General features: G+C 41.8%; 7 protein-coding genes across 7 annotated transcripts; 1 reads left to right on the top strand and 6 right to left on the bottom strand.

Annotated features, from left to right (window-relative positions):
• Positions 1–1,165: 1,165 nt before the first annotated feature.
• LOC140076419 (olfactory receptor 2AP1-like) lies at positions 1,166–2,098 on the bottom strand. Its single transcript, XM_072122949.1, has one exon. The coding sequence runs from the start codon at positions 2,096–2,098 to the stop codon at positions 1,166–1,168; it is 933 nt and encodes a 310-aa protein (XP_071979050.1).
• A 21,682-nt stretch (positions 2,099–23,780) lies between these two features.
• On the bottom strand, positions 23,781–36,209 carry LOC140076867 (class I histocompatibility antigen, F10 alpha chain-like). The gene is made up of 9 exons (XM_072123630.1): positions 36,087–36,209; positions 35,771–35,945; positions 31,963–32,223; positions 30,780–31,058; positions 29,716–29,991; positions 27,973–28,071; positions 26,511–26,526; positions 25,354–25,442; positions 23,781–24,825 (listed from the first exon to the last, which is right to left on the bottom strand). The coding sequence occupies exons 2-9, from the start codon at positions 35,826–35,828 to the stop codon at positions 24,785–24,787; spliced, it is 1,119 nt and encodes a 372-aa protein (XP_071979731.1). The 5' UTR covers positions 35,829–35,945; positions 36,087–36,209; the 3' UTR covers positions 23,781–24,784.
• A 5,909-nt stretch (positions 36,210–42,118) lies between these two features.
• On the top strand, positions 42,119–44,385 carry LOC140076658 (uncharacterized). Its single transcript, XM_072123282.1, has 2 exons — positions 42,119–42,262; positions 43,361–44,385. The coding sequence occupies exons 1-2, from the start codon at positions 42,239–42,241 to the stop codon at positions 44,138–44,140; spliced, it is 804 nt and encodes a 267-aa protein (XP_071979383.1). The 5' UTR covers positions 42,119–42,238; the 3' UTR covers positions 44,141–44,385.
• A 4,496-nt stretch (positions 44,386–48,881) lies between these two features.
• On the bottom strand, positions 48,882–50,111 carry LOC140076418 (olfactory receptor 8G17-like). The gene is made up of 2 exons (XM_072122947.1): positions 49,826–50,111; positions 48,882–49,438 (listed from the first exon to the last, which is right to left on the bottom strand). The coding sequence occupies exons 1-2, from the start codon at positions 50,109–50,111 to the stop codon at positions 48,882–48,884; spliced, it is 843 nt and encodes a 280-aa protein (XP_071979048.1).
• A 550-nt stretch (positions 50,112–50,661) lies between these two features.
• LOC140076417 (olfactory receptor 2AP1-like) lies at positions 50,662–51,579 on the bottom strand. Its single transcript, XM_072122946.1, has one exon. It carries the CDS (start codon positions 51,577–51,579, stop codon positions 50,662–50,664), a length of 918 nt encoding a protein of 305 aa, XP_071979047.1.
• An 8,541-nt stretch (positions 51,580–60,120) lies between these two features.
• On the bottom strand, positions 60,121–61,098 carry LOC140076416 (olfactory receptor 6C74-like). Its single transcript, XM_072122945.1, has one exon. It carries the CDS (start codon positions 61,096–61,098, stop codon positions 60,121–60,123), a length of 978 nt encoding a protein of 325 aa, XP_071979046.1.
• A 9,159-nt stretch (positions 61,099–70,257) lies between these two features.
• On the bottom strand, positions 70,258–71,172 carry LOC140076415 (olfactory receptor 6C74-like). The gene has a single exon (XM_072122944.1). It carries the CDS (start codon positions 71,170–71,172, stop codon positions 70,258–70,260), a length of 915 nt encoding a protein of 304 aa, XP_071979045.1.
• Between the last annotated feature and the right edge of the window lie 917 nt (positions 71,173–72,089).

The following is a 72,089-nucleotide window of genomic DNA, read 5'->3' as shown; positions in this document are numbered from 1 at the left end:
CAAAAATCCTGATATATTAAAATATACAGTAATAACGGTTTTCCACTGCGTTTAACCATGTAACGGAAAATAGCACGCAAAGTCGAAAATTGATTCTTTTTTCTAATATTGAAAAATATTAAAAAATATATTAATAGTGATCAAAAGGCAATACAGTCCAAAAATTGAAGCGTTGAAAATGTCATCAAAAGTTCCAAAACTTACACCACCCACAGCTCCGTTCACCTAAAGTATGCACAGTTATTAGTGTCAGAAGATGACAAAATCAAAGAAATTTTTTTTGTACAGTAGGTTTTAATTTTTGTAAATGTATGAAGACATTATAAAATCTATCCAAATTTGATCGCAATGACCCAAATAATAAAGTAGACAGGTAATTTTGGATGCACATTTTTTCCCCAATTTCACTGGATCCGGATTTTTTCCCGTTTCACAGTACACGGCATGGAATATTTAATACCATCACAGAGCTCTTTACATGTAAAAATAAAAAAGTTATAGATTTTGATGGTGGGGAGTGAAAAATGGAAATGCAAAAAAAAAAGGGACAAGTCGTTAAGGGCTTAATACCCACCCCACTGGCTCTGGCCTTTAAGTATATGCAGATTTAAACTCTGCTGGTGAGGGGCAAATCTCTGCCAGGTTAGACCTGGAGGAGATTTTAGAAGTCGTTCATAAGTAAATAAATCTAAATTTAGATTAGTAATCTAGATCTAAATAAGTAAATGTATGGATAAAACCTAAGTGGGGATTTTCAACAATAGAACCCGGTGGAGCCATATCATTAAAAATATATTAATAATATATAATATATATTGGATAATGGCTTTCAGAGTCCAGCAAACATCAACTGTTTTATCAGAATGATTCCCACTGAGGCCAAGTTCACTCCTTGATAACTTTTCCATAACCCTCTTCCATAGAAGAGAAAAATGGATACAAAAAATATTGAAGGTGAACAGGCAGTCTACCCTCCATTCCCCATAGGTTTCCATGCTGTATTCTTTTCACTCAACAATCAGCACAATAGAACCTACTTTATCTAATAAATACATTTATATATATATATATATATATATATATATTTTTATATATACCGTCATCCTCTTTATCTCAGCTTTGAGAATAGAATTTGAAAAACTTAAAAACCTAAGTTAAAAAATTGTTATTTGCTTCTGCAAAATGTAAGTTTCCGGTGTAGAGCAGATTTTACATCTTTATTCTTCAAGCTGTAGATCAGTGGGTTCAGCATAGGGACAACGGCCGTGTTCAACAGAGAGAAGATTTTGTTGGATCCTGTGTTGTGTCCGGAAATTGTCACTATGTATTGTAAGACAATAGAAGAATAGAAGATGACAACCACCATGATGTGCGAGGAACACGTGTAGAAGGCTTTACGTCTCCCAGCACTAGAGCGTATATTTAATATACAAATGAAGATAAACGCATAGGGAGTTACAGTCAAAGAAAGTAATAAAAATATGTTAATATTGCCAAAAATTAGAATGTAAAAGTCCAAAAGTGAAGTGTCACTGCATGTGATGTCCCGGATGGGTAAAATATCACAAAAATAATGATCAATTTCCTTGGAAATGTAACAAGTGAACCTTGAAATGAACACAACGGTAGGAACCATCTCGATGAACCCAAAAGCCCAGCTGACTGATGCCAGGAGACAACAGAGTCTCTGACCCATGATGGAGTGATAATGTAGAGGCCTACAGATGGCTACATAGCGATCATAACTCATAGCGGCCAAAATGGAAAACTCATTACTAGTTAAAGTAGGGAAAATATACAACTGGGCCAGACAGGCCGAGGTAGAGATCATGTGGTTGTAGGTTGTAGAGATAATGAAAATCCTGTGTAGAGTTGTGGTGGAGCTGGAGATGTCTATCACAGATAAATTGGATAAGAAGAAGTACATGGGGGTGTGCAGGTGGACATCAAGGCAGACCAGGAGTAGTATAGTCATATTACCACCAAGAGACAGAACGTAAATGAGAAGAACCAGAAGAAATATGAGTTCTTGTAGTTCAGGAACATCAGAGAACCCTCTAAGTACAAAGCCTTCTATCATAGTCTGGTTTATGGTCATTGATAAATTTCTTTTCCTAGAAAAGATTTTAGACCCACATCAACTCAGTTCTTATGTAATAAGTGTATTGTATAAATTGGACTGCAAGTAATATCTCACCGCTAGGACAAAGATAAGAGATAGTTACTTGAATTGTATAAAGCATAATAACACTGCGGAGTAGCTACTACACCAAGTGTGAATGATGAAGAGGTGCTACAACTGTATCAGCCCATTGTTACTTCAAATAGATGGTTGGTGGGGGTGATGAGTCCTCCTGCAACACTCTGAAATTAATGCCCTATTCTAAGGGTGTCATGAGGCCATCAAAATTGTAGCTCAGTTCATTTTATTTCCAATTCCCAAATATGGCAGCCCATATAATGTTATTTGGGCAGTACATCAGTGGCTCTGTCCAGTGATCACAGGATACATTGGGATTTCATTGGCAGATGATGCCTTAGAGTGAATGTTAAGATAACAGGCAATACTGTTTGAAAAACAAGGGGGGGATTTATCACAACTTTGACTAGTCTGATGTATGTACTTTTGTTTTTTTGTGCCACAAAGGAAAGAATATTTGTAATTATGCCATTTTTGTGGCTAAAAAGTTACGGACATGCAACATTTTTGGTGCTAAACATGCACACCTGTCCATCTTGTGACAAATTCCCCCTTTTAAGTGTTATAAAACAATATTAAAAAACACTAAAACTGTAATATATAAAAATGTATACTTTATTCTACTAAAATAAAAATTCAAATTATGCAGAAAACAAATTATAAAACACCAGAATATTCATAAATGTATTTAGTTTTTCATTCCCCTAAAATATTTTCTAAAACTTACATACCATACTTATTAACTCAACTATAAGCCTAGAGTGGAAAATGCAGCTGCTACAATTGAAATGTCCAGTAGCCTCCCCTTATTTATAGTGTCCAGCAGCCTCCCCTCATTGATAAAAGGTCCAGCAGCAGCTTCCTGTCATTAATAAAATAACCAGCAGTGGCCTCCCCTCATTAGTAAAGTGTCTTGCAGCTCCCCCCCCTCATTAATAAAATATCAGTAGCCTCCCCTCATTAATAAATGTTAACAATTTTTGATTGCAGCAATAAAGCTTCTAAATAATATCCTATTATATATCCTTGTATTATCCACATTAAATGATATATATACATTGATTAGTGGATAATACAAGATAATCATCTATTTTATGTAAAAAGTAATAAAAAGTGAAGTTAAGTGATGACAACACCCTGATAAGTCTTACCTTGGTGTCTCATGGATGGTAGAGGCTTCATTGTTACACTACCACTTATACATCTCCTGGAGCTGAGGGATGAATTCTTGAGGGGTTTCATCAAGTCATAAAACAAAGAAGAAGAAAACTAGTAGAGTAACTATTAATAAGAAGTTGTAGATGTGTTCAAACTTTTTTCAACTGTTAATTATTATTAAAGGGAACCCGTCACCACTATTTTCACAAATACAGGTAGTGGCAGGTTCCTATAGAGCTCTAATAACTATCTGACACCCTGCTTTTAGCTAAAAATTGTTCCCCTCAGATCCCCATAAAATCAGAGTTATAATCTTGCCTGGTATCTATGCAGCTTTGGAGCGAGTCCACGGGGGCGTGGCCTAATGTCATGTGACCAGGGTGACATCATCAAAGGTCCTTGAGCTACTTAATATGAAAACTATACCCCATGTACATATCTGACCACATAAAACCATCACAGCAGCCTCCATGGACTTCTACTCCTCTCCATGCAGGCTGCTGTGATTTCATGTGATAAAATATGCTGTGATTTCATGACATATATGCTTAGTGTACAGCTCCTAATGCTACAAAAGCTATAGGACCTGCAATGATGTCACCCTGGTCACATGACATTATAGCACCATACAGAGATAGGGATGGGGAGGAGCTGCTGGATTCAGCCCGAGGAGGCCACGCCCACCTGGACTACATGTAGCCATGCTTAGTTACCAGATAAAACTATAAAGTTGAATATATGGGAATCTCAGGGGCATAATTTTTAGCTACAAGCAGGGTGTCAGATAGTTACTAGGGCTCTATAGGAACCTATCACTAGCTGTATTTGTGAAAATAGTGGTGACGGGTTCCCTTTAATATAATGTGCTATATTTTTCTAGCGTTATATTCACCTGTAATCACTGTGAAAAGTTCATATTCTCCCCAGTCCGAAAGGCATATAAAAAGGCTGTCAGTAGGGGATCAAACATGTAAACACACCTAGATAATTCATCTCAAACTGAAAAACACACCTAAAACATGTGAAATTGTATCCAGGTTCAATTTTACTAGGCACTAGGAGTAGGGGTATCGCTATTGTACATGTAGGGTTTTTTACCATCAGTTTTGGAGCAGTTTCTTATATTAACCTATGTAATCTTTTATATTAAAGGGGTATTCCAGGAATATGAATGTCTGATACAAATATGAATAGCGCAAAACTCAATGTCATCAATCACAAAAGGAAGCTTAAAGGGGTATTCTCGTCTGGGCATTCACATTTAGTTTCATTAATCTGCCATATAATAAACATTTCTTCAATTAGATGTTATTAAAGAAAATGTTCCTGTGTGAAGACAGTCTAGTTTCTAAGGGACCATATTACTACATTTATGAGAAATTGTGTCCTTGGATACGACCACCTCTGTTGGATTGATTGCACAAGGAAACAAAAAGTTTCTGAATATCAAATGTCCGGGAGTTACATGTGGTCATGCCAAGCTCAATAGCGCAAGTCTGGCCACCACTGCCAAAATGTGAGGTGGTCGTGTCCGAGGAAGCTATCTTGTTTCTAAGGGACAACATGGCTACATTTATGAGAAATTATCTTCACACAGGAACATTTTTTTAAATAACATCCAATTGAAAAAATGTTTACATATGGAAAATTAATTTAATTAAATGTGAAAGCCTAGTTTGCTTTTATGATACACAAAGTTTTATGGGCTTTCTAAAGTAGGCAAATTTATCTCCAAGATGGCCGCCACAGGATATTACATCTCCCATAATCCCTCAGTTCTCAATAACAGCTCTGCTCCCAGTGATGATGTAACAGACTGTCCTGCTCTGGTAACATAGTAATGATGTGTAACTGCCATCACTGCACATTACCTCACTGAGATGATGTCTCAACTCAACACCGGCCATACTGGATGCACCGCAACCAACCAACTACAGCCAAAAATCGTGGTGATCACATGACCTGCCCAGGCAGGTGCAGGACATGTGACCAGCAGCCATCTTCTGTCATGTGTCTCTTCATCATAGTGTATGCCTATTCCTGGAATAACCCTTTAAAGGAAATCTACTACATCACCACGAGTGCTTTGTAGAGGTTAAAACACCCACATAATAGTTAAAAATAAATAATGCATGGGCACTAGTAATCTGTATTATTCAGCCTAATTTTACACAAAACATACAACTTGCACATAAAAACTTAAAAAAAAGAACACTTAAATTTGCAGGGCTCTTGCACCCAATATACAACAATGCATGTAAACATTGAAATAAATCCATAGAGTAAACCAATGCATTAAAGATCAAGTTCACATTTGAGGTCCTACACTCCGTAGAGAGTTAGCTGGAGATTGAGGTAGTAGATATAAAGTATCATTAGAGGTTACAATTGAGACAAAACACTTACTAAGACTCAATAGGATTTAGAAAGTGAATATGTGTATATACATAAACCAACATTGGAACGTGTTGCTCTGATAATGCCCCCTCCCCCCTCCCGGAGCCCTTCAGAGTAATTTACATAAACATTACACTCTTTTTCTTTTCCAAAAAAACACCTGGGTATTACATTGGGGAACAAATAAAAAATAAAAAAATTTTCATGATGCCCAGAATTTTTTGAGATGTTGATGCAATAAGTATCTTGTTCTTGTGACTAAGGCTCTTATGGTTCTGATAGGGAAAAATGGGATTCATTGCGAGAATCAGGGCCCTAAACATACTTAACCCCTTCAGGACTCAGCCTATTTTGGCCTTTAGGACGCGGCCCCATTTTTCAAATCTGCGCTGTGTCACTATAAGTGGTTATAGCTTTGGAACGCTATGAGATATCCAGGGGATTTTGACATTGTTTTCTCGTGACACATAGTACTTCAAATTAGTTTAAAAATTTGGATGAAATATTTTGTGTTTAGTTATGAAAAACACGAAAATTCTTCATTTTCAAAGTTCTAAATTCCCTACTTTTGAAGCAGATAGTCATAGCACCCAAAAAATTCATATCTTACATTTCCTACATGTCTGCTTTATGTTGGCATGGTTTTTGAAGATTCCACATATTTTACTAGAATGTTATGAGGCTCAGAATCTGGGGCCATTTTTAAGTTTTTTGGGAAAATCACCAAAACCTGTATTTAGATGGACCTGCTTAACTTATAATTCACTGTGAGAGGCCTAAATAATAGCGAGACTCCATTATGGAATTACCCCATTATGGAAACTACACCCCTCAACATATGAAAAAGAATTTTTAAGAACTTTGTTAACCCTTTAGGTGTTTTATAGAGGTTAAAACAAAATGGAGGTGTGGTCTACAAATTGTAATATTTTTTGACAATACATTCATTTTGGGTGGAAAATTAAACATTTGCAATGAATTAAATGAAAAAAGGCTCCACAAAGTTTGATACATAATTTCTCCCGAGTACACCGATACCCTATATGTGGTGGTAACCTGCTGTATGGGCCCACAGCCGGGCATAGAAGGGAAGGAGGCGCCATGCAGAGCAGATCTGCTATGTCACATTGTACAGGCTATAATTTTTTCCTTTTTTTTATTGTGGACCTATAGGGGCTTATTTTTTTGCCACATGAGATGCACTTTTCTGGTACATAATTTTGGGGCATCTATAGCTAATTGGTGAGATTTTATTAACTCTTTGTTGGTGGAGGAAATGAAAATCATCAATTTTCATGAAGATTTTTTTGTGGGGTTTTTTTGGCCGTTCATTAGCATAATGTCAAAAGTTGATTTTAGAAGATAGGAAGCCATGGATAACAAATATAATAGGAGTACCGAAAGTCACGTTGCATGGATCTAAAAGTTAGTGCCCTTGGTGGATTTTGATGGTAGATTTCCGTTAACAGGTTACATTTTTAAAGCACCAAAATGAGTGTTCCCAGTCTTTATAAAAGTATGTCTGTGTCCATGGTCCTAGTAACAAGAGTTTTATCACAATGATTCTGACTAATTTGTTACACATTTTACTATTTCAACTTATAAAAACTCTTACATCCTTTCCATCTTGGTCTTGACCTTACAATAAAAAAAAAATCAAAGTAGAAGTTTTTTAAGTTTTCGTCTTAGAGCTGATTTGACATGTTTATTTTTCAAGCTATAGATCAGTGGGTTCAGCATGGGAACAACAGCCGTGTTCAACAGAGAGAAGATTTTGTTGGATCCCATGCTACTCCCAGAAATTGTTACTATGTATTGTAATATGATAGAAGAATAGAAGATGACAACCACCATGATGTGCGAGGAACACGTGTAGAAGGCTTTACGTCTGCCGCCACTAGAGCTTATTCTTAAAACACATGTGATAATAAAAGCATAGGGTATTATAGTCAATAAAAGTAAGATAAATACATTCATAGTGCCAAATGTTAGAACGTAAAAGTCCAAAACTGAAGTGTCACTGCAGGTAATGTCCCGTATGGGCAATGCATCACAGAAATAATGATCAATTTCCTTGGAAATGTAACAAGTGAACCTGGAAATTAACACAACTACAGGAAGCATCTCAATAAATGCAAATCCCCAGGTGACTGTGGCCAACAGAGCACAGAGAATCCGACTCATGATAATGTGATAATGTAGAGGCCTACAGATGGCCACATAGCGATCATAACTCATGGCGGCCAAAACTGAAGTCTCACTACTGACTAATGAACAGAAAATATACACCTGGGCCAGACAGGCTGAATATGAAATCATGTGGTTGTGTGTCATGAAAAATATCCTGTGTAGTGTTGTGGTGGAGCTGGAGATGTCTATCACAGACAAGTTGGACAAGAAGAAGTACATGGGGGTGTGCAGGTGGACATCAAGGCAGACCAGGAGTAGAAGGATCAGGTTTCCCCCAAGAGAGAGAAGGTAAATGAAAATAACCAGAAGGGAGATGAGAATTTGTAATTCAGGAACATCGGAAAATCCTTTCAGTCTAAAACCTTCTATTGTGGTCTGATTTGAGGAACTCATTGTTGCAAGTTTTTTATTTCTAAAAAAATATATGTAGGCAGTCGCCAATAAAATAGATTCTGTAGATTTGATTTTAAGTCGGATCAGGTATATTTTGTGTAAATCAAGACATCTATTTTTGGTCCTGTGACAATTACATTTTCAAATTTTTGGGTTGTCATAAGAACAAGGATTAACAATAAACCAAATCAGAGATCTTTGATAACTCTTACAGCTGATATCACAGTCTGGGGCTAAAGTACAATAAATTACCAGCATCCAGAGGTCCGTCTGTAACTAGAAGTCATCTGTAAATTTGGCGTCCTTAAGTCAGAGACGGCCTGTACACATAAATCCACTCAGCTCACGGTTTACAATACTAATGAATAGATAAAAGTCCAACTTATTTCACAGCTTTGTTACTTCTTTCTCTGCTGATCTGAAAGCTATAATCTGTTAGGATATGATGCTTCCAAATACTTAGTGTTCTAAAGCATCAAAAAACTCTTGATAGACACAAAAATCTAAAATATTTTGTTTACAAATTGTTACAATTATGGTATAACCATAAATAATATAAATGATTTAATATTCTTACATCATGGTAAATAAAATAAATGGCAAAACTATTGGCGATTAGTTTTTTTTTCTTTAACCAATAATTTATTTAGAGCTCAAAACAATTTTTACTCGAAAAAAAAAGGAAAAACTTTATGGCTCTGCTAATGTGGCGACACCAAAATCGTGTTTGTTTTATGCTAAGATAGCAAATGGTATAATAAAAAATAGTGAACTTCTTAGATTTTGCAATTTATTTCTTAAGGTGTAAATGTAATTTTCTCGCATAATGTTACCACCTGTTAAATAGTGTAGTATATTGTCAAATCAGTACAAACAGTTGAAAATGGCTTGTTTCATCTGAATCCTAAAATTAAATAAAAACTAGTTAGTAAGTTACGGTAATACAATACATTTCATAACACAAATAAATAGATATTGAATTACAAAAAAGTTATTGCTTTTGGTTATAAAAAAAAAAACCTTGTTAATGAAGGGCCAAATATCCCTTACGGAATAAAGCATAAGCGTCATTTGAAATCATTTATCATTTATCATTTTTATTGTGTATGGGAGGATGTAGTGAACATTTTTCTAATAAACTTTATTAACAAATTTTGCTTTGTTTATGAAAAAAAATCAAGCTACCCCTCCCATAGGGATGCGTATTCCAGCCTGTACAGTGGGTGTCTATGGAGGCTGCATGAGTTCACTTCTAATCTCCCTGTGTTTGGTTAAACAACTCTGGCAATGAGGATGAACCCCTTTACTTTCAGCTTGATGTTTGAAAATTATGCTCAAAGCATACTACAGCCAGGGAGAGAGTAGAAAGGGTCAACACTCACAGCTGTCTAGAAAACAGGAGAGAAGAGAGAGATCTATTTTCTATCCTGTAGACAGATTTGCCCTAGCAACATAGAAGTAACATTGTAACTAGGGGGCACTTTACTGCCTATTACTTTACAAACTAAGGAGAATTTGTTAATAAAGTATATTAGAAAAATGTTCACAACTGCCCCCTGCCCACAGTACAAAAATCATCTGAAATGACGGCTTCTCTTTAAAAGAAACCTACCATGAGGATTCTACCATAAGAAGCAGATCTCATGGTAGAATCCTACTGCCTTCCTCTGCCCTATTCTGTAATGTAATAATCCTGGAACCTGACTGGTAAAAACTTTATTTTAGTAATATGTAAATTAACTGCAGAGGCTACTGGGGTGTGTACCAACCTGGCCGGGCAATGGGAACTAAGACTAGTACACGCCCAAGTAGCCTCTGCAGTTAATTTACATATTACTAAAATAAAGTTTTTAACAAGTTAGGTTCCAGGATTATTAAATTACAGATTAGGGCAGAGGCAGCAGGAGGAATCTTCTATCAGATCTACTTCTCATAGTAGATTCCTCATGATTGGTTTCTACTATAATAAAAGCATACATCAGAATTCTTATCCTCTACTTACAAAATTTTCCATTTGAAAAATTAATGTGCAGCTTCTTTATGTGTGACATAGAGAAAGTAGATTACAAGAGTATATTGTATAATATATACATTACATGTACACATTTACACAAATGTAATCACTTATCTCATGGAATATCACGAAAGAAAAGCTTCTAATGAATCCAAGAATAATAATAAGATGTCCACAAGTCACATCCTGGTGTAACATGGATGGCAGAGGCTTCATTGTTACACTATTACTTATACATCTCCTAGAGCTGAGGGAGAAATTCTTAAGGGGTTTCATCAAGAAGTAAAACAAATCTAGGAGAAGAAGTAAATTATAAGAGTAACTAGTGATAACATGTTTGGTATATCAGTTCCATGGAGGATACATTAACTGTATTTGGAGGAAATATGCTTTAAGAAACTTTTTTAACTGTTTCTAGATGTTGGTGGCAGAGTATCTATAGTATCTATAGTGTTCAGACTTCCATGCCTTATGTGATGATTATGGCAGGACCCGCACAAATCACTGTTTCACTGTTCCAGCGTATATGTCCGGAGCCAAGAGTAGACCGACCTAACATGTGCATGCGCGAGAATTCAACAGCACATCTAACTATGTGTATAGATTGGAAGCGGGAGATAAGAAAAGCGTTAAAGAGGATGACTCCGAGACATGGCCGGTTCGTCAATTAACCCCCAAAGAGCTGGGAGGCTTCTCTGGCATACAGCTAAGCATATTTCCAGATGTTATTTCAGATGTAACAGGACTGATGACTTTTTTGAGAAAACCAGGTGTTGTAAGCAACAGGAACCTGTGATAAGGTTTTGAATATGTCAAAACCTAATGACAGGTTCCCTTTAGGCTACATTCAGACGATGTATGCCCGCCATACCGTAGTACGGCGGGCATACATTGGCGCTGCAGAGATAGGACATATAGGACATATCTTTCTACGGGCTACGGAGCGCGTGTGCTGCACCATACTGCTCCTGTACGGTGCCGGGAGCCCATAGAAGTGTATGGGGGACGTATATTGGCAGTATCGTCCTCCATACATGTGTGTGAATGTAGTCTTAGGCTGAGTTTCCTCATAGCATTTACATATAAATGCAATGTTTATTCAATGTAAACACAATGTGAAGGCATTGTGTGAACACAGCCTCCAGTTTATGGCAGGAAAAAGACATGGCAACCTAACTGATGGATTCCTATTAACCCCCTAAACGACTTGGCCCTTTTTTGTTTTTTCATTTCCATTTTTCACTCCCCACCTTCAAAAATCCATTACTTTTTTATTTTTACACGTAAAGAGCTCTGTGATGGCTTGCTTTCTGCTAAACAAATTGCACTTCATAGTGATGGTATCGAATATTCCATGCCGTGTACTGGGAAGCGGGGAAAAAATTCCAAATGCAGTGAAAATAGTAAAAAACACATTTGTGCCGTTTTCTTGTGGGCATGGAATTTACGGCTTTCACTGTGCGCCCCAAAACATTGAAACAAAATGGTGATAGGCGGAAGAAAAGTCCAATTTTACTTGAAGCTGGCTACACAGGGAATGTCAGAATATAGAAATAAACTAATCAGAAATTATGTTCTGGGGAAGTCCATGGAGCCGGAAGATGTGATGGAAGAATAGACTGGCGAGGCATGGAGCAGACGACAGACCTGGCAGAGGAACAAAATGGGACATTTTGAAAAACCGATCGGTTACCACCCATTACCAGAGGAAGGTCTGTTATAAAGTCCATAGCCACATGAGTCCACAGGCAGCTGGGTGTCGGCAACAGCTGAAGAATACCAGCAGGTTTGAGACAAGATGGCTTATCGGGCACAGGAAACGCAGGCCCCCAAAAATCCTGTACATTCTTGACCAGATCTGGCCACCAATAGAAACAGGAAATGAGGGTGACCCCAGGGTGCCCAGCCACACGTGAGCAAGTCAGAATCCTTTTCCGCAGAGCAGGTCGGACCTAGATCTTGCCAGGAAGTAGCTGCCGAAGGTGTACTGCAGAGGCAACAACCAGTCGCTCAGGACGGATTACATGCCTAGGAGCCGTTTCTTCCCCAATGACATCAGAGGCATGAGAGAGAGCGTCAACCTTGATGTTCTTTTAAGCCGGATGGAAGTGGATAAGGAAATTTAACCGGGAAAAGAAGAGTGACCAGCGGGCTTGTTGTGGATTGAGTCCCAGGTCGGCTAGTAACATCTCCCGCGGTGGTCCAGAGGGTCCACAGACTTGGCCACCCGGATAGACGTGCAGTTCTTGGAACGAGCTGAAGAGTTGCAGCACGAGCGACCTCTAGTCCGGCTTTCACGTCTGCCCCGGTTGGCTCAGGTCTTCCAGAAGCTGTTCCAGCTGGGAGAAGCGCCCCTAGGTGTGAATTCAGCTTCTCCACGTCTGACTATTCCTGTGCTCCTCAGTGTCGGCACCGATGCTCCTGTGTAAGTCTCAGCATTCTTGGACTACAGTTCTGCAGGGAACTTTGTGGATGCCGCTCTGGTCTCCCGGCATCACATTCCGGTGGTCCCCCTCAAGTCATCCCTCGTAATTCCTTCTGTAAGCGGACAGCTTCTTTCCAATCTGGTCCAGTACTGCACGGAACCTATCCATCTTCAGGTTGGAGCTCTACATCAAGAAAAATTGGCCTTCTATGTCCTGCCTCGCTCCACATCAGCTCTTCTTCTGGGTCTTCCTTGGCTCCAGCTCCATGCCCCGGACCTCAATTTGAAGACTGGTGAGATCCTGCGTTGGAGCCTTGAATGCCAATCCCGATGTATGGTGGCACCACTTCCGGTCCTGTCCTCTACTGTGTCTTCCAAGTCACTGGAGGGTCTGCCAGCTTGTTTCTGGGACTTTTCTGATGTCTTCTCTTAGAAACAAGTGGAGACTTTGCCACCACATCGTCCCTATGATTGCCCTGTGGATCTCCTTCCGGGCGCCACTCTTCCCAGCGGTCCGGTCTATCCGCTTTCTGTTCCAGAGACGCCTGCCATGTCTGAATACATCAAGGAGAACCCACAGGGGGGTTTCAGATGCAAGTCCTCCTCTAAAGCTGGTGCAGCTATTTTCTTTGTCATCAAGAAGGACCGCTCCTTGCATCTCTGTATAGACTATCGAGGGCTACCCTCTACCATTGATTACGGAACTCTTTGATCGTCTACGTGGTTCCAGGGTGTTCTCCAAGCTGGATCTTCGGGGTGCTTAAAATCTCATCCGGATCCGCAAAGGTGACGAGTGGAAGACGGCGTTTAATACTCGTGACGGACATTTTGAACAGCCTTTTGGACTGTGTAATGCCCCTGCTGTTTTTCAGGAATTTGTTAACAACATTTTCCGGGACCTTCTCGTGGTCTACCTAGATGACATCTTGGTATACTCTCCAGACCTGGAATCCCACCAGACACACGTACGACAAGTTCTTGGTTGACTTCATACCAATCATCTCTACGCCAAACTGGAGAAATGCTAGTTTCATGAGCACAGCCTTCCATTCCTCAGTTACATAATTTCCGACAGAGGCCTGCAGATGGATCCCGCGAAACTGTCTGCTGTTCTTCAGTGGCCATGCCCAGAATGTCTCCGAGCCATACAGAGGTACCTGGGGTTTCCGAATGATTATCAACAGTTTATTCCCCATTTCTCCACTGTTGTGGCTCCCATTATGGAACTTACTAAGAAGGGTGCCAATCCATGTGCCTGGTCTCCTACAGCTGAAGAGTCCTTCTCCAAGTTGAAGTCCGCTTTTGCCTTGGCTCCAGTCCTCTCTAGGCCTGATATGAACAAACCTTTTCAACTTGAGGTGGATGCATCCTCTATAGGAGCTGGAGCGGTGCTCTTCCAGAGAGGGCCCAAGGGCTGAACTTCCACATGCGGCTTCTTTTTCAAGACCTTTTCAACAGCTGAAAGAAATTATTCGATTGGGGACAGAGAGCTGTTGGCCATCAAGCTTGCGCTAGAAGAATGGCGGTATCTTCTGGAAGGTGCTCTCCATCCCGTGAGTGTGTACACTGACCAGAAAAACTTGTTATACCTCCAGACAGCCCAGCACCTGAATCCCAGGCAAGCCCTGTGGTCATTGTTCTTTTCCCATTTCGACCTGCTAATCCATTTTCATTCGGCTGACAAGAATGTCAAGGCTGATGCCCTGTCCCGGGCTTCAGATGTTGTTGGAGAAGAACCGGCTCCTCGGCACATAATTTTTCTGGACCAGACATATGTTAGACCTGCTCTCCGGATGAGGATTTTATCTTGGGGACATTCTTCTTGTGTGGCTGGGCACCCTGGGGTGCAATGCACCGTGGCCCTCATCTCCCGCTACTAATGGTGGCCAGACCTCCCAGATGTTCGGGAGTTTGTGGGATCCTGCTCCTCCTGTGCCCGCAACAAAGCCTCTCGTCTCAAATCGACTGGACTGTTACTGCCGTTGCTGATACCCAGTCGCCCTTGGTCCCACGTGGCAATTGACTTTGTCACCAATCTGCCTGTCTCCTCGGGCAGTACTGTCATCTGGGTGGTGACGGACTGGTTTTAAAAGATGTACCTTTTTGTTCCCCTTCCAGGTCTTGCCCACAGCTTGCCAGTCTATTCTTCAGACATAACTTCCGGCTGCACGGTCTTCCGATACACATCGTGTCCGATCGAGGAGTCCAGTTTGTATCAAAATTCTGGCGTTCCTTATGTAACCAACTGCAGGTCAACCTTGACTTTTCTTCTGCCTACCACCCTCAGTCTAATGGTCAAGTGGAGAGGGTGAACCAGACTTTGGGCTGCTACCTCCGTCACTTCGTTTCAGCCCGCCAGGACAACTGGGCTGACCTACTACCTTGGGCTGAGTTCTCCTACAATTCCCTGGACTCGGGGTCTACTGGCTCGGCTCTGTTCTTTGTGGTCTATGGACGTATTCCTTGCCGGCCTCTTCTGTTGTCTACTCCCTCTGATGTCCCTGGGGTAGAAGATTTGGTGCAGGACCTCAAGTCTATTTGGGACCAGACCCACCAGTCTCTTCTACGAGCTACAGACCGTACCAAGATCCAGGCTGATAAGAAACGTCGAGCTCCTCCTGTCATCTCTCCTGGTGACAAAATGTAGTTGTCCTCCAAATACATCCGGCTTAAGATACCCAGCTACAAACTTGGTCCCTGGTTCCTTGGTTCCTCTGAGGTAATTAAGCGCATCAATCAAGTGGCCTACAAGCCTCCATCTACGCGCATCCCGAACTCCTTTCAGGAGAGATCCTGGGAGCCTGAGGAGAACATTTTGGATCGGACTCTCCTCCAGAGATTTCTTGGGACCAAGAAGAAGAGGGGGAGGCTGAAGGGGGGGTTGGTACTGTCACGGGTGCTCCCGTGATCCCTGTCTCGGATCACGGGCGCACCCGTGTCTCTCCGTGTGCCCCCAGGGCCCGGTGCCTCTTACCTCCCCTGGCTCCAGCAGTGATCTCCAGACTGGCTACAGACTGTCTCCTGTATTACTACCTTGGCAGCCACTGCAAGCTAGTCGCACCTGTGGAACGACCTGGTATTATCCCACTGCAGCAAGCCCATCCCGCTTTGCGGCGGGCTCTGGTGAAAACACAAGAGAGGAGAAGTGCGGGATAAACTGCTGGTAGTAATTTGCAAAGTCCAGGAATCTCTGTATTACAGAGTCCTACTGGGTGTGACCATTGAAGAACTGCAGACAACTTGGCAGGATCCATCTGTAGACCCCTGTCAGAGATAATGTAGCAGAGGAAGGGAAAACTCTTCTGATGGAACTGGCACTTCTCGAGTTTTGCATATAGGTGATTGGCCCTTAGACGTTGGAGAACCTGAAGAGTTGGCATACGTGGAACCGATGGGATTCAAGGTCTGTAGAGAACACCAGGATATCATCAAGATAGACCACGAAACAGGTATATAGCCAGTCTCTGAAGATGTCGTTAACGATTTCCTGAAAGACGGCTAGTGCATTCCAGAGACCGAACAGCATAACTAGGTACTCGAAGTGTCCATCACGAGTATTAAAGGCGGTCTTCCACTTGTCATGTTGCTCCTCAGAACATTCAGCAAACCCTAAGTCAATCTGAGTGGCCGGAGAGATTAGGCCGCTCAGCATAGACAGCAGGTCACGTGTAGCCAGTGCGCCCAGAAAGCCCTTTTTTGAAAGTGGCAATCAACGCCGCTTCATTCCAGGACAGTTCAGAGGCCAGAGTACGGAACTGCACAGCAAAATCACCAACAGACAAGTCCCCTTGACACAGGTTCAGTAGTGCGATCTCAGGAGAAGACGCCTGTACAAGTTCCTCAAAGACAGAGCAGAACTCAGTGAAGAGGGAGGTAATCGTAGCGGTGATTGGGTCTTTTCTGTCCAAGAGGGGAGTAGCCCATGCGAGGGCCTTCCCTGAGAGGAGGCTGAAGATGAATGCTCCTTTAGATCGTTCCGTGACGAACTGTGTCTGCATCAGCTCAATGTGCAGGGAGCACTGGGTGATAAAGCCCCTGGCACAACTTGGGGTCTATCCTACTTTGATGTCCTGGAAAGTCTCAGCCTAGGTTCATCAGAAGGCAGGCTAACCGGAGTAGCTGGAGGAGCCACAGGAACTTGATGCTGCTGCTGAGTTGCCATCAATTGCTGCAAAATGGCGGTGACTTGTCCAAGCTGTACACCCTGTGTGGCAATCTGCTGGGATTGCTGGACCATGATGGTGGTAAGATCAGCCAGTTCAGGAAGCAGAACCTTGGCGGGAACCATATCCAGACCTTACTGTCAGGCTTCAGGGGTAGTGAAATTGAAAGTGGCAGTGGTAGTGAAATGGGTACCCCCATCTATAAGTGCTGTGCTCACGGAGAAGGGTCAGGTTTAAGTGCCTTCCGCAGTTGTAGTATGCATCGCCCAGGTCAGGTAGTACCGCTAGGTGGCTGCCTTTGAGGGATAGTGGCTCTGTGGCCCTAGTTGCTTGCAAGATGGCTTCCTTTGCTTTGAAAAAATGTAAATGCCAAATATGGCCGATGGTACGCAGAGGAAAAATACAGCGGAGGGAACCCCAGAACCGAGAAACAAACTAGACCCCGCGGTCCGACACAGTATGCAGAGGGAGACCATGAGGATGGAATATGTGGAGGAAGAACAAGCTGGCAAGATGAGGAGAAGATGGCCAACCCTGCAGAAGAATGAAGTGGGACATCTAGAAAACCAGTCTATAACCACCCAGATGACAGTATTACCAGAAGATGGCGGAAGATCCGTAACAAAGTCCATGGCAATGTGAGACCATGGGCAACTGGGTATTTACAGGAGCAGGTTCTTCCCCAATGATATCTGAGGCGTGAGAGAGGGCATTGGCCTTAAAATTCTTCTCTGCAGGCAGAAATGTATCAACAAATTGAAGCGGGAGAAGAAAATGGACCAACGAGATGCTTGTTGAGTAGCTGAGCAGTCTGGATATACAGGAGGTTTTTGTGATCAGGTTTTTGTCTGGGTGACGAGCTCTGGGCTGGCACAATAGAGGCAGAGATTCTCTTGTCTTCTTCTGAAACATTCTTAAGGTGACAGATGAGCTCTATCCACCTGCATGGACTCCTCTGCAGCAGACTCAGAGGACAGCAGAGGTGGTCTTTGGAAGACAGGAACCAAGCGGGGCAGTCTTAAGGTCCTGACTTGCGCTTGCTCAAGGCACTGCTCTTTAAAATGCTTAGAGAACCGGATGTCGATCCGAGTGACCAGGGATTGAGACCACTCAGAGAAGTCGTTAGGTCTCGGACAGGGCGTCTTTAATCTGTCCAGAAAGTCCTTTTTAAAGGTAGCAACCAAGGCTAGTTCAGAAGCTAGGGTATGGCACTGAATCGCATAGTCACCGACAGACAAGTCCCCTTGTCGCAAGTTTAGCAGGGCAATTTCAGCAGATGACACCCGGACTGGTTCCTCAAAGACAAACTGCAGTTCAGTGAAGAATGGGGTGTTATTAGCTGTGACCGGGTCATTCCTATCTCAGAGGGGAGTAGCCCATGCCTTTCCCGGAGAGAAGACTGATCATGAAAGACACTTTAGTCTGTTCTGTGATTGAACTTAGTTCAATGTGCATTGTTCAAGGAGTACTGGGTGATAAAGCCCCTGCATAACTTTGCGTTCCAGTCATACTTTGAAGGCAAGGAGAGTCTGGTTCTGCAGATGGTAGATTAACTGGAGTAGCAGGAGTTGCCGCAGGAACTTGACCCTGCTGCTGAGTAGCCAACAATTGCTGCAACATGGCAGTGGCCTGTCCAAGTTGCTGACCCTGGGCAGCAATCTTCTGGGACTGCTGGATCACCATGGAGGTGAGATCAGGCAGCTCAGGTAGCGGAACCTTGGTGGGATCCATGGATCTTACTGTCAGGATTCAGGGGTAGTGGACTCACTGTACCACCGCGAGCAATGAAGCCGACACCTGGGAGCGGAGTGTAAGTGGCACCCGGTTTTTCATCAGAGCCCGCCGCATAGCGGGTTAGACTTGCTGCAGCGGGATACCACCAGGTCTCTCCACAGGCGTGACTTTGCAGGTAATGGCGGACAAGGCAAGTGCTACATCATAGTGTGCGCCGGTGGGCAGAGCGCATGGAGGAATCTCTGCCCGCTTTATTATAGATGAAGAGTTGAAGGAGGAGGAGCCGCATGGAGCATTAGGCGGCATAGGTGTGGGGGCTCGCTGCAGGGCATTTCATCAATGGGGGGCGCTGGCTACAGGGCAATTCATCAATAGGGGAGCTGGCTGCAGGGCATTTCATACTGTGGGGGGATTGCTGCAGGGCATCTTATCAGTAAGAGGGCCGGCAGCAGTGTATTTCATCATTAGAGGGGACTGCAGTGCTTTTCACCATTAGGGGGGTTGGCTGCAGTGCATTTCGTCATTAGGGGGCTAAAGGGCATTTTATCATGAGGGAGTCTAAAGGGCGTTTCATTATTTGGGGTGCTGCATGGGCTATTTCATTACTAGGGGCTCTGCTGCCGGGCATTTTATTACTAGGGGTTCTAGTATCTATCTATCTATCTATCTATCTATCTATCTATCTATCTATCTATCTATCTATCTATCTATCTATCTATCCCTCATAGATGTCATCTATAGATATCTAATTTCTACCTACCTATTGATCTCTCTTTTCTACCTACCTATCTATCTACCTATTGATCTTTAATTTCTATCTTCCTACCTATCCTTTTCACATTTATCTATAATCTATCCATCATCTCTTTTTCTATCTGTATATCTTTATATTAACTATTTCTGTCTATCGATATCTGTCTATTTCTTCATCTAAAAAACTGTAAAAACTGACACTTACTATCCATTAATGTAAAAGATAACTTAATCTCATTTATTATGGTCAGTTAGGCATCATCCGCTAGGACAAAAAGTACTTCAAACCCCACAAAACTGAAGAAAAACAGAAGACTGTCTAACAGATGACAACTGGTGACATTAAAAATTGCATTGCCTTCAATGGGATTTATAAAGGATCCCTTCAATTTCATTTTCTCACCTGGATTCTAGGTGCTAAAAGATGGCTGCTCGGCATCAAATTAACCAGCTTTTGCAGATAAGCCCGAACACCGAACTCGAACATCTGGATGAATAGTGGAGCTCATCCCCAGCCCGAGAGGCATATAAAAAGGCTCTCAGGAGGGGCTCAAACATGTAAACATACCTACATAATTTATCTATATACACAAGATAGGTTACGTACAAGATAGGGTCTATAGAAAATTCACGGACAGCGGCACTCATGAAAACCACAACGGAATTGGTGCAAACGAGTCCTCTTTATTTGGCTTTAGCCGTGCATGAATACATGGATAAAAAGAACGCATGAGATCGACGTGTTTCGACGTTCACAACTTCTTAATCATGATCTCCACAATACATTTGTACAAAATGAAAGCTTAAATAAAAACACTTACCCAATACCCCAGCCGGGAGGGAGGAGACGAGACCGGAAGCAGCGGCATCCAGGGAGAAACACACCTGTGTGGCTACAATCCGTCCACTACTAGCATGCCTCCCCAAGATGACATCACATCCGCTCGAACAGGTGACACGTGACCATGTGGCTCACGTCACTCACGTCACATGATCGACAACTCATTCCAGGCATTCTTAGCAACAGTCAGTCCATTATAAAAAAAACCCCCTCAGTTCTAATAATGAATACAAATCACTGGTGTTCTCCACCTGTTACAGCAAACAGTTTTTCCAAATCAAACGGATAGTAAACAGATACTTACCTATACTCCTGAAGACGACGAGATGTCACAGATTGTCTCACCAGGGGTTCGATGTGTGGCCAAAAAGGCCAAAACCCTGGGTTCAATTCTATCTCCCAGTTTGTTTGACAGTTCGGTGAATAAAACCCATACCCCTAGCTGGTTAAAATTTCCCGGGTGTTACAAATGTCCCCATAATCGGTGCAAAGCCTGTTCATACATCACAGTACAAAATACGTTCACTTCGTACTCCACCGATAAACAGTAGGACATATGCAGTTACAGTAATTGTAATTCTAACAACATAATATACCTGGCAGGATGTTCCATTTGGGACACACCACAGGTCCTTTGAAGACCCGCATACGACGACATCTGTCCGATGTCGGGAATAATACAGTAAATGTGTCGACTCTATCAAGACATTTCAGGGAAAAACATAATAAAAATGTGACCGGCTTTGTTTGGTGTGGCATTGAAAAGGTCTCCTTGCAGCAAATAGGAGGTGACCTTAAACGCAAACTGCTTAGCAGAGAGACTTTTTGGATGTTTGTACTTGGCAGTCGGCACCCAGAGGGTCTCAATAGGAGACTTGATTTGATCCTCACATACTAATTCTGAAGAGATGGCATTATCCTGAGGAGTCAATACTCCGTAGTATCAGGTTATTATATGTATTAGATTTTTGAAGTCTATTTACACAGATATGGCCATTTAGTATTGTGAAGACAATCATATATAACAATAACTATTCAGTAGTATTATTAGTCTGCATTGTGCTCTTTATTATACCCCAACGTTATACATTGGGTCATACAATACATTTTTTGATGAGTTCTTCCGTATATCATAATGTAATATGGAGTAGTTCTATGGATTATAGGTATTGACCCGATTTATGCTTTGATTCTATATAGAACATTTCTTAGAAATCAATAGGGTTCATGATATTTTAAAATTGAGTGCTAATACTGCAGATTTTACCTATATATTTTTCTAACATCTTAACCTTGACACTGGTTTCTGGCATATGTCGTTTTGCGGAGTTATAACATTGTTTCCTTTTTTGTTGAAGTGTATACATTATTTCTCAAATGTCTACTCCTCTAGGTTATATAACAGTGTACCCTGCACATCATGACATTCCTACAATGAACATTTGTAATTTACAGTTTGATTTAAGCCACTAGGCAAGATTTGTGATGTCTTAATAATAGTCACATATTTCAATTATGTCATCATTGGGTTTGTACGCATGCATGCTTACCTACATTTTCCAGAGTTGCCAATAAGGTCCCGCTACAGTATGTATTGTGGAGATCATGATTAACGTGGAAACGCGTCGATCTCACAAGTTCTTTTTATCCATGTATTCACACACGGCTAAAGCCAAATAAAGAGGACTTGTTTGCACCAATTCCGTTGTGGTTTTCATGAGTGCCGCTGACCGTGAATTTGCTCTATACTTTGGGATCTCAACAGTCAAGGATCTGGCAGCGTGCACCACCACAGGCATCGGGTGCAGGAGGACATCTAGGTGATTGGGTGAGCGATCCGATTTTTTCCTTTTTTGAAGATAGGGTCTATAGGTTTGTTCTTAAGTTGAATTTGTATGTAAGTTGGAACTGTATATTTTATAATTGCAGCACCAGACATATTGGGGGTCATTAACTAAGGGTCCGATTTGCGTTTTCCCGACGTGTTACCCGAATATTTCCGTTTTGCGACGATTTCCCCTGAATTGCCCCGGGATTGTGGCACAATGGCGCTGGCATGCACGCAACAGAAATCGGGGGGCTCGGCCGAACGAAAACCCGAGGGATTCTGAAAAACCGCCGCGGAGCTTGCACTTACCTTCACTCAGCCCGTCTCTGTGTATTCCAGTGCGTTCCGGGGAACTTCAGCGCAGCAGCGCCACCTGGTGGACGTCAGAGGAACTACCTTAATGAATCCCGGCCGGACCCGAATCCACCGCAGAGAACGCGCCATTATTTTTGGTCTCTGTGACAACTGGATTTTAAAAATGTTGGGTTGTCATAAGAACCAGGATTAACAATAAATATTAACTACAGACACTTTTAATAACTCTTACAGCTGATCATTGTAGCCTGGGACTAAAGTACATTAAATTACCAACGTCCAGAGGTCTGTTTGTAACTAGGGGTCGTCTGTAAGTCGGGTGTTCTTAAGTAGGGGACTGCCTGTATATATGTTTTAGATGTTTTAAATGGTATGTGTACTGTGTGTTTTTATGTATTGTGTATTTTATGTATCGTGTATTTTATGTATTGTGTGTTTTATGTATTGTGTGTTTTAAATTGGATGTGACACATTCTTTTCCCCCTGGGGACAATAAATTGTTTATTATTATTATTACAAGTATCCAATTTCAGTTCATAATTTACTTTTCCAAAGTAAGAATTACACAGATAAACATAAAAAGTCATGGAATTGGTGTAAATTAGAGATGAGCGAGCACTAAAATGCTCGGGTGCTCGTTATTCGAGACAAACTTTTCCTGATGCTCGAGTGCTCGTCTCGAATAACGAGCCCCATTGAAGTCAATGGGAGACTCGAGCATTTTTCAAAGGGACCATGGTTCGGGAATAAAATGTGTTATTTAATTGAAAAAGAATGTCTTCTGATAAGTTATCAGATGTATGCAAACATCTACAATCTATTCTTCACTGTTCCGCGCGCACATTATCTCCCGACAAGTTAGCAGATGTGAAGAACAGTGAAGAATAGAATAAAAACAGTGAAAACAGTGAACACAGGATCATTTAAGTGAAAAACGCAGTGAAAAACACAGTGAAGAATAGATTGCAGATGTTCGGCACATCTGCTTACTTGTAGGGAGATACGCTGTCCCGGGATCCGCTCCTCTTCTTCCACTGAAGTCTCCCCAATCTCTCTGCCCTTCCCGATGTCTCTGTGCCGCTGCCCCAATGTCTCCGTGCCTGCCGCTGCCCCGCTGTCTCCGTGCCTGCCGCTGACCCGATGTCTCCGTGCCTGCCGCTGCCCACGATGTCTCCGTGCCTGACGCTGCCCACGATGTCTCCGTGCCTGACGCTGCCCACGATGTCTCCGTGCCTGCCGCTGCCCCGCTGTCTCCGTGCCTGCCGCTGCCCCGCTGTCTCCGTGCCTGCCGCTGCCCCGGTGTCTCCGTGCCTCCCGCTGCCCCGCTGTCTCCGTGCCTGCCGCTGTCCCGCTGTCTCCGTGCCCGCCGCTGCCCCGCTGTCTCCGTGCCCGCCGCTGTCCACGTTGTCTCCGTGCCTGCCGCTGCCCCGCTGCCTCCGTGCCTGCCGCTGCCCCGCTGTCTCCGTGCCTGCCACTGCCTGTGCTGCTCCCCGGTGTCTCTGTGCTGCTCCCTGGTGTCTCTGTCCTGCTCACTGTGTTCTTCACATACTATTTGATCTTTAGAACATTAGGAAATCCTATAAGATGCTTATACATTATGGGATATAATGGCACTTGTCTTATCCATAATTATCCAGAACTGCTGTTTCTAACACAAAACCTTTCCTTAAAATATTCAATATCTTTGAATAGATGTATGAGGTGATCAAGCTTATATACCACAACAGGGGGGAAAGTTTTAACCATTAAACAAAAACAAGTATGAAAAGAAATGAAGAACAGAAATGGGAAAGTCAGTTCTCTAGATAACCCGACCCCCCACTCATTTTAATCACAGTTATTGTGACAGCTTTGTGTTACTGTATTGTAGATCTGTGCAGAGCTGTCAGTGGGGAGGGGGTTGCCGAGCTATATCTTCTATCTTGTATAGATGGGTAGAGGGGTAAACAATAACTATTAGCACCAATTACATGCGTATCTCACACTATATACAAATTGCATATCAAATTGTGCAAATTTAAAAAGAATAAATTAAAATCTATACAACTTAAACTATAATAAAATGAAACAGAAATCCTTACAGAAAATACTGCAATGTGAGCAATTACTTAAAATAAGGAAAAGCTACAATTTCCAGCAGTTTCCTATATGGTGGATATTAGGGTGGACTCTATATAATCCATATGTTCCGGGAGGGAATACATGAGGTTTATTCCAACGGAATGTGAAAACAATGAAAAAACAGCATTGTCTTTTTTTCTTGCAAAGATTTTGTCCTAAACTAAAACCCCCTCTGACCTCCCTAGTTGACTCTTTTATCCCAGTAGGATTCTCATTTCTGATAACATGACACGGCGGCATCATAGCTCAGCTTTAGGCTTCGGCAACATAATCAGAGAAGTCTGATGTGGTTTCTGCGAAAGTAAAGTGAAAACCTACATTTTATCAAAATATTACAACTGGAACAAGTTTAGAAACTGTCAATAATTTAAAGGAAATCTACAATTTGCTTATGCTTTGCTTATGCAGTATGAACCAAACATACCTAGAGAATGCTGTAGCTACACTGATGCAGAAACATATCTTGTTTAATCCCTAGACTAAATGACTAAGTGGTCATGTGGCTGCTCCAGCGCTTCTCCTCACCCTAATTTTACACTGCTTCAGCCTTGTCCTGCCCAGCATAAGCCGAGAATACGTCATCACTGTGTTGTCCCTGACAGGCAGAAGTAATCAATCGCTGCACCATCCCCCAGCAGCTGTGTATGAGTCATCCAGCTCAGGTTGATTAGTCCTGTCTGGACAGTTCAGGCTGCTCTTTTATATACAGAAGGCAGTCTGCACCCAACTTTCCCAAGGTCCTGAATTTTATAATATTTTTTTTCAGCAAAACCACTCAGTTCAGGGATTAAACAAGAAATCAGTAACAAGGATATGCCTACCTTTATGTGGACTTGGTTGGAATAACACATACAGCTTATAGATAGGGTCAACTCTATTTTCTGAAGGAGGCCGATATTTATTCCTTTTCCTGCGCAAAGATGAAGACATCATATGAACTAGAGCTTTAAATGGCACTCTCCTAAAGGGTCCAACACCCAGACTCATCATATACAGGAAGTGGGGCTTGGTTTTATCCCAAATACCATGGTGATTCCAATATTATAAAAGTGCTAATTTATGGGGTGACCTCTTTGAACATTGGTTATATAAAAATGTTTTATGAGCAAAAAATACATCACCTGTATCACTGGTACAAGCTTGGTTAATGCTACTCTACGCTATAACCATGTTATAGAAACCACAGAACTAACCTTCATGCAGGGAGCAATGATTATATTGGGGCTTATTTACTGAGGGTCCGCGGATTGCATTTCCATCAGACTGTTCATTGTATTCGGGATTTGCGCCGCAGGGACAGGGATTTACAAGGGGATTGTGTCACCCACGATCGGATTTTGGCGCAGCGGCGCCGGCTTTTATGCGACAGAAATCGGGGGGCCTGCCGTCGGATGATCTGAATGATTCGGACTGAGGGCAGAATTTAATATTAAAATTGTGTCCCAACCAATGCACTTACATACACAGGAAGAAGATGGTGAACCCCGGCGGACCTGAGCGGGGAAGCGACACTTGCAGGATATCGGGTGCACGATGTTAGTGAATCGCGGCACAGTGCATTGTCGTCGGACAATGCACTTTGTGAACTCCTCTGGAAGGGTAAGTGAATGTGCCCCATTGTGTGCATACCCCCATAGCCTCTTCATATATATATATATATATATATATATATATATATATATATATATATATATAGTCACATACTGTCCTCCCTATTTACTCCTTCACATAGGCTCTGTTCATATCAACATTATGGAGTGCATAGAAAGAATATGGAGTATATGTTGGCCCCGGTATCCCATTGATTTATAAAGGAAGTGTTAGGGTATACCAGGATGTTTGCTTGACTTAAAAAATAGCATTGGATGCGGAGTTATGTCATTGTAAATAGTCTCTAAATGGTTGTGACCATAACCTTACATGGTGCATTCATAGCATCACAACTATGTGAGAGGAGCCACATATACAGAATACTTACCGCTTGTCTCTGTGCCCTAAAACAAGAAGAAGAGATGGAATTAGGAAGAATAATAACATCCTATAAAGTCATTTCCCTCTATTATTACTTGTTTTGTAGAGGATATCATAAATAAAATGAGGAACATTGGGGGTGGATGGAGAGTGGGAACACACAGACATTGGGGCTCATTTACTACCGCGGACCGCCCTTTCGTCGGACATCCCACCGATTTCCGTTTTGCACTGCGGGGACAGGTATTTAAAAGGGGTTTTTGACGCATTCGATCGGATTTTGGATGCAATCGCGGCAGCTTTCATGCAACACAAATCGGGGAGGGGGGGGGGCATATTCGGACAAACCGCGGGATTTAACTTAAAAATTGTGTCGCGTGCCATGCATCAACATACACCAGGAAGAAGAAGGTGAACTCCGGCGGACCTGAGCGGGGAAGCGACAGATGCAGGATATCGGGCGCACAATCTTCATGAATCGCAGCAGAGTTCATCCTCGTAGGACAGTCCGGATTGGGGATCGCGCAGGATCGGGTAGGTAAATGTGCCCCATTATAGACACTTTGGGGCACATTTACTATGGGCCATGCACCAGTTTTCTCTTGGACTTTCCGCATTCTTTTTAGTGCAAACTACTTGCACAGGTATTTAGGAAGTGTCTGAGACAATTTTGTGTCTAATGTGACCCTTTTGTGACGCGGCTGCACTATTCCTCATGCAACACAAATTAAGGGCCATTCTAGAGCTCATTCGGACCATGCACCTGATTTAACATGCAAAGTCCGATAGAATTGTGTTGCACGCCCCATATTAAACGTGCACTCTGGTGCACGGGGCACCAGATTCATGAAGAAAGGACGACAGAAATCCTGAATCTAGCGCCCCCTGCACATAGTACAGATGCACTGTTCTTAGTAAATGTGCCCCATTGGTGAGATCAAATGACATTGAAGCGTCTTTAACAACACACAGTGGTCCATGACTCCTAGCAATGTCACAGAATGCCGTATACATCTTCCCTTAGAGAGTAAATCAGTCCATGTAGATAATTCTTTTCACTCCACTATCTTATGTGAAGCACCTGGTCAGGACCGTGTAATTGTAAAACAAGATTCTTTTCACTTCTGGACTATGGCTCTAACATTGCTCAAGAGAACCTTCAGTAGGTTAGAAGTTCTTCTGTCACCAATGCCATCAATATGTTTTGCAGAAATAAAGTTGTATATGGTTTTACCCATCATAAGATGTTTCTTTTTCGGCACCTTGGTACTGAGACAGGTTTTTTTTATAGCCCAGCTGAAATTATTTTCCACTAAGTGGCCGAATTGCTTTCTAATTACTAATTATTTCAGTTTGTGTCATGACTTTCCTTTGATTTTTGCACCTCTCTATGCTATCCTACTGAGTTTTCTTACAGATATTTATGTGTATGTGATCTTACGTGCATATATTTGTCTTCACACACTTACTTATATATACAAGAAATCCAGCAATGCCACCAGCAAGAAGAAGACTGGCCACCACAGTGATGATCACAGGGATGACCCAGACACTTGGCTGTTTTGGTTCTGTTAAAGAACAGGAGAGTTAAAATAAGCTTTATTAAAATGAAAGGGAATAGAATAAAGGAATTACTGTCTTTAAAGGGAAACTGTTCCCACATTTTTCACAAATACAGCTAGTGGCAGGTTCCCATAGAGCCCTAGTGTCTAACTGACACTTCTTTTAGCTAAAAATGGTTCCCCTCAGATTCTCATTTATTCAACTTTATAATTTTACGTGGCATCCAAGGATGTCTATAGCGAATTGGGCTAAATCCACCAGCTACCAGCTCTTCCCCATGCTTTCTCTGCATGTAGCAGTAATTTAATGTGATCAGGGTCACATCATTGCAGGTCCTTTAGCTTTCTAATATTAGTAAACTGTACACCAAGCCTATATCTTATGAAATCACAGCTTATATCACATGAAATCACAGTAGCCTGCATGGAGAGGACTAGAAGTCCATGCAGGCTGCTGTGATTTCGTATGTGGTCAGATATGTGCATGGGGTACAGTTTGCTAATGTTAAGAGGCTAAAGGACCTGTGATGATGTCACCCTGTCACATTACATTAGGCCATGCCCCTTGACTCCCTCTATAGATCCCCAGATACCAGGCAAGTTTATAAGTCTGATTTTATGGGAATGTAAGGGAAACAATTTTTAGCTAATTAAAATCAAATAGTTACTAGGGCTCTATAGGAACCTATCACTAGCTGGATTTGTGAAAAATGTGGTGAAAGGTTCCCTTTAATTAAAAACACTTAGGGTAAATTTAGACTGATTATGAGATTTCTGACCCCACAATCAGCTAAACTACATGTCCCCCTGAGCTGCAATATGGTAAATCGGACTTTCAGGATCGGCTGTGCTGTATGCTACAACAGATCCTCTGAAGAAATTAAAGTGCAGGGGAAAATATTGCTATGGGACAGGGGGCAGTGCAATCCCTATTGTGCTAAAAACGTTTTGCAATTTGTAGATCGGGGGTAAGAATTATTTGTGCTCCTGCTGTTGTAAGATTACAACTTCCAGCATGCATGCATGTGAATGGAATATGCTGTGAGATGTAGTTTCACAATGGCTGAAGTTGCTACCGCTGCTACAGATTGTGGTGCTTCAGGTTCACTAGAGTAACCAAAATCTGAATAGATACTACACAGTGGACATGGTTCTTCCAAAAACCGATCCTCCATACTACACAGACTTGATCTACACTCACCGGCCACTTTATTAGGTACACCATGCTAGTAACGGGTTGGACCCCCTTTTGCCTTCAGAACTGCCTCAATTCTTCATGGCATAGATTCAACAAGGTGCTGGAAGCTCCTCAGTAGATCAGCAGTTTCTGAAATACTCAGACCAGCCCTTCTGGCACCAACAACCATGCCACGTTCAAAGGCACTCACCTTTCTTCCCCATACTGATGCTCGGTTTGAACTGCAGGAGATTGTCTTGACCATGTCTACATGCCAAAATGCACTGAGTTGCCGCCATGTGATTGGCTGATTAGAAAATAAGTGTTAACGAGCAGTTGGACAGGTGTACCTAATAAAGTGGCCGGTGAGTGTATATCCCATTACTCCCATACAATGACACATTACTGATCCCCAGTCCTGACCTCCTTCATAGTCTTCCTCCTGTCATCCCTGCAGTGCGGATACAACTCACCCCACACAATGTGCAGCGGTTCTGTCAGGCTGCTGTGATCCACATAACAGGAGTAAGTGTCGCCCTCTTTGGGGCGGACGTCCACGCTGACCCTGATCTGATAGGTGCCGTCAGGATTGGGGAGGACGTGTGTGGTCTCATATGTGGGAACGTCGTCCACCATGTTCTTCATCCACTTCACATCCACAGCTCGGGGGTGAAATCCGTGCGCCAGACAGTGAAGCGTCAGGATCCCATCATCGCTCTCCTGACCGGATACCTTCACCTTTGGCTGAACTGAGAGGGAAAAAAAAGATGTAAAGAATAAATGGATGCCTTGTGGCCCAAATCTGAACCATTGACCACTCTAAACAATTACTTCATTTTATTTATTCTATGAATTTTTATGATTGGGTTTTTAATCAGTAAACTAGAATTATTGTCGGAAAAAAATTATAACTTTGATCCTCTCTGTATCGGTCAGTACTCTTCTCCATTCTTTTTATCTTAGACCTTACTTTTCTCTGCTGAGCAAATTTCTCAAAAATTTTATTAAATTTGATAAACTTAAAAAAAATTGATTTAGGTCTAAGTCAGATCATTCCGAACCAGGAGGTCGTGGAAAGCCTTTTCCATCCTTTTGGAGCCCTTTCTGTTGCGACCTAGCACCTTGGCATAGCTAAGTTCTGCTAAGACCGAGAGGCTCTCAAAAAGTAGCTGCCCTCCTTCCGACCTGTCCCAGCCTGAGGGGCCTTTGTCCTCCTAGTGCTGAACAAGGGCTGCAGTTCCCAGGGAGCATCTGTCCAAGCCTTTCCTGTCTGGAGCAGGATGACCTGTAAACATAGGCCAAGCCAGGGCTCTAGGGCTACTTTTTAGAAGCCCCCTGGTCTTTGCAGAAATTCTGCTGTGACTGGGATAAGGTGCCCGGCTATGCCGGATAGGGCCCAAAGAGTTCAGTTATCATAAATCACCAGATATTCTGTTACATGCAACAGGATTTAATGTGATTTCCACAAAAAGAGAGGAAGAGCGGCTATTACAAAGAGCATAACCCAGACAGACCAGAGGTCATAGTGAACACTCACCTCTCCTCTCCAGATCTTCTCTCCCATTCTTCACATGTTTCTGAAGACCCTCAATACATTCATTCTCCAGATATATCTTCATTCTCTTCCCCCATTGTACCTCTGGGCTGTTCCATGTCTGTGTGGTGATCTGAGCCTCGGGAATGGAGGGCATAAATGTCCACGTCTGTGTGTCCAGGTACAGGAGCTCTCTCCCATCATATCCATACTGCAGGTATCCAGTGAAGCTGCCATCATCTCTCAGCTCACAGCCGTGCATCACCTGGAAATAATGGAAACCTGCAGCGAACACAGAACATGTTACATATATCACACAGATCATGTATGTGTAGGTCATGTGTGACACATGTAATGTACAGAGTGTATGATTCAGTTATACAACTCATGTATGACTCAATCTCTATCACGTTCTAGATCAACAGTACAAATGGTGGAGAATGCCCCCACTGCTAACTAAGCAAGACATGGTGGCCCACCTAAACTAAAGACAGTGGGGGTCATTTACTAAGGGCTCCGTGGCCACACTTTCGGCGGGTTTCCCAATTTATTTTCCATTTTGCACTGAATTCCGCTGGGATTTTGGCGCACGCAATCGGGTTTTCGGCGGATCGGCGCCGGGTTGCATGCGATGGAAATCGAGGGCTGTGGCCGTCGGAAAACTAGACAGATGCGGAAAAACCGCGGAATTTAAAAACCGAATTGTGTCGCAAAATCACTCACATGCAACAGGGATAGGTTGGTGAACTCCGGCGAACCTCGACTGACCTCGGTGCTGCATCGACACCTGGTGGACATCTGGCGCTCAACCTAAGTGAATTGCCGGAAGACCCGAATCCTCGTCTGAGAACGCGCTGCTGGATCTCGACAGGACCGGGCGGGTAACTAAATGTGCCCCAGTAATGTTAAAAAAAAGGAAAAGTTCAGGGGCTACAAATATTTTTTACAACCCACTATATTCTATTATCTACAACACTGCACATATCTACAACTTCAGGACAAGTAGACAGAGTCTGGAAGTTACCACCAGGGCGGAGACGTTGAGTGGCAGGAGATCTCACAGCTGATGTATACTAGTGTGTATATGGTGTAATGTGTATAAATCAGTGTGTATACAGTGTATTGTATATATAAGTATATACAGCACAGTATGTATTAGTGTGTATTGTGTATGTTTGGCTCTCACCTTCAGTCTGCTTGAAGTGGTCCATTGTTACCTTCACTCGGTTTTTGTATAAAGCCTCATTCCCTTTTTCTGTTTGAGTATTTGTCTCCCAGTATTCTGGTTCTATTTTCTCCATCCACCGGACCTTGGGTTTTGATCTGCGGCTGTCAGAGTTATAATTCACAATCTGTTGGTCGTCCACGTATCCCACTGATGAATATTCAGGCAGCCCGGACACTGGAGCTGAGACCGCCAGGTGATAATACTGCAGGAAGTGACTGTCTGAGAGACGAAGAAAGGGTCACATATCACACTGACACATCACACATATACTACATGACTTGGGCATCCCTCACTGCATTACAGCTAATAGCACAGGCCCAGCTCCCTCCCCAGACCTGGTGGTGCTTGGTTTTTGGTTGCACATTGGATACACACCTGCAGGAAAATCCACATTGCACTATTGGGTTTCAAATGTTATTTCTACTCCGGATTGTTAATTTTAAGTAATAGGTATTGTGTCACCCAGTAGCCAATAGTCACACAACCCCAGTAGCCAATAGTCACACAACCCCAGTAGCCAATAGTCACACAACCCCAGTAGCCAATAGTCACACAACCACAGTATCCAATAGTCACACAACCCCAGTAGCCAATAGTCATACAACCACAGTATCCAATAGTCACACAACCCCAGTAGCCAATAGTCACACAACCCCAGTAGCCAAAAGTTACACAACCCCAGTAGCCAATAGTCACACAACCCCAGTAGCCAATAGTCACACAACCCCAGTAGCCAATAATCACACAACCCCAGTAGCCAATAGTCACACAACCACAGTATCCAATAGTCACACAACCACAGTATCCAATAGTCACACAACCACAGTAGCCAATAGTCACCCAACCCCCTAGTAGTCAATATTGTGCAATAGTAGTGGGACAGGCAGCTCCCAAGCAGTATATGAATTTGTGCATTGGATACCCCATGTCCTTTATAGTATAACAAATTACACTATTTTTAGATGACTGCACATTCTAATATTTAAAATTGTTAAATAAAATGTCAACATTTTGATGACTGTGCGATACAGAAGGGGTATTTCCAGCACTAAAAAAAGTAAAATTTGAAAATACAATTGTATACAATTGTAAATGCCACCTTAGAACACAGCCTTAAAGCATATCCACTAATTCCAATTTACATGTTACAAAAGGGTCCAGGAAAAAAAAAATCCTTCCTCTGCACCTGCCCTGAAACAGGTGCAGATTTGCAACTAATGTTGGAAAATAGTGGTACACTAAGTGGTACATAAGTGAAAAGTCATACACAGAACATATGGAGAATAAAGAAACATAAGACACAAGGTATAATAACTCACCACAATACACAACATACTAGATACATAGGAGATAATAATCCTGTGATATAAGGTATAATAACTCACCACAATACACAACATACTATATACATAGGAGATAATAATCGTGTGATATAAGGTATAATAACTCACCACAATACAAAACATACTAGATACATAAGAGATAATAATCGTGTGATATAAGGTATAATAACTCACCATAATACACAACATACTAGATACATAGGAGATAATAATCGTGTGATATAAGGTATAATAACTCACCACAATACACAACATACTAGATACATAAGAGATAATAAACGTGTGATATAAGGTATAATAACTCACCACAATACACAACATACTAGATACATAAGAGATAATAAACGTGTGATATAAGGTATAATAACTCACCACAATACACAACATACTAGATACATAAGAGATAATAAACGTGTGATATAAGGTATAATAACTCACCACAATACACAACATACTAAATACATAAGAGATAATAATCGTGTAATATAAGGTATAATAACTCACCACAATACACAACATACTAGATACATAAGAGATAATAATCGTGTAATATAAGGTATAATAACTTACCACAATACACAACATACTAGATACATAAGAGATAATAATCCTGTGATATAAGGTATAATAACTCACCACAATACACAACATACTAGATACATAGGAGATAATAATCGTGTGATATAAGGTATAATAACTCACCACAATACACAACATACTATATACATAGGAGATAATAATCGTGTGATATAAGGTATAATAACTCACCACAATACACAACATACTATATACATAGGAGATAATAATCGTGTGATATAAGGTATAATAACTCACCACAATACACAACATACTAGATACATAGGAGATAATAATCCTGTAATATAAGGTATAATAACGCACCACAATACACAACATACTAGATACATAAGAGATAATAATCCTGTAATATAAGGTATAATAACTCACCACAATACACAACATACAGGCGGTCCCCTACTTAAGGACACCCGACTTACAGACAACCCATAGTTACAGACAGACCCCTCTGCCCACTGTGACCTCTGGTGAAGCTCTCTGGATGCTTTAAAATAGTCCCAGATTGCAATAATCAGCTTAAAATTGTCTGCAATGAAGCTTTATTGATAATTCTTGGTCCTATTACAGCAAAAAAATTTGAAACTCCAATTGTCACTGGGGCAAAAAAAAAAATTGTCGGGAACTACAATGATAAAATATACAGTTTCGACTTACATACAAATTCAACTTAAGAACAAACCTACAGTCCCTATCTTGTATGTAACCCGGGGACTGCCTGTACTAGATACATAAGAGATAATAATCCTGTGATATAAGGTATAATAACTCACCACAATACACAACATACTAGATACATAGGAGATAATAATCGTGTAATATAAGGTATAATAACTCACCACAATACACAACATACTAGATACATAAGAGATAATAATCGTGTAATATAAGGTATAATAACTCACCACAATACACAACATACTAGATACATAAGAGATAATAATCGTGTAATATAAGGTATAATAACTCACCACAATACACAACATACTAGATACATAAGAGATAATAATCCTGTGATATAAGGTATAATAACTCACCACAATACACAACATACTAGATACATAAGAGATAATAATCCTGTGATATAAGGTATAATAACTCACCACAATACACAACATACTATATACATAGGAGATAATAATCGTGTGATATAAGGTATAATAACTCACCACAATCCACAACATACTATATACATAGGAGATAATAATCCTGTAATATAAGGTATAATAACTCACCACAATACACAACATACTAGATACATAAGAGATAATAATCGTGTGATATAAGGTATAATAACTCACCACAATACAAAACATACTAGATACATAGGAGATAATAATCCTGTGATATAAGGTATAATAACTCACCACAATACACAACATACTAGATACATAAGAGATAATAATCCTGTAATATAAGGTATAATAACTCACCACAATACACAACATACTAGATACATAGGAGATAATAATCCTGTGATATAAGGTATAATAACTCACCACAATACACAACATACTAGATACATAGGAGATAATAATCCTGTGATATAAGGTATAATAACTCACCACAATACACAACATACTAGATACATAGGAGATAATAATCCTGTGATATAAGGTATAATAACTCACCACAATACACAACATACTAGATACATAGGAGATAATAATCCTGTGATATAAGGCATAATAACTCACCACAATACACAACATACTAGATACATAGGAGATAATAATCCTGTGATATAAGGTATAATAACTCACCACAATACACAACATACTAGATACATAGGAGATAATAATCCTGTGATATAAGGCATAATAACTCACCACAATACCCGGCAGACAGGTGCAGGAGCAGGACAATGAGGGGGGACATCTTCCTCATCCTGGGTTGATTTTTGGAGGGACCCCGAGTCACAAAAAGTAGATTTCAACTCTGATTGGACAATAGTTTTAATTTCCTCCAATAGGAACAGCTGTTCAGTTACCGGGCAGAGTAAGGCTGCAGAAAGTGAAAGTAACATCTGGAGATATCGTAGAAATTAGTTTTATAGAAAACTTGTAAGAGATTAGGCCTGGATCAGACACAGTCACATAGCCCCTCCTGGTAATCAGGGGATGTAAAGCCTCTGTTCACACTTACCTCAGATGTGGTCATCAGGTTCTGGTTACGTTGTGATGTAGAGAATAACAGAATGAGCTCTGCTATTCCAGTATTCCAGAGTAACTCTGTGCTACAAATGAGGAAACGTCTGTCACATCGTGACCTTAGTGTAAACAGAGACGCACATTGGACTTTTACCTTTTATTAAATTTTTTAAGAGGGGTTAAACGAAAGGTTGTTTCAGGGTCACTACATTCCATTTAAAGGGAGAGGCCTCTTCAAAGATGTATGTGTATACAGTACGTGACTAGTATATAGCAGTGATATGGCGGTAATATAATCACTAGCTTCTATATAAAGGGAGATTCCGCTACAGAGATGTATACAGCATGTGACTAGTATATAGCAGTGATATGGCGGTAATATAATCACTAGATTCTATATAAAGGGAGAGGCCACTACAGAGATGTATACAGCATGTGACTAGTATATAGCAGTGATATGGCGGTAATATAATCACTAGATTCTATATAAAGGGAGAGGCCACTACAGAGATGTATACAGCATGTGACTAGTATATAGCAGTGATATGGCGGTAATATAATCACTAGATTCTATATAAAGGGAGATTCCGCTACAGAGATGTATACAGCATGTGACTAGTATATAGCAGTGATATGGCGGTAATATAATCACTAGATTCTATATAAAGGGAGAGGCCACTACAGAGATGTATACAGCATGTGACTAGTATAAAGCAGTGATATGGCGGTAATATAATCACTAGATTCTATATAAAGGGAGAGGCCACTACAGAGATGTATACAGCATGTGACTAGTATAAAGCAGTGATATGGCGGTAATATAATCACTAGATTCTATATAAAGGGAGAGGCCACTACAGAGATGTATACAGCATGTGACTAGTATAAAGCAGTGATATGGCGGTAATATAATCACTAGATTCTATATAAAGGGAGAGGCCACTACAGAGATGTATACAGCATGTGACTAGTATATAGCAGTGATATGGTGGTAATATAATCACTAGATTCTATATAAAGGTAGAGGCCACTACAGAGATGTATACAGCATGTGACTAGTATATAGCAGTGATATGGCGGTAATATAATCACTAGATTCTATATAAAGGTAGAGGCCACTACAGAGATGTATACAGCATGAGACCAGTATATAGCAGTCACATGGAGAGTTTATAATCCTTAGAGGACATTACACAGCAGTGTATACAGTCATGGCAGTTTCTAGGTAATTTATTGTACACGGTTGAATCTCAAAATTCCCTCCCCCAGGTCATTAAATTACTATACTATTCGCCCCGATTTTAGGTTAAACAGCCCCCCCACCAAAATAAAAATATTAGAGACACACATTTATGTATAGTTGGTAGTGTTTGCAGCACTAGCCCACTAAGCTGTCTTAGACATTGCTCCCCCCCCAAATTATTCTAACAAATACACCATACCCCTTTAATTAATATGTACAGTGTCTTTCAAATTAGGTCAATATAGAAGTACAGTACTAGAACCAAGCATCTTACAGAAACACATGCCCCGTTTATTATAAAACACTGTCTCTAGCATATAAGTAGCCCCAGAACACTGCCTCCCAGTATTTAGGTAGTCCCAGCACACTGCCCCCAGTATATAGGTAGCCCCAGCACATGCCCCCAGTATATAAGTAGCCCCGGGACATGCCCTCCAGAATATAGGTAACCAGCAAACTGCCTCCAGTATATAGGTAGCCAGCACACTGCCATCCCCCCAGTGTAGAGAGTCCTCAGTACATATGTAGCCCCAGCACACTGCTCCCAGTATTTATGTAGCCAAATCATACTGTCCCCAGTACATAGGTAGCTCCAGCCCACGGCCATCCAGTATATGGGTAGCCAAAGCACATAAGTAGCCCCGAATTCTGGCCCCAGTATAAAGCTAGTCCCAGCACATGTCCCTTCAGTATATAAGTAGCCCCAGCATACTACCACACCATATATGGGTAGCTGCAGCACATTGGTAGCCCCAGTACACTGGCCTCTGGTATGTAAGTAGCCCAATTACACTTCCCCTAGTTTATAGGTAGCCCAATTACACTGTCTCCCCAGTATATAGTTAGCCCAACCACACTGACCCCCAGTATATAGGTAGCCCAGCACTTGCCCCAATATATAATTAGCCCCAGCACATGACCCCCAGTATATAAGTAGCCAGCAGACTGCCACCAGTATATTGATAGACAGCACACTGTCCCCCTCCGCAGTATAAAGACACAGCATTTATTTACAGGATGTAACCAGTATATAGCAGTGATATGGAGGGTATATAATCCCTAAACTCTATATAAAGGATCACAATATATCTAGCTGCTAAAACCTGCGCCATAGTATATACAGAGCAGTAACAAGCCAGAATTATACTTATACTATTCTTCTTCCTGCAGCAGCAGAGAAAGGACAAGGTTAATTCCCTGCTACTGGTAGGACAGGTCACAAGACTAAACTACTTACGAGGTCAATAAAACCCTGTGCGGACCAGCTCCTATATGTGTTATTAAAAAGAGAAATGATCTGCAAAAAACTTTAATAGAAGGGAAAGGAAACGTATAACTAGAGGAATGAGGAATAGTGTAATTCTCCTACAAAGGGGAGGGAGCAAAATGATATGGGAGGGCTACAAAAGAAGGAAATAATACTGCACGTCCAAAAGCCAGCTCCTCCGAGGTCTCCACAACCTGCAGATAATGTCTAATGAAGGTGCCCGGCAAGATGTGGATAAGGGCACTAACAGTTATAGCTTATTATTCTGTATCCATCTATGTATAATATATATCCAGCGTCACACATTCCATAAATAGTATACAGTATAAGCACAAGTATTAATTTAAGTGAACCCAGAGTCAAACTGGGGTACCTAGATTCTGGGGGTCCACCTACAACTACATAGGAATATTAACTGCACATTTATAGGCCACACTGAAACAATGCACAAATATACAAATGTACAAATACATCAGGCAAAATGTATTTTTATTAATGATGGAAAAAACACTGATGTGTTTTTGTTTTGTATTTTTCCCATTGTTTGCAATAATTTATAATACCCAATATTATATTATATTTAATGCTCCCTCATATTGTGGCCCCTCATCTCCTCCTCATATTGTGACCTCTCATCTCCCCCTTATATTGTGGCCCCTCTCCTCATATTGTGGCCCCCTATGATCTCCCCCCCTCTCCTTCCCATCTTCTTATCGAGGGTCACTTCTCATTGTTACCCCCTTCTTATTGTGGCCTTCTCTCATCTCTGCCCTTTTATAGTGGCTCCTCACATCCCCCCCATCTTATGGACCCCACTCATCTCCTCCTAATATTTAGGTCCCTCTCATCACCCCCTCCTATTGTGGCTCCTGTCATTTTCCACCTCTCATCCCTCCCCTTATTTGTGGCCCCCTCACCTCATTGCAGTGTAATAAAAATAATAATAAACAACAGATACTCGCCTATCCACATTTCCCAGCAGCTCTTCTCTCCTCTCAATTCTTGTTTGCTGTGTACAACAGGCCAACAAGTGATGGGGCATGGAGTCAGCTGCCATAAGGGCGGAGTCGAAGGAGATGGAGGTGCATTCACAGGTACACCAATGGCCAGTCTGACCATGTGTGAGCCATGCAACTAAGACACCCACCCGGCAAATTTCGCTGCAATTTATAAGTCTAGTGCTGCCTCTGATTTATCTCAGGAATCCAGAAATGGATCTTTTACAAAGTCACAAATTTTGGTGCAAAAAAACCTTCTGTAAGCTCCATGGGGTCATTTATCAAACTTTTTTCATTGAATTCAGTGAATTTTTTGCATAATTTATGCAATTACACTCGTTTTGCTAAGTTTGCTGCAATAGAGTTTAACAAAAGTGCCAAAAATCTGTCTTAAAAATCCTGATGTGAATGACTGAAAAAGTTGCACAGTTTTTCTCAATTACGGTAAAATGTTGGAACTGTTGGAAAATAAACTTCAGTCAAGATTAGGAATAGGCAATAGTTTAGATTACACATTTGCAGCGTTGGCTGCTGTCACTCGGTGCGTTTTTGGTCTTTCATCTTTACCGTGCATATCGCTGGTTTGAATCTGTTTTTCTTAATTTGTAGAAGTTTTAGCAGCTGTTAAATTTTAATACAGGATTCAAACCAGCCAAAGGCATGTAAAAACATACGCATGCAAGAACGGCCCAAGAACGCACCATGTGACAGCAGCCTTTTGTACAACTTTCCAGACAGAAGTCTCAAAAAACCAATAGATTTACTTGCCTTATATATCAAACACTTAGGCCGCGGTCACACGTTGCACTAGCAGTCCGTTCATAATGTGACGCTAGCACACATTAAACGTGTTTCCAGGGAGAACCACCCCCTGTGCGCTAGCGTCGCGTTATGAACGGACTGCTAGCGGATTGTGTGACCGTGGCCTAAGGGTGATGCAAATGCAAACGCAGGCGAAGCCGCACCCACCGGGGCGTCCCGATCGCATCGGCGTTTCTATGGATCGGGAACGAGCCGCCGGTGTTTTACTTTAATTTAATGCAAAACACCGGCGGCTCGTTCCGGATCGCAGGCGTTTCCGGGCCGCGGCTTGCAAACGCAGCCAAGACGGCACGTCTGCGATCACCCTTAGGGCGCGTTCACACTTTGCGTTTTGGTTGTGTTTTCATTGCGTTTGTAACGCATATACAACAGCTGATGAGAGGTGATTTGCCTAATTACATTACTGTTTACCTTTGTAAACGCAATGTTAACACATGCGTTAACAAAACAAGTGCGTTAACGCGTTGTTAACGCATGCGTTAACATCGCGTTTACGATGCGTTTTGTAAACGGAAATGTTAACAGTGATGTAATTAGGCAAAACACCCCTCCTCATCTGTTGTATATGCGTTTAAAACGCAATGAAAACGCAGGTCAAAACGCAACTTGTGAACGTGCCCTTAGGGTGAAGACACACGTGGCGTTTTAGGCCGTTTTTGGGCCATTTTTAATTAGTGCGTTTTCACATCGTTAAAAACGCATGCGTTAAAAAACGCATCCGTTTTTAAAAAACGCATCCGTTTTTTGAAAACGCAAGCGTATTTGTCCGTTTTTCCGAAATAGCTCAATAAAAAACGGACAAAAACGCATGCGTTTTTAACTCGTTTTTGGGCCGTTTTTACAAAGTGCGTTTTCAGATCTTTAAAAACGCATCCGTTTTTTAAAACGCATGCGTTTTTGTCCGTTTTTCCGAAATTGCGCAATGAAAAACGGACAAAAACGCATGCGTTTTTTAACGCATGCGTTTTTAACGATCTGAAAACGCACTTAGTAAAAACTGCCCAAAAACGCCATGTGTGTCTTCACCCTTAGGCCGGCGCCACACGCGGCGCTTTGTCAGCGCTTGCAAACGCAAACGCAGACAAAATCGCGCCCACCGGGGCGGACCTCGGCCCGATCGCATCAGCGTTTCTATGGAAACGCCTGCGATCGGGAACGAGCCGCCGGTGTTTCGCGTTAAATTAACGCAAAGCGCAGACAAAGCGCCACGTGTGGCGCCGGCCAAAGCCGTACGTGTGGCACCAGCCTCAGGGCGCGTTCACACGTTGCGCTTTGGTGGCGGTTTCATTGCATTTTAAAACACATTACAACAGCCGAGATGAGGTGATTTGCCTAATTACTTTACTGTTAACGTTTCTGTTTACAAAACGCATTGTAAACACAATGTTAACATATGTGTTTACAATGCATGGGCGCATACATTTTGTTAACTCATGTGTTGGGTCATAATGGGTGAGAACATATCATCAAAAGAAGCTGCTCCTCCCCTTTTTTTCAATCCACTCCTGGTTTGGACATCAAAAACTGCACCTGAAAACCTGAATGTGTGAACGCACCATCAATGATATGTTCTCACTCCTCATGATCCACACGTGCATTTGGCTTCAAAAACTGCATCTGAAAAGCTGAACATGTGAACGCACCATCACAAGTGACAACCTCAGGCGCAGGTGTCATTAATTTAAGTTTAACTCTGCCTGCCCTTTACCACGCCTCTTCCCTGTTCCCTCATTGGCTTTCAGTTGATATGAAATAGCTGGGGATGTGGAGGGGTGCAAGTGGTATCTAGTGTTCACTCACTTCCAGACTTGCTAACCATGGACCAGAATGAGGAGGTGAAGGTGAGCATTGTCCTAACACTAGACATGAGGGCATGTGTATCACCGTTTTTTGGCTGTTTAGTCTTACTGTTGCGGCTTTTTGTGGTGTGTGACTATTTAGTCCCAAATAGTAGCTCCTAAAAGTAAGTCTGTGTCTAACATGTTCTGTTTTGGAACTTATTAGGTGCCGGAATGGGACAATTTCAGAGACCAAAAATCTCAATCTTCAACAAACATCTGGGCTACAAAAATAAACATGACACACTGCACTAAATCCTTGAGGCAGATGACTTTGGTACACTACTTTATTCTGCACCTAAAAAGTCTGAAACTGCAAAAAGTCACACAGAAGAAAGCAAATGTAGTGATACGTGTCCCCCATGAAGTACAAACTGCAGCGGCTGGGTAACGTGGCCTGCTGTTGGGGGGTTATCATGTCTGAATGGTTTCCTATAGGATTTACAGCTGAGAGGTGGGAGATGTTAATCTTCAATGGAAACAAAAGCAAAGACAAAAAAACTGTTTCTGTTAAGTTTCCCGAAACTCTTTTAATGTTTCACCTGTGATGCTGGCCTATGCCTTATTCCAACTAATAGAAACCAATATTGTCACTCAAAACCCTTCAAGAGTATTTCTCACGATGCAAATCTGCACTGCTTTAGATGTTTATCAATCTGTTTTCATCCAATCTGTGGATGCTAAGGGGCAGACTTACTAAAAGAATGAGCAAAGTCCCCCCAGAAAACGGGCACAGACTGCTTTCAGTTTTGTGGTGCAGGCGCATTATTCTTCAGTTGGACCATGCGGCAGATATAACATGTAAAGTCCCACAGAATAGAGTTGCGCGCCCTATGCTAAAGGTGCAGCAAAAAGAGGAGCACTCTGTCAGGGCTGTACAGAGGGTTCATGCAGAATGGATGCCACAAATCCTGAATCTAGCGCCCTCTGCACAGTGTGGTTTGCATGTTTTTCAATAAATGTGCGCCTTAAGTCTCAGGAGCTTCTTGGCATATCTAGCATGAATAATTTTCTCTCCCCCCTAACCCCTTCCCTATTTGGGAATACCAATCTGTTTGGTGTGTGGATGAACTTTTCTAAACAGTTGCTTTTGTCTTGCAGATGTTCCTGCAGTTCTCCAACAGTCTGGATATCTTCTCATCGATAAGTCCACCCTTGGGTGAGACCCCGCTAGGTTCCTCCTGCACCGCACCCAAGGGCACAGGATTTTCCTCCTTGCGTTACAAGACTGAGCTATGCAATCGATATGCGGAGAGTGGCTTCTGTGCTTACAGAAGTCGCTGCCAATTTGCCCATGGCCTCAGTGACCTCCGTCCACCGTTCCAGCATCCAAAGTACAAGACTGAACTGTGCCGTTCTTTCCATATTGAAGGAACCTGTAGCTATGGTCCTCGCTGCCTTTTCATACATGGCCATAGTGAGAAGAGGGAAGTGCCGGATACAATCCGTCTCAGACAGCGTCGGCCCTCACCGTTCTACAGCAAAAAGCAATGCCGCCTGTGGCGCTCACCCACTGGCTGCCCGTATGGATCAAACTGCCTCTTTCAGCACCCAGGTGCTGTTCGTGATGTTTGCCGCCATTATGCTGCCCTTGGCGTATGTCCATATGGCACCCACTGTCTGTTTAAGCACACCCCACCTCCAGACCGCTGGGGAGCGGGAAGTCTTGCTGGTAGTGGGTCCCTCTCTCCCGCAGAATCGGACACTGATGCTGGGAACGATCCTTTCCGTGAGGCATCCGCTAACAATGCTTTTAACTTTTCAAGTCTGCTCCTACCACTTGCATTGAGGCTTCAGATCCTGGGAGAAGAGGAGGACATCGCTGCGACCAGTCCCGGCCTGTCAGAGGATGACAACTCCCAGGACGCGCAGGGTTTCTGATGTCTATGATGTGCCCTGGTGTTTCTTACACTAATCTTAAATACTTCAGATTATCCCTTGTTGGAATCTGATGTCTTTTTATCCACTGACCTATGGCTCTTATGTACATAAAAGTTTAAGTTATTCCCCTAACCCTATATGTAGATATAACGTTTAATATTCCTAATAGACCTTTTTATGGGTGACTTATGATTTTATTGACAAGATGTGTTTATGTCACTAATTAAAACTATGGTTTGATTTTACTTAACTCTCTTGTATTACTTTCTTGGTAATCTAAATTTACTACCATATGATGGTGGAGCTTCAGCCCTTTCCCTCTAGCATGCTGTGTTAAGTTTTTTGTACAAAGTTCGATTCTTGCTTATCGATTTAAGAACAAGGTCATCTCAATAATTCATTGACGTAGTGGAGGTTTTGTGGCCAGAGCACAAATCCCCATGTCGGTAGTGTGCATGAGGCCTAAGGATGGGTTTACACGTGTGTCCCCCCTACGTTGGAAGGACTGATTATCAATGTGTCCTTACAACATATGGCACAGACATATCCCACTGTATGTTTATTCTGTTTTCATATGGACAGGGACATCGCCAGCATCCTTCATCTGCTAAGCAGAGGTTGGGGGATGTTGCATCCACTCCCCATATGTTTCTGTTGCCTTCGCTCAGCGTATTATTTCACTGAGCCGGATGGTAAGACTTTGCTCAGTATACAGCGTATTCTGTAAAAGACTGAGGCGAAGCCAGGGGCGTAACTTGAGGGGTGCGGTCACAACCGGGCCAATGAGGCATATAGGGCCCATATGGTGTATCTTTCATTTATGAGAAGACTAGTATTATAAACAATACATTATAATTGGGGGAGTGTGTCGCCACTGGTGACGGCTATGCTTCCTTCTGCCAGTATATCAATGAGCGTGAGGTGAATGTGACATATACGTGAGGTAATATTGCTCTCTTGTAACATTTAGTAGTCATATCTACAGTGATTTGAGGTAATAAGCTTTTATATATCAGTCATTGTATGATATATGTATAGATTGTAAGACTATCCAGCAACGACATATTTCGGCAGCGTATCCGATGAATGGGAGCAGATACAAGAGGAGACACGACAGGAGCATGAGGTAAAACTTTTCTTCAGTGCGTGAGGTAATAAGCTTGCATACTTATTAGCCATGCTTGCGTTTGATTTAACCCTTTCAGGACCTGGCCCTTTTTTGTATTTTCATTTTTTACTCCCCATGATCAAAAATCCATAACTTTTTTTTATTTTTCCATGTACAGAGCTGTGTGACGGCTTATTTTCTGCGTAACAAATTGCACTTCATAGTGATGGTATTGAATATTCCATGCCGTGTACTAGGAAGCGGGAAAAAAATTCCAAATGCAGTGAAATTGGTAAAAAAACGCATTTGTGCCGTCTTCTTGTGGGCTTGGATCTTACGGATTTCACTGTGCGCCCCAAATGACATGTCTACTTTATTCTTTGGGTCGGTACGATTACGGGGATACCAAATTTGTATAGGTTTTATAATGTTTTCATACATTTAAAAAAATTAAAACCTCCTGTACAAAAATTTTTTTGGGGATTTTGCCATCTTCTGGCGCTAATAACTTTTTTATACTTTGGTGTACTGAGCTGTGGGTGGTGTCGTTTTTTGCGGCTTTTGATGACGTTTACAATGTTATCAATTTTAGGACTGTACGACCTTGTGATCACTTTTTATAGAATTTTTTAAATGACAAAAAAAGTGCCATTTTCGAATTTGGACGCGATTTTCCGTTACGGGATTAAACGCAGTGAAAAACCGTTATCATATTTTGATTGATCGGGCATTTTCGGACGCGGCGATACCTAATGTGTTTATGACTTTTACTGTTTATTTATATTTATATCAGTTCTAGGGAAAGGGGGGTGATTTGAGTTTTTAGGGTTTTTTTTATTATAATTTTTTTAACTTTTTTTTATTTTTAGTACTTTTCAGACTCCCTAGGGTACTTTAACCCTAGGGGGTCTGCACGATCCTATCATATACTGCCATACTACAGTATGGCAGTATATGGGGATTTTACTCCTCATACATTACAATGTGCTGATAGCACATTGTAATGCATGGGTTAACCAGAAGTAGCCTCGGGTCTTCGCGAGACCCGAGGTTACCATGGCGACGGGTCGCCGCTCCCCGATGACGTCACGGGGAGCGGCGATCCTCGAAAAGATGGCGGCGCCCACGCGCCGCCATGCTTTTGAAGCCGCCGGCAGCATTGCCGGCGGCGATCGAGGTGAAAACACCCGCGATCGGTGCTGGCACCGATCGCGGCTGTTACCGGTAAGCCTTTGCTGCAATATGCAGCAAAGACTTACCGGCTATGGAGAGGGCTCAGCGCGTGAGCCCTCTCCATGCACCCGCGGCCGACCCGTGACGTGCTATTACGTCACGGGTCGTGAAAGGGTTAAGTTGTACATGAGGAGAAATAGTAAAAACACAAACTCCTGCGGTAGTAATTATCTACCGCAGACATTTCTTGAGTATGTGAGGTCATTTGGAGCAGTAATGAGGAGATATCGTGGGTTGTATAAACACCTGTGGCAATATTACTCTATTTATGGTAACACACAGCATCAAATAATGGTTAATGTAAATTAGAGCAGGTACATGAGATTTACAGACTACATAAAATGTGGTAATAATTCTCCTATACATTACATATCAGCCATGTTTTGCATTGTGTAAGTTAACTGGGAGCAGCAATGTGAGGCATGATACAAGGCCCGTACATGAATTTCTGTGGTAAAAATTCTCCCTTATTTGATTTGCCAGCTGGAAATCCGATTCTAAATGACATATGAATTTTATGTGGTAACATCAGTGTGAAATTGGATGCTAATCCCTTGTATACACCCATGCTTCCTAAAGCTCTATACCAGATCATGAAGTTACATCTATTTACTTCATCCTCAGTCTTCACAGGAACAGACTGGGCTTCACATACGTTTCTCATAAAATGGAGCCCTCATCTTATCTCTTTGGATAAATGCTGTTGACATTAGAGACTCAAAGTTGTGTTCTCTATTGATCCCAGAAATTTGGAAGAATCTCCGAAAAATTACTTATCATGGAAAAGCAGGAGAATACGTTCATAGTGACTAAAAACCTAACTCAAATTTCGAAGACCTGCCATATGAAATGCAAAATATAAGTCTGAATCCAAGGGCGTGTTCACATGGTGAAACCTTATGCGGTTTTTGACAGACCTGCACTATATTTTTAGAAGAATCCATGCAGATTCCGCCAATATAGAATAAATTAGGGGGTTCTCTGTGAAATCTGTCGCAAAGTTTGTAGTGTGTCTTCAGCCAAATCTTCTCCTAATGTCTAAGAAAAATATAGAATAACTTTTTATTTTTATATATTTGGGAGCGCAACTAGTTCAAAGTACAGGCGGTCCCCTATTTAAGAACACCTGACTTGCAAACAACCCCTTAGTTACAAACGGACCTCCTGAATGTTGTTAAATTACTGTATTTATCTGTAGGCTACAATAAACAGCTATAATAGTTATCAAAGGTGTCTGCAATTAAGCATTATTGATAATACTGGTTTTTATAACAATCCAACATTCTTAAAATCCAATTGTCTCAGAGAATAGAAAAAAAATCAATCTGGGGTTACAATGATAAAATATACAGTTGCAACTTACATACAAATTCAACTTAAGAACAAACCTACAAAACCTATTTTGTATGTAACCTGGGGACTGCCTGTATTTCAAGTGTAATTGCAGGCATTCAGCTTAGCGTCTTATTGTGCTGTATCTATCAGTCAGCTCACTCATCAGTAAAATAAAGTATAGCTTTTAGTACATTACAGAATTGTTTTCCAGCTATTAATAGTTGGGACTGTGGATACATAATAATGCTCCCTCATTCACATTAACCTAAAAGTTACTACAGAAGAAACCTGCTGATTTCCAGGAAACGTCACTTAATACTGAATATAGAGTTATACTGCCTCGTGCAGGTCAAAATGGATTATGACAATGAATTTTGGGGTTGACATTGTTATTTTAGGAGATGTTTATAAAGTTAATGCAACTGGCCCAAAAGCAAATTCTTAGCAACAGGATTACTAAACAACCTAAAGTGTGTATACGAGTGCCGTGCCATACATGGGCTGGGCTGTTCCCAGCACAAAAGCCAAAGCCAAACATAAAACTACTGTTACCTGTTCGAGAAAGAGGGATTGAAATGAGTTGTCCCTTACTCCACCCTTTTATATTCTCACACAGTATAATCCCACTTTCCTTTGGCTCCCATGCTGTTGTGTACCCCATATAAAATACCCACTAACATATAATACCCGCCTTTTTGTTTCACCCTCACATATAATGCCCCCTTTTATTCTAGTGCCCATTATAATATTTTATTTGGCACTCACCCTGCTCAAAATGCCCTCTTTCCTTTTGGTCCCCCTCTCCCTCTCATATTGTGCCCCCCTCATCTACCCCTCAAATTGTTGCCCCCTTATCTCCCTGTCATATTGTGTGCCCCTCATCTTCCCTCATATTTTGTCCCCCTCATTTCTCTCTCCTATCGTTGACCCTCATCTCCCTCTTATGAATCTATGTATCTGTTTTTCTACATGAAGACGTGATTTTAAAAAATACTTTCATCCTGTGTATCTACAATTTGACATAAAAAATAATAGGTTCAAGAAAATGTGAAAAAAAAATTATGATTAGCTTCTGCACAACTTAAGTTTCCGGTTTAGAGCAGATTTAACATCATTGTTTTTCAAGCTGTAGATCAGTGGGTTCATCATGGGAACAACAGCCGTGTTCAACAGAGAGAAAATTTTGTTGGATCCCATGCTACTCCCAGAAATGGTCACTATGTATTGTAAGACAATAGAAGAATAGAAGATGACAACCACCATGATGTGTGAGGAACACGTGTAGAAGGCTTTACGTCTCCCAGCACTAGAGCTTATTCTTAAAATAGATGAGATGATAAAAACATAAGGAGTTATGGTCAAGAGAATTAATACAAATACGGTCATGTTACCAAAAATTAGAATGTAAAGGTCAAATAGTGTTGTGTCACTGCATGTAATTTCCCGGATGGGCAAAGCATCACAAAAATAATGATCAATTATCCTTGACGTGTAACAAGTGAACTTTGAAATGAAGACACTGACTGAGGCCAGAAGACCACAGAGTCTCCGACTCATGATAGAGTGATAATGCAAAGCCCTACAGATGGCCACATAGCGATCATAACTCATAGCGGCCAAAACTGAGATCTCATTACAGGCAGTCCCCGGGTTACATACAAGATAGGGTCTGGAGGTTTGTTCTTAAGTTGAATTTGTATGTAAGTCGAAACTGTATATTTTATAATGGAAGTTTTAGACAATTTTTTTTCTTTGGCCCCAGTGACAATTGGAGTTTCAAAATTTTTGGTGTAATTGGACCAAGAATTATCAATAAAGCTTCATTACAGACATCTTACAGCTGATCATTGCAGTCTGGGACTATAGTAAAGCATCCAGAGAGCTTCACCAGAGGTCACATGGGGCAGAGGGGTCCGTCTGTAACTATGGGTTGTCTGTAAGTCGGGTGTCCTTAAGTAGGGGACCGCCTGTACTGGTTAATGCACAGAAAATACACAACTGGGTCATACAGGCCGAGGTAGAAATCTTGTGCTTGTGGGTTGTGAAGATAAATATCCTGTGCAGTGTTGTGGTGGAGCTGGAGATGTCTATCACAGACAAGTTGGACAAGAAGAAGTACATGGGAGTGTGCAGGTGGACATCAAGGCAGACCAGGAGTAGAACGATCAGGTTTCCCCCAAGACACAGGAGATAAATGATAAGAACCAGGAGAAAAATTAGAACTTGTACTTCGGGAACATCTGAGATTCCTCTAAGTATAAAAGCTTCTATCGTGGTCTCATTTATGGAAGTCATCGATAGATGTTTATATTTTCTTCCTTTTAAGCTATATCCATACACATCAACTCAACTCACATATTACAATGGATACATATATAGATGGGATTGGAACCTATTTGGCACAGTAATGTTACTTCTTTTGGCTAAATCTTGGACATAGTCACTTAAACTGTATGTTACTGTAAGTAGCCAATAGTCATAGTACCCCCTTCCCCCCGCAGTAGCCAAGTCACAGTGCCTCACAGTCCATCAGTGGCCCTATGAACTGATTGGAGGGTACTTTAGATTTTGGTGGCTCCTAATGATCTTACAAAGACCTCCATAGCTAGTAAAATAGGCCTACCAGACCAATGAACAGAAATACAATGATTGCTTTTTAAAAAACAGTAAACTTAAAGAAACACATGGTATCACCATAATAACAATTCAAAGAATCATTAAAGGGGTTGTCAACTATTAGCAAATAATTAATATTCTTTGTGTAATGAAAAGTTATTCAGCTTTCCGATATTTTCGAAGTAGAAAACTCTTATTCTTTGTGATTTGTCAAAAAAGTTTAAATATTTTATTTTTGTATTGAGCAGAAGTTGAGTTTTCGGCGTAGAGCAGATTTTACATCTTTATTTTTCCAGCTGTAGATCAGTGGGTTCAGCATAGGGACAACAGACGTGTTAAACAGAGAGAAGAATACGTTGGATCCCATGTTACTCCCAGATACTGTTGCTATGTATTGTAAGAAGATGGAGGAATAGAACATCACAACCACCATGATGTGTGAGGAACACGTGTAGAAGGCTTTACTTCTGCCGGCACTGGAGCTTATTGTTAAAATGCATTTGATGATAAAAACATAGGAAGTTATAGTAAGCAAAAGTAAAATAATCATGTTACTATTCCCAACAGTTAGGATGTAAAGGTCCAAAAGGGAAGTGTCACTGCAGGTAATGTCCCGAATGGGCAACACATCACAGAAATAATGATCAATTTCCTTAGAAATGTAGCAAGTGAACTGTGATACAAAGAAAACAGTTGGAATCATTTCGATGAACCCAAATACCCAGCTGACTAATGCCATCAGTCCACAGAGTCTACGACTCATGATAGTGTGATAATGTAGAGGCCTACAGATGGCTACATAGCGATCATAACTCATGACGGCCAAAATCGAGATCTCATTACTCATTAAAGAACAGAAAATATATAACTGGGTCATACATGCCAAGAGGGAAACTATGTTGTTTTGTGTTACAAAGGCAACCAAAATCCGGTGCAGAGCTGTAGTTGCGCTGGACATATCAATAATGGACAAGTTAGACAGGAAGAAGTACATGGGGGTGTGCAGGTGGACGTCAAGGTAGACCAGGAGTACAATGGCCGAGTTTCCAGCAAGTCCGAGGAGATAGATGAGTAGAATAAGAAAGAAGGTGAAAACATGTAATTCAGGAATATCTGAGATTCCATGAAGTATAAAGCCTTTTATCATTGTCTGGTTTATGAAATTCATAGATGGACTTGTTATTGTTTCCTATAAAAGGATACATGCATACACATCAGCTGACCCATGTTTTAGCTTGGTTGCTCCTTATCCCCATAGGGGGACATGTATCTTAGTTTTTGTTGTACAATTGAGACTTTTGGCAGGTCTTTTTTCTTGTGATACATGTTTAGTTTTTCCTGTCCTGGCAGGAGTGGACACTACCGTCAATTTTGCCCAGGATTTTGACGCACTCTAGTCATAGCCCAGAGAGATGATGACAAACGAGGCTGTGGTTACATGTGATGTTAACTCATGCGTTTTCAAACACATTACAACAGCGGAGAAGAGAGGATTTGCAATTGTATTGCTGTCAAAATGGCGGTTACAAAATGTCATTAATACAACCTACATGTTAACATTGTGTTATCACATGCATTTTATGAATTCCATGTTGACAGCACTGTAATTAGGCAAATCTGCTCTTCTCATCTGTTGTGATGAATTTGAAAACCCATGTGTTAACGCCATGTGTGACCTCAACCTTATAAGTAACCAATAAATTTCAATAAAATGTGAACGCACATGTTTTAAACATTTACAGCATGTGAAATGATTCCAATTTACATGTTAAAATAGGGTCTATGAAAAAAAAATCCTTCCTTTGCACCTAGCCTGGACCAGGTGCAGATTTGCACCTAAAAGGTTGCAAAAATAAACAAAAAAGTGATACATAAGTGAAAAGTCGCAGTACAATCTGGAAAATTAAAATACATAGGCACAAAGCGCAGACTAAGGAGTATTTGAAAAACGACAGCAAAAGTCTCAGTGAAAATTTGCAAAAAATTTTACAAATAAACTAGCAGAAATAAAGATATATGTCCCCCATAGACTTTAAAAGTTGACAGGCTTATTCCTAATACTGCAGTGTCAAGTAGCCCCATATTTTATTCTAGCCCTAGTTGTGTAGTATTCAGGCCATAGTATTTTATGTGTAAACTACCTGAACTACTAGACCTGAGCCACATAAGAGCAAATAGGTTGAAGGGTAAGTACAGCTTAGCAACAAGTTACAAGAAGCTAGAGAGCTTAGACTTGTCCCCTCATGTTCCCCTCTCACAGCAGACAGCTCAGTGTGATACAGGAAGTCTGGCTTCTGCCTTCCCTCAGCCAAGCACCTTCCTGCTCCCATCTCACAGCAGCCAGCTCAATGTGATACACAAAGTCTGGCTGCTGCCTTCCCTTAGCCAAGTCCCTTCCTGCACCCATCTCACTGCAGCCAGCTCAGTGTAATAGATGAAGACTGGCTGCTGCCATCCCTCAGCCAAGGCCCTTCCTGCTCCCATCTCACAGCAGACAGCTCAGTGTAATAGAGGAAAACTGGCTGCTGTTATCTCTTAGCCAAGCCCCTTCCGGCTCCCATCTCACAGCAGACAACTCAGTGTGATACACAAAGTCTGGCTGTGCCTCCCCTCAGCCAAGCCCATTCCTGCTCCTATCTCACAGCAGACAGCTCCGTGTAATAAAGGAAGACTGGCTGCTGCAACACTCACTATGTAACACTCATTTCTTATTCTTTCCTCTTCCAACATTGGTGTCAACAGATAAAAGAAAAGATAAATCTCTCACATATTCTCTGCATATCATTTTATCACAAAGAGGAATTCAGAACCCCCTGGCATAATCTAATGACATGAAGCACAAAGGGGGAAACAGATGAAGCTCATTTTCGCAAGTGCTACAAACATCTAAATATCATAATGTAAATGAGGTTGCAATTTCAAAATGATTTTTTATGAATTTAAAAGCTCAGTGCAAAAAATAACTACCATATTTACTCAAGTATAAATCAAGTATAAGACCCGAGTATTAGCTGAGCCCCCTAATTTTGCCACAAATAACTGGTAAAAGTTATTGACTCGAGTATAAGCTTAGGGTGTTAAATGCATTGGTTGCAGCCTCCCTGCACTAATGAAATGCCCAGCAGCAGCCTTCCACTTATAACATGCCCAGCAGTCACCACATAATAAAATAAGATACAGCCCCCCTCTAGTAATGAAACACCCAATGCAGCCCTCCCTAGTAATGAAATGCTGATACAGCCCCCCAGTAATGAAATGCCGATACAGCCCCCTAATAATGAAATGCAGTGCAATGATTCTGCAGCCCCTAATGACGAAATGCCCTACAGCCAGTCCCCCGTAATGATGAAATGTCATGCAACCAACCCTTACCCCACTGATGAAATGTCCTGCAGTCCCCCTAATGAAGACGTGCTCTGCTTCCAGCCCCCTCCTACCGATGAAGTGCTCTGCAGTCCAAAGGTGTATAAATATATATAAACTTACAAACTGCTGGCACTACTTAGGCGCTTCCTAATGCACCGAGTGGCTCCTCTTCCTTCTTCTCTTCGCATTTAACAGATCGGGCAGAGACGCGTAGATGTGCTCTGCCCGTCAGCGCACACTATGACATCATCACCAGCAACAGCGGCACATCATAGTGTGCACTGTCAAGCAGAGTGCACGGACACATCTCTGCTCGCTCTTTTTCCAGTGAAAAGAAGAAGGAAGAGGAGCCGCCCGGAGCATCAGGAAAGGTGAGTGTGTAAGATTATTTACTTTTATACACTTGTATATAAGCCCTGGGTTGGGTTTTTCAGCAAAAACTCAGGTAACAAGAATATACAGGTAAGTGCAACTTATTTTACATCCGTAACTTTTACAAATTTGCCACAGACTTACCTTACCGGATATGATCCACACAAATACCATCTACATGCTGCGTAAAAGGTCTGCATTGCACATTGATAGAGGTATGAAAAATAAGAAAAATGGGGATCCTCGAGCCGCGCTGGAAAGATAAGCTTTAACATTTACGTCTTGATAAAGTTAATAAAGACGGAAGATTTTGAACAAAGCCTTGATCCAAGAATCTTTCTAGCGTTGCTCCAAGGTCCCTCTATCCATTTACGTTATCTGAGGTGTCCGTACTATGGAGGAAGCCAGCAGCAGGGTCTGGAAGAGCTCCAACACTACTAGGTGAGAGCAATAATCTTAGTGGAGGAAAACATTTTATGGCTTTTAAAATACATTGATTCAAGATTACAGCAATATTAAGGGGGACCAGACATTATTTTTACAATTTTGCTTACATCAGTGGAGATGCAGGTAGTAAAGAATGTAAAGAGTGTGAGTTTGTAGAGGTGGTAAAAGGTCGTCTTCTGATGATGAAATGCAACAATGAGAACTTCTCAAGTCATTATTTCTATGGTAAACTAAATATAAAAATGATTTAAATTTTTCCCATTGCAGAAGAGTTAAGAAATCACATTCTCGTATATGCTGCCAAAAGAAAAATCCCTCATCCAGCTATAAAAGTAAAGCACTGTACATATAATAAGTCATTTACCTGATATTGTGTTGTAAAGGAGCAAGTAAAAGAAATGATCAAATAGTAAACATCCAATACAATGCACACGAGTCACGTCATGGTGTCACACAAAGGCAGATGCTTCTCTCTCGCACAATTATACATGTTCCCGACTCTAAGGATGAATTCTCATAGGGTGAGAAAAAGAGATAATTAGGAGAAGTGAAGAAGTAATGAAACTTAGGAAGCAAAAGTAAACTTGTAGAAAAAAATTGTTATTCTCTATTTGCACTTTTCTATTCAGAATGTTGACGAATTCATTAAACTTCTACAATGTATTTCAATGAAGGCTTAATGTTAAAGGGGTTGGCCACTTTACCTCATGATTTGTGTAATGTGTGTGTAAGTAGTTCTGCACCTCTTTCTTTATATGTAAAGTGAAGCCTCCTGTTACCTCAGCCAGACATTCCTGTCCATAAAATGGCTGCAGATGGAGGGTCATGTGATCTCTGTCTGTCTATAAACAATCACCCTGCCTGGACCTTAACCCCTTATCACCGACACTAGTTTTCAGCTCAATGACCAGACTCGATTTTTCAAATTTGACATGTCTCACGATAATTGGTTATAACTTCGGAACACTTTAACATATCCAGGTGATTTTGAGGTTGTTTTCTCGTGACACATTGTACTTCATGTTAGTTATAAAATTTAATTCTGAAAAAAAGTGAAAATTTGGCAAAAGTTTGTAAAAAAGTCTTCATTTTCCAAGTTTGAAATGTTCTGCTTTCCAGACAGGAAGTAAAACTACCCTAAAAGCTTAATAATTAACATTTACGGAATGTCTGCTTTATATTAGGATGATATTTTATGCATCCTCTCATTTTTTTAGGATGTTATGAGGCGCAGAACGTTAGGTGTGATTTTTCTCATTTTCATGAAAATTGCCAAAACATTATGAGGGACAACTCAGCTTTCAAGTGACTTTGAGAGGCCTAAATAATAGTAAAACCCCATAAATTACCCCACTATAGAAACGTGACCCCTCAACATATGTAAAACAACTTCTATTGAGTCTATTAACCCTTTAAGTGTTTCACATGTGTTAAAACAATATGCAATTTAGAAACTTTAGAATTTTTTTGGAAAATATATTCATTTAGGCAAAAACTGACTGTTTCAGAATAAATTAAATGATGAAACGCACTGCAACTTTTGATGCCCAATTCCTCCCGAGTGTACTGATATGCCATATGTGGTATTAAACTGCCGAGTATAGAATGAAAGGAGGCGCCATTCACAGCAGATTTGTATTGTCACATTGTACGACCTATAAAATTTTTTTTTTTGGTATTGCGAACGTATGAGGGCTTATTATTTATGGGATGAGATACAAAGTATAGATAATTCATTTGGGAATTTGGAATTTTTTCCCCCGCTCACTGTAACGTAAAAATTATATTTTATCTTTAGTCTCTGGTTCACTATGATTGTGGTGATTTACATAGTTTTTCTTATCTTTGCTCAATTTTCCTGAGCAAAACCAATATTGGAGAAAATTGCATTGTTTTTACTATTGACAACTTTTCAGGGCCATAACTTCTGTATTTTTCTGTTGTCAGATCTGGTTGAGGGCTTATTTTTTGCGAAAAGAGTTGTTCTTTTCAGTTGTATCATATTAGGGAACGTAACTTTTTTTTATCACTTTTTAGAACATTGTTGTTTGATGAAAAATTGTATATTACGGGAAGTTGTTTTTTTACGTCGTTCACCGAGCGGGTTCAATATTGATTTAGATTTATTGTACAGAGTGATATGAACGCGGTGATACCAAATATGCACGTGTTTTTGTGTTTTATATACTTTATTTGCATTTTATGTGTAACTGGGGTTAAGGGGTTAAACACCCGGGATCCCGGGTGGTAGTGACGGGTCTGGGCCGTAGAAAGGCGTCGCGTCAGAAGAAGTATCCTTAATGACCGCCGTATAAAGCTGATACGGTAGTCATTAAGGGGTTAATCTTATATTCATGAATACTTTCATAAGGTCCTGGCAGGACAATTGTAGGAAGCGTTCACGTACTAGTGGCCCATGTAGTCACGTGATATTCAGGAATTTGTAGCAGCATGGGAAGTATGTACCAGGTCTGAGGCACACAGGGCCAACGGCTACTCCTTTTCATCACATATTGTACCCTTTACAATTTTTGACCAGCCCCCCAAAACAATACAGCATTTCAAAGATATAATTCCAAACTGTCTCTATCAGTCCTGGTGTTTATAATTTTGGTTGTTCCCGGATCTGACCGTAAATCTATGGTCAGACAATTCCTGGGCAGACAAAGGCAGCGTACCGAAACGCGCGTCGGGGTGTCAGTCATTCGGGAAGAGGCAGGCGCTTGCGGAGTGCAGGTAATATACACTAAGTGCTCCTTTATGGTGTTATATATTGCACATATAGAAAGCTGATTAACATTTCTTTTTGGCACTGTAAAGCTATGGGATGATACAGCAATCGAGGATATGCACTAAGCACTTTCTTTACTTCCCATGTTGCCCATGTAAATGATTGTTACTTTCTTTCTATCAAAGGAATCATTAACATCTACTATTTGCAGTATAGAACACAGGTTGTGATAATGCTACGTGATTTACTAGCATGAGCCCTCAGTGTTATTGATATGATGTACTTGTCAGTATACTTTGTACTGACAAGATATGAGGTTTTAGATTCTGTGATTGTAAATTCCGTTTTTCCCGCTAACCCTGCCCTGATGTCGTTGTGTGTCCCTCCAGTACAGTGTACTGGTCCAAACTCTTTTTTTGAGATACCAGAATAGTCAAACCCCCCTCCCCACACACATTTTGGAAACTACGCCCCTTGACAAATTTATCAGGAGACATAGTGAGCATTTTAACACCACAGACGTTTCATGTAACTTAATTCATTTTGACTTGAGTAAGGGAAAAATTTAAGGAGTTGTCCAGAGGTTGAAAAACATGGCTGCTTTCTTCTAACAACAGCGCCACTCCTGACTATGGTTTATGCTGGTATTGCAACTCCACTCCATTCATCTCTATGCTGCTGAGCTGCAATACCAGCACGAAACATGGTCAGGTGTGGCACTGTTTTTGGAAGAAAGCCTCCATGTTTTTCAACCTCTGGACAACCCCTTTAAATTTCTTTTATAGAACGCTGCATTGGATTTGGATTTTGGGTGTTATGTCACATTTATAGAGCCTCAGAGATACCAGAACAATAACCCCACCCCCCCTCTCAAAGAAATTAGTATGGGTATAGTGAACATTTTAGGCCACAAATATTCCATTTATTTATTTTCCAGAGATGAGGATGGTAAAGAATGGATCTATAATATGTATGAAGTACATTGGGTGTTCATCTCTAACCATAACCTTTGAAGAGATTCTTTCTATATTTCCCATCAGGTCATATATATGTCCCTGCCAGATGTTTCTGGAAATTATGTTGTGTTATTGGCCAGAGCAAGCTTTACATTTTTTAACATGTACAAATAAAACAAAAACGTCAGCTTAACCCTAATGACCAGGCCCTTTTTCGTTCATTTTTCACTCTCCGCCTTCAAAAATCTATAATTTTTCTATTTAAAGTGTGTGTGGGCTTGTTTTCTGCACAACAAAATGCAATTCATAGTGGATATACAGTATAGCCTGCAGCCCCTGAACCTCCAGCATATAGCCTGCTTCCCCTGCCCCTAGTATATAGCCATTAGCACCTGCCCCCCCCCCCCAGTATATAGCAGCACCTGCCCCCCGCAGTATGTAGCAGCACCGGCCCCCCTGCAGTATATAGCCTGTAGCTCCTCTTTGAGGTATACCCAGCCTATAAAAAAAAAAATGTGTACTCAACTTCTGACATCCCTCCGGCAGTTCCTTTTCTATACATCGATGCTCCGACATTGACTCCATGTCCCCATGTGGTCCATCACACGCACCATGACGTCAGCCACTCGCTGACATCATAGTATGTGCCGATGCTGGCGCACACACTAGAATGTCTCCGAGCGGCTAACCTCATGATTCGTGCGGCAGACCACATGCCAACATGGAGTCGATGCCGGAGCATCGATATATAGAAGAGGAACTGCCAGAGGGGGACGTCGGAAGGTGGTTTTTAATAGACTCGAGGATAAGCCGAGTTAGGGTTTTTCAGCTCATTTTTTATGCTGAATAACTCGGCTTATACTCGGGTGTATACAGTATGTATTTTTTTTTCCTCTCAGTGAAAAGCCCAAAGACATTATAGGTGTGTGGGGGCTGCTATAGAAAAAGGGGTACAATAATTTTTTCTGTAGCCATCTTTTGAAATATTAACAGGGGAATACAGAAAAAAGGGCAGCTGCAGGAAAGGGGGCATTTTAAACCTGGGGCTGCAGTAAATGGCGCATTATGTGGAACACTGATTAATTTACATACACAATATATACATACATACACACAGACACATACACTCAGCTTTATATATTGGATTCCCTGGCATCAGTGAAGGCTTGTCCCACTCGGCCGGTCCCTCTTATATTCCCATGCATTATGCCTCTTCTCAGCATGTCATGTGACCAGTGTGACATCACGGGTCCTTTAGCCTCCTTACATTAGCAAACTATACATCATGTATGTATCTGATGACATGAAATCACAGCCCCCTCCTTTGACTTCAACTTCTCCCTATACTCCAGGGAGGCTTCATCTGGTCACTTGACTTTAAGTGCCCAATAAGCTTTTTCTCAGTCTTCCATACAGCAGAATATCAAAGCCCTGAGAACTGTCAATCAGGAACAAGGAGTCGGGGCAATGCAAGTAACTCATGAATATTTGGGCTTCATTGGACTCAGGTAGTGTGTTGGGCTCACGCCAAGTTTACAAACAGATTTTGTTACATTTCAGCCATTGAAAGGAACCATTTAGGGATAAGGACAATGCTTTGTAATAGTTTTTAATTAAATATTTATTTTGGGTGGGTAAATTTGCATAACAGGTTCTCTTTAAGAGTTAAATTTTTTAAAAAAAGGATTGAACTTGGATAACCCCTTTAAATATTTTGACAACCAATCACAGGAGAGATTTTAAAAGAAGAAACTTATAGAAATGTGTCATTCAAAAGAATGGCTCGTGTGATTACTGGTTCTACCAAAATAATATGTCATTTTACAGAAGTGGAAAACTCGTTCATTCTTTGTGATTTGTCTTTGACCGTAGTATCCGAAAAGTTTATTTGGATCCACAGAAGTTTTCGTCGTAGAGCAGATTTTACATCTTTATTTTTCAAACTGTAGATCAGTGGGTTCAGCATGGGGACAACAGACGTGTTGAACAGAGAGAAGATTATGTTGGATCCCATGTTACTTCCAGATACTGTTGCTATGTATTGTAAGAAGATCGAGGAATAGAACATGACAACCACCATGATGTGCGAGGAACACGTGTAGAAGGCTTTACTTCTGCCGGCACTGGACCTTATTCTTAAAATAGATTTGATGATAAAAATGTAGGAAGTTATAGTAAGCAAAAGTAAAGTAGATATGTTAATATTGCCAAAACTTAGGATGTAAAGGTCCAAAAGGGAAGTGTCACTGCAGGTAATGGCCCGAATGGGTAACACATCACAGAAATAATGATCAATTTCCTTAGAAATGTAACAAGTGAACTGTGATACAAAGAAAACAGTTGGGACCATTTCGATGAACCCAAATCCCCAGCTGATCAATGTCATCAGTCCACAAAGTCTACGACTCATGATAGTGTGATAATGTAGAGGCCTACAGATGGCTACATAGCGATCATAACTCATGGCGGCCAAAATACAGAGCTCATTACTGGTTAAAGAACAGAAAATATATAACTCGGCCATACAGGCCTTGGGGGAAACAATTTTGTTTTGTGTTGCAAAGGCAATAAAAATCCGGTGCAGAGCTGTAGTTGAGCTGGACATATCAATAATGGACAAGTTAGACAAGAAGAAGTACATGGGGTTGTGCAGGTGGACATCAAGGCAGACCAGGAGTACAATGGCCAAGTTTCCAGCAAGTCCAAGGAGATAGATGAATAGAATCAGAAAGAAGGTAAAAACATGTAATTCAGGAATATCTGAGATTCCATGAAGTATAAAGCCTTTTATCATTGTCTGGTTTATGAAATTCATAGATGGACTTGTTTTTCTTGCCTATAAAGGATACATGCATACACATCAATTGAGCTAGGCTTATTCCTAGAGATGAGCGAACCCGACGGTTGGGTTTCTGGTTCTGCCAGACTCCCTCCTGGACAATTATAGTGATGGCTAGTTGCGCTCATCTTTACTTCCTCCTAATACAGTAATGTCAGGCAGTATTAGATGTTATTCTAGCACCTTGACCTCCTCATAAAATATAGCAGGTTGGCTTACTGCTGAGAAGAAGAAAAGTAGCTGTGTAGTAATCAGGCCATAGTATTTCACACATAGTATTTCTACCTGAGCTATTAGATCTAAACCACACCAAAGGGCAAAAAGGTCTAAGTACACTATAGCAACAAGTAACAAGAAAACCAGAGGGCTCAGCCATGCCTCCTCCTAATCCAAACTCACAGCAGACATCTCAGTGTGATACAGAAAGTCTGGATGCACCCATCTCACAGCAGACTGCTCAAAGTGATAAGGGAAGTGTGGCTTCTACCATGCATCAGCCAAGCCCCTTCCCATCTCACAGCAGACAGCTCACTGTAGAAATGCCTCTGCACTCCCATCCCCTCTGTGTGTAACACTCACTGCTTATTCTTTCCTCTTCCACATTTATCAGTGTCAACAGATAAAAGAAAAGATCATCACATATTCTCTGAATATCATTGAAATGTATTGATGTGGAGAACGGGGGATGGGAACAGATGAAGCTCTTTTATGCAAATGCTACACAGATCCAAAAATCTGACTGTAGAAGAGGCTGCAATTTGAAAATGAGGATTTATGAATTTAAGAAACGCTTTTTATGTTTGCAGGATACTGGATATGATTTATACAAATACCATCTAAACTGCGTAAAAGGTCTGCATTGCACATTGATAGAGGGATGAAAAACATGACATGACATTATTTTTACAATTTTGCTTACATCAGTGGAGGTGCAGGTAGTAAAGAATGTAAAGAGTGTGAGTTTGTAGAGGTGATAAAAGGTCGTCTTCTGATGATGAAATGCAACAATGAGAACATCTCAAGTCATTAATACTATGGTAAACTAAATATAAAAATGATTAAATTTTTTCCCATTCTACAAGAAATCATGTTCCTGTATATGCTGCCAAAAAAAAGCCCTTACCCAGCTTTAAAAGTAAAGTACTTTACATATAATAAGTCATTTACCTGATATTGTGTTGTAAAGGAACAAGTAAAAGAAATGATCAAATCATAAAAATCTAACACAATGCACACGAGTCACGTCATGGTGTCACACAAAGGCAGATGCTTCTCTCTCGCACAAAAGATACTCACAATTATACATGTTCCCGACTCTAAGGATGAATTCTCATAGGGTGAGAAAAAGAGATAATTAGGAGAAGTGAAGAAGAAGTAACGAAACTTAGGAAGCAAAAGTAAACTTGTAGAAAAAAATTGTTATTCTCTATTTGCACTTTTCTATTCAGAATGTTGATGAATTCATTAAACTTCTACAATGTATTTCAATGAAGGCTTAATGTTAAAGGAGTTGGCCACTTTACCTCATGTTTTATTTAATGTGTGTGTAAATAGTTCTGCTCCTCTTTTTTGATATATAAAGTGCAGCCTTCAGTGGTTTACCCTATCAACTAGGCATTCCCGGAAGGGGATTGGAGAGGGGCAACCACCTGACCAGGGGGAGTATAAAAACCCCTGCTGGGTGAAAGCACAGGGTCAGCTAGGTCTTATCACAGCCATTTATCACATGAACTTCTAGTGCCTCAGGCCTACTGCCTGGCACACAGGTCAAGTCTGGAGACTTCAGCCCAGAACTGCAGCTTCCACCACTTAGACTCGGTTCCATCTGAACCAGCTTTCAGACCTTTCCAGCATATAGAATTTGCTGTTACCTGTTTCTGGCCAACAGTTAGAGTTATGGCTCAGCCCTGGGGTCTTCGAACAAGTGAGTAGTGTGAAGATACCGCTGAACGCCAAGAGAGGTGAACCTCCTGACTTTTCTACATGTTAGCACACTCACATGATTACCCATTCTTGCTAGCTGCAGACAAAAACGTATTGCATGCCATGAAAATGTATTGAAGATAAAAGATGAATTTGAATAGATGTAAATACTTGTATAGTAAAGTTTGAAAAAGCATACTACAGTCTCAAATGGTCATTATATAGGACACTGTTCACTGATGCGATTTGTTGGAGGATATGGAGATCCTACCTAGCCCTTGACCAATGATAAAACTGATACCTCTGTAGAATCAATACCTCTACCTGTTTCTGGCCGTTGACTGCTGTTCACTAAAGAACTGTAAGTTGATTTACACCACGTTTCTTCCATCTGATCCTTGGATACTGCTGCTTACCATCATGGGCTCCCCATCCATCACCCAGGAACACTTCAGGGATTGCCCCAGGGAGAAACCACTGCATTAGCCTCTCCCTCCATATGTCTTGCACACACCACATGCTAGAGACCTACACGCTGTAGGTCAGCCCTCTGGTCCCCATACCAAGCACTATGACCACAGCTTGCCCAAGGCTGCACTAGCCAGCCACTCCATCTGCATCCAGGCCCCCAAGAAAAGGCTAGGTCCCGATGGAGGATGTTGCAAGTGGCATCACGAACAGGATATATGCTTCTGTGCCTTATACTGGCACTTTGAACTGTTGTTTTAAAGACTATGCTATCTAATCCTGCTGCCATTTGGGTTAAGGCCCTAGCGACTGTGTTATTTTATTGCGTGCATCCTGCATGAGGACCAAATCTTATGTCCAACTAGCCCTATTTTTTTCTACATAAAGCATGAGAACCCTGTGGCGCAGGAGAAAATTGCGCCTGCTACAGCCCCTGGTGGGAAGCACCCAAACTTCACCCCCTGGTGGGAGGACTTCCTTCTCTCGCTCAACACAGGAGAAGAGATCCTCCGTATCACGTGCAGTGGTATCGTACCATGTGACCAGGAATCGTTCAGTATGGCGAGACCACGGCTATTACCTTTGGAGCATATGCCTGAATTCTTTGAGGTGTTTGAAACTGTGGTTGTGCTGGCAGTACATCCCATCAGGCGGCCATTCGCCGTGCACCTGTTTCATTGAGGACTAACCAGGGCCTCCATCCTTAATACTTACTTACGGTCAGTGACGGAACAGGGCTCCCTGCCTGGGCATTTCCTGCTGCTTCTCCCTGCAACCGGGCTGGTGGCGAGAGTCCGGGCTTGAGTTCTCCCACAAAAGCCCCAAGAAACCACCGTGGAGGTGACCGTACCCCCTGCTCCGAAGCTGGTATCTGCCTCCGACAGTTCAACAGCAACTCCCGGCTGATGTCCCACCGGTAGGGGCTCCTGTCCCCGCACCTGCAAGGCCCATGCCTGTGGCCCTACGACCACACTTAGCACCTCAGAAGCTGCATGGCTGCGGTGAGACACTCCACAGGAACCTACAAGATGCCATCTAAGATCAGCGTCAGCTAGAGCGGGAGCCCCAATGCTTCATGGCTGTGTGGTCAACTAAAGGTGCCTAGGTGCGGCGGGACCATACAACAGGCCAAGTACGGGCCTTCGACATAAAAGGGTATGATTCCATAATCTCAAGCCGGGAGAGTGGATCGAGTTTAGCCTTCAAGAAGGGCCACCCGGATTCCGAACCCCAAAGAGCATCTTTTCTACGATCACTGTCCAGAGGACTTCTGGCCTCCCATCTCTTCCCGGGCTGCAACTCCCCAGGCACCCACGTAAGTGCCCCATCCACCGGGATCTTAAGTGTGGGCCCCATTGCTATCCATGGACCAGGCTTGCTCCAGGGGAGCACCCTGGACATCTCCCAGCCGCAAATGTTGCCGGATCCCAGGGTTACTCTGTGGTGGCAGATGGTCCGGCAGATGAGCCTCTTCCAGGTTCCCTCAGCAAGAGACCCTCGTCAGGTGGCTTCCTATCAGTGGAGAGATGACCCAGCCCCAGTAGACTTGGAGGATGCAAAGAGAGCTACGGCACTGCCTCCAGCTCCAGTCTATTTATTCCTAGACCCGTCCATGGCTGCAAGCCTTATCAATCAACCAGATGGTGAGGCTGACATTCTGGAGATCAGTGTTCCTGCTCCTGAACCTCAGGAAACTAGCGAAGACACCAAGGAGCCTGGAGTTCCCAAGATCACCAACGGGTGTCCCCAGTCAGCTGCAGCACCACCACGGAATCCAGACCACGATACTTCCTGCTCGGACAGTGTGTAGTACCCTGATGGGCTGAAGCCCATTGTCATCTTGTAAATAGGACATTTAGTTTTGGTGATTTTTCTCCCAGTTGGGCTGTGCCTTTACCCTTATTGAGCCAGAGACTCCCCTCTACTTGTCCATAAGCCAGAGACATTGCTGATCTTCTCCCCAGTTGTATCCCTCACATCCAGGGGAGATACTTTGCATTATTTTTGCTGCTTTTTCCTTCACCAAGGACTGTTCCCACAGGATGGACTCTCTGTAATGCTACCTCTCTGAGTCACTTTTGATCTACTTTAAGAAAAAAGTTTTTTTTATGCACTTTATGCCTTCCCTTACAGGAAAGAGACATTTTTTCTTGCTTTTTTTTTACTTCTCTTTCAGGTTAAAAAAAATTCTTCATTGATACAATGCTATTCTGCATATTATGCCTTTCTTTCAGGAAATGGACATTGTTATTTTTGCTACTCAAACTATCAGGTTTATGGAACGTTATGTAACATTCCAAGCTATGTACCCTTTGGGCTGGTAAAGCCAATGTGAATGTTTGCGTAACTACAGTAACCGTTACTATAAGTTAGTTTGCATTTAACCTTTTTATAGGCTTTGGAGCCAGGAGGATAGGACTCTGTCGGACCGTCCTTGTCTTTATGTGAAATCCTGACCACAGGCTTATGCCTCAAATCGGAGCTCTGTACTTGTGTGGCCTCTGTAAACCGCAGGTCTATAGGAGACCCGGGGTGGCTAAGCAGTGACACCTAGGCATCCCACACTAGGGTAAGACCATCAGATGGCAGGTATACAATATGTATTATATACGTTTATGATTATGCCACCTACGTGATGTGTCTTCGGGCAAACTTCAGGCCTTGGTGCAAGAAGTGGATTACAGGATATGACACTATGCCTTTTCTTAGAAAACGGTTGTTTTAAGGGCGTTAGCTACTAACTGTAAGGTCCTCACTCCAAAACCAACCCTGGTGCCTGCAGCCAGGACTGTGGGCGGTTTGTCTCCCCTACACTGCACATAGCCAAGCACTAGTGCACTTTATTACTTGCACCCCTACACGCTGTAGTGTGCATGGACCATTTGGAAGCTATATGCTGCCATCCAGCTTTAGCCTACATTTCCATCTGGTCAATAGTCAAGCCTTGGTTGGCTCGTTCAATTACCAGGGGATATGCAAATAGCGCCCTCTCCAGGTCAGAAGCTGTTAGGGGGAGTAATGAAACCTCTAGGATGTTTCTAGAACTTGAAATATAGTGTAAATGCAGCTTTAGATACTGACTGGCAAGGCGACAGTTAACTGGTGTATGTAATTATCCAATGATGTGTCTGTTATACAAACTAGAAGGGGATCAGGTCAGGCTACCACCTGACCAGGGGGAGTATAGAAACACCTGCTGAGTGAGAGCACGGGGTCTGTTGGGTCTTATCCCAAGGAGAGTGAGTAGCACACCTTTAGTGCTGCCACAGCCATTCATCCCAGGAACTTCTAGTACCTCAGGCCTACTGCCTGACACACAGGGCAAGTCCGGAGACTTCAGCCCAGAACTGCAGCTTCCACCACTTAGACTCAGTTCCATCTGAACCAGCCCAGCCTGCACCTACTATTAGGCTGCGTGCATAGAGAATCTGCTGTTACCTGTTTCTGACCGTTGCCTGCTGTTCAATAAAGAACTGTAAGTTGATTTGCACAATGTTGCTTCCATCTGATCCCTGGATACGGCTTCTTATTATCACGGGCTCCCCATTCATTACCCAGGGACTCATCCTACAAATACTTCAGGGATTGCCCCATAAACCACTGCATCAGCCTCTCCCTCCATATTTCTTGGTGGAGACCTGCCAAGCTGTAGGTCAGCCCTCTGGTCCCCATACCATGCACCGTGACCACAGCATGCCCAAGGCCACACTAGCCAGCCACTCCAGTATTCTGGGCCCCGCCTGCCTCCAGGCCCCCAAGAAAAGGCTAGGCCCGGTGGGGGATGTTGCATATGTATAAGGTCTAAGGTACACAGGGCCAAGACAGAGTGCTGTGCAGAGAGAGCTCATTTTTACCTTGAAGACTATGCCCAATTTTTAAATATGTGTTACTATATGAGGTGATAACTTTAGAGCTCTTTAACTTACCAAAGTGAATATCAGATTTATTAAAAAATAATAAACTTATATACTCACCCTCCAGTGGCCCCGATGTGCAGCGCTGCTCCCCCGATGTCCGCGCCGCTTGTCTTCAGGCTTCCGCGCCCATCTTCTTTCTTCTGCTGGGCGCCGCCATGTCTTTCCCCCGGGCGGCGCCTAGTATGACTTTAGCAGCGGCGCGTCATACTAGGCGCCGGCCGGGAGAGAGCAATGGTGGCGCCCAGCAGAATAAAGAAGACGGGCACGGAAGCCTGAAGACGAGCTGCGTGGACTTCGGGGGAGCAGCGCTGCACATCGGGGCCACCGGAGGGTGAGTATATAAGTTTATTTTTTTTTTATGCTGGGGGCAAGCTGTATACTACTGGGGGCAGGCTGTATACTACTGGGGGCAAGCTGTATACTATTGGGGGCAGGCTGTATACCACTGGGGGCAGGCTGTATACCACTGGGGCAGGCTATATACCACTGGGAGCAAACTGTATAATACTGGGGACTGGCTGTATACTACTGGGGGCAGGCTGTATACTACTGGGGGCAGGCTGTATACTACTGGGGGCAAACTGTATACTACTGGGGGCAGGCTGTATACTACTGGGGGCAAGCTGTATACTACTGGGGGCAAGCTGTATACTACTGGGGGCAGGCTGTATACTACTAAGGGCAGGCTGTATACTACTGGGGGCAAGCTGTATACTACAGGGGGCAGGCTGGGCTGGCTGTATACTATAGGGGGCTGGTTGGCTATATACTGGGGGGGGGGCGGTGACCAACGCATTTCCCACCCTCGGCTTATACTCGAGTCAATAGTTTTTCCCAGTTTTGGTGGCAAAATTAGGGGTCTCGGCTTATACTCGGGTCAGCTTATACTCTGGTATATACGGTAATTTATAATTACATAATTTTTTAATGGTTTTTTATTTAATAAGGAAACTAATAGAGTTACAATTCTAACTGCAATTTTCCATATTTTCAAGAAAATTAAATATTTTTTATAGAGGCTTTTATAAAATCCTATTTGATACAACCCCATTCATAAATCTACACCCTTCAAACAATTCAAAACCATTTTAGTTAAGCTTTTTAATCCGTTAATTTTCTCACATGTTTTAAATATAATAGTTATATTTAGAATGATCAAAATTTGACAATAAAGCATTTATTTGGACCTAAAATTTGTAAATTTATACATCATGAGGTAAGCCGCTTGCTGACATCATAGTGTGTGTCAATGGCGGCGCACAAACTAGAATGTCACGAGCAGCTGACCTTATGATGCGTGTGGCAGACCATCAATGTATGGAAGAGGACCTACCAGGGGACGTCAAGAGGTGAGTACACATTTTGTTTTTTAATAGACGTGATAGGGTTTTTCAGCACATGTTTTGTGCTAAATAACTCGGCTTATACTCAAGTATATACGGTATGCAAATTTTTTTCCTCACAGGGCACCTGCAGGAAAGGGGGCATTATTTGGTTTGGGGTTATATATGGACTAATTGCTGGCACAATAATTTATTTTACAGGGACCATGGTAAGAGGGTTACCCTGGTAAAAAATTTTGGGTGCAGCCGGTCCCCAGATATAAAAAGGTTGGGAAACACATACAAAGCGGAGATACACACATACACACAGACACATACACACATAAACTCAGCTTTATATATTGGATTCCCTGGCATCAGAGAAGGCTTGTCCCACTTGGCCGGTTGCTCTCAAATATACATCCATTATGCCTCTTCTCAGCATGTCATGTGACCAGGGTGACATCATCACAGGTCCTTTAGCCTCCTAACATTAGCAAACTATACATCATGTATGTATCTGATGACATGAAATCACAGGAGCCTCCTTTAACTTCTACTTCTCCCTATACTCCATGGAGGCTGCTGTGTTTCATGTCATCCAATGAGTTAGCAGAATATCATAGCCCTGAGAACTGTCAATCAGGTACAAGGAGGCAGGACAATGCAAGTAAACCATGAAGATACAGGCTTCATTGGACTCAGGTAGTGTGGTGGGCTCACACCAGGTGAGTTGCATATAAGTTTACACATAGATGTTGTTATATTTCAGCCATGGAAAGGAACCATTTAGGGATAAAGGCAATTCTTTTTAATCATAGTTTTTAATTTAATCTTGGGTGAGTGAATTTTGGGTGGGTGAATTTACATAACAGGTTCTCTTTAAGAGTTAAATAAAAAAAAAGATTAAACTTGGAAAATCCCTTTAAATATTTTAAAAACCACAGGAGAGATTTTAAAAGAAGAAACTTATAGAAATGTGTCATTCAAAAGAATGGCTCATGTGATTATTGGTTCTACCAAAATAATGGGGTCATTTACTAAGGGACCGATTCGCGTTTTGCCGACGTGTTACTCGAATGTTTCCGATTTGCGCCAATTTCCCCTGAATTGCCCCGGGATTTTGTCACACGCGATCGGATTGTGGCGCATTGGCGCCGGCATGCACGCGACGGAAATGGGGGGGCGTGGCCGAACGAAAACCCGACGGATTCGGAAAAACCGCTGCAATTTTTTAAAAAAATGTGTCGCAATAATTGCACTTACCTTCACTCAGCCCGGCTCGGTGTATTCCAGTGCGTTCCGATGCTCTTCAGGAGGAACTACCTTAGTGAATCCCGGCCGGACCCGAATCCAGCGCAGAGAACGTGCCGCTGGATCGCGAATGGACCGGGTAAGTAAATCTGCCCCAATATGTCATTTTACAGAAGTAGAAGACTCTCTCATTCTTTGTGATTTGTCTTTGACCGTAATATCAGAAAAGTTTATTTGGATCCACAGAAGTTGAGTTTTCGTCGTAGAGCAGATTTTACATCTTTATTTTTCAAGCTGTAGATCAGTGGGTTCAGCATGGGGACAACTGACGTGTTAAACAGAGAGAAGAATACATTGGATCCCATGTTGCTTCCTGAAACTGTTGCTACGTATTGTAAGAAAATGGAGGAATAGAACATGACAACCACCATGATGTGTGAGGAACACGTGTAGAAGGCTTTACGTCTCCCAGCACTAGAGCTTATTCTTAATATGCATTTGATGATAAAAATGTAGGAAGTTATAGTAAGCAAAAGTAAAATAGACATATTAATGTTGCCAAAACTTAGGATGTAAAGGTCCAAAAGTGAAGTGTCACTGCAGGTAATGTCCCGAATGGGCAACACATCACAGAAATAATGATCAATTTCCTTTGAAATGTAGCAAGTGAACTGTGATACAAAGACAACAGTTGGGACCATTTCGATGAACCCAAATACCCAGCTGACTAATGCCATCAGTCCACAGAGTCTACGACTCATGATAGTGTGATAATGTAGAGGCCTACAGATGGCTACATAGCGATCATAACTCATGACGGCCAAAATCGAGAGCTCATTACTCATTAAAGAACAGAAAATATATAACTGGGCCATACAGGCTAAGGGGGGAACATTGTTGTTTTGTGTTGCAAAGGCAATAAAAATCCTGTGTAGAGTTGTAGTTGAGCTGGAGATGTCAATAAGGGACAAGTTGGTCAAGAAGAAGTACATGGGGGTGTGCAGGTGGACGTCAAGGCAGACCAGGAGTACAATGGCCACGTTTCCAGTAAGTCCGAGGAGATAGATGAGAAGAACCAGAAGGAAGGTGAGTAAATGTAATTCAGGAATATCTGAGATTCCATGAAGTATAAAACCTTTTATCATTGTCTGGTTCATTCATAAATGGACTTTATTTCCTATAAAAGGATACATACACATCAACTAACCCATGTTTTAGCTTTGTTACTTCTTATTTACATAGACTTTAAAACTGGCTTCCTTATACTGTAGTGTCAATCAGTCCCATAAGCTATTCTCGCCCCAGCTGTGTACTATTCAGGCTATTGTATTTCTTGTGTAACCTACATGAACTATGAGACCTAAGCCACACAAAAGGGCAGATAGGTTAAAGTCTAAGTACAATATAGCGACAAGTAACGAGAAAACCAGGGGGTTCAACCATGCCTCCTCCTACTTCCATCTCACAGCAGACTGCTCAGTGTGATACAGGAAGTCTGGCTGCTCCCATCTCACAACAGACGGCTCACTGTAGAGGTGGCTGCTGCACTCCCTCTGGCCATGTCCCCATTCCCTCCGTGTGTAACACTCACTGCTTATTCTTTCCTACTCAACATCTATCAGTGTCAACAGATAAAATAAAAGATCGTCACATATTCTCCGAATATCATTGAAATGTATTGATATGGAGAACGGAGGATGGGAACAGATGAAGCTCTTTTATGCAAATGCTACACAGATCCAAAAATCTGAATGTATACAGAGGCTGCAATTAGAAAATTATGATTTATGAATTTAAAGGGTTATTCCCATCTGGGCACTTACATTTAATTTAATTCATTTGTCATATGTAAACATTTCTTCAATTGGATGTTATTAAAGAAAATGTTCCTGTGCGGAGATAATTTCTCATAAATGTAGTCATATGGTCCCTTAGAAGTTTTCTCGGATACGACCACCTCACATTTTGGCAGCGGTGACCAGACATGCAATATTGAGTCTTGCTTGACTACGTGGATTCAGCGATCATTACCACAGGACGGCTGTGGGACATGCAGCAACTC

The sequence above is a fragment of the Engystomops pustulosus genome, chromosome 9 (assembly GCF_040894005.1).
Source record: "Engystomops pustulosus chromosome 9, aEngPut4.maternal, whole genome shotgun sequence".
NCBI lineage: Eukaryota > Metazoa > Chordata > Amphibia > Anura > Leptodactylidae > Engystomops > Engystomops pustulosus.
Note: the sequence above shows the minus strand (reverse complement) of the source record. Positions and strands in the feature narration are given on the sequence as shown.

Excerpts from the sequence above, each read along its gene's own strand:
- LOC140076419 (XM_072122949.1), bottom strand. The coding sequence starts at position 2,098 with ATGACCATAAACCAGACTATGATAGAAGGCTTTGTACTTAGAGGGTTC.
- LOC140076867 (XM_072123630.1), bottom strand. The coding sequence starts at position 35,828 with ATGAGGAAGATGTCCCCCCTCATTGTCCTGCTCCTGCACCTGTCTGCC. Across the intron at positions 32,224-35,770 it reads CCTGTCTGCCGGGTATTGTG|ACAGTCACTTCCTGCAGTAT; the intron begins GTGAGTTATTAT and ends TTCGTCTCTCAG. Across the intron at positions 24,826-25,353 it reads CCAACCAAGTCCACATAAAG|AAACCACATCAGACTTCTCT; the intron begins GTAGGCATATCC and ends TTACTTTCGCAG.
- LOC140076658 (XM_072123282.1), top strand. The coding sequence starts at position 42,239 with ATGGACCAGAATGAGGAGGTGAAG. Across the intron at positions 42,263-43,360 it reads ACCAGAATGAGGAGGTGAAG|ATGTTCCTGCAGTTCTCCAA; the intron begins GTGAGCATTGTC and ends TTTGTCTTGCAG.
- LOC140076418 (XM_072122947.1), bottom strand. The coding sequence starts at position 50,111 with ATGACTTCCATAAATGAGACCACGATAGAAGCTTTTATACTTAGAGGA. Across the intron at positions 49,439-49,825 it reads CAAGATTTCTACCTCGGCCT|TTTTGGCCGCTATGAGTTAT; the intron begins GTATGACCCAGT and ends ATGAGATCTCAG.
- LOC140076417 (XM_072122946.1), bottom strand. The coding sequence starts at position 51,579 with ATGATAAAAGGCTTTATACTTCATGGAATCTCAGATATTCCTGAATTA.
- LOC140076416 (XM_072122945.1), bottom strand. The coding sequence starts at position 61,098 with ATGATAAAAGGCTTTATACTTCATGGAATCTCAGATATTCCTGAATTA.
- LOC140076415 (XM_072122944.1), bottom strand. The coding sequence starts at position 71,172 with ATGATAAAAGGTTTTATACTTCATGGAATCTCAGATATTCCTGAATTA.